This window comes from Cebus imitator, unplaced genomic scaffold (assembly GCF_001604975.1).
Source record: "Cebus imitator isolate Cc_AM_T3 unplaced genomic scaffold, Cebus_imitator-1.0 Scaffold33, whole genome shotgun sequence".
NCBI classification, from domain to species: domain Eukaryota; kingdom Metazoa; phylum Chordata; class Mammalia; order Primates; family Cebidae; genus Cebus; species Cebus imitator.
The window spans coordinates 3,589,271-3,650,222 of NW_016107348.1; the positions used below are offsets into that span (position 1 = coordinate 3,589,271).

General features: G+C 46.1%; 1 protein-coding gene across 10 annotated transcripts; it reads right to left on the bottom strand.

The window, feature by feature from the left end:
* Positions 1–17,530: 17,530 nt before the first annotated feature.
* Positions 17,531–59,043, bottom strand: RGS8 (regulator of G protein signaling 8). Of its 10 annotated transcripts, none has more exons than XR_005199439.1 (8): positions 58,958–59,043; positions 47,492–47,604; positions 46,331–46,404; positions 41,597–41,698; positions 40,701–40,765; positions 23,743–23,909; positions 20,478–22,557; positions 17,531–20,377 (listed from the first exon to the last, which is right to left on the bottom strand). XR_005199439.1 is itself a non-coding variant. In XM_017524489.2 (8 exons), exons 4-8 carry the CDS (start codon positions 44,353–44,355, stop codon positions 22,375–22,377), a joined length of 543 nt encoding a protein of 180 aa, XP_017379978.1. In that variant the 5' UTR covers positions 44,356–44,458; positions 46,331–46,404; positions 47,492–47,604; positions 58,958–59,043; the 3' UTR covers positions 17,532–22,374. The 10 variants fall into 10 exon arrangements, 8 of the variants coding, with proteins under 8 accessions (XP_017379978.1, XP_017379977.1, XP_037592985.1 ...); XR_001823823.2 differs by having other exon boundaries at positions 17,532–18,147; positions 20,048–22,557; XM_017524489.2 differs by adding an exon at positions 44,330–44,458 and having other exon boundaries at positions 17,532–22,557.
* Between the last annotated feature and the right edge of the window lie 1,909 nt (positions 59,044–60,952).

Consider the following 60,952-nt stretch of genomic DNA (forward strand, 5'->3'; position numbering starts at 1 on the left):
ACTGGCTAGGAACCAAGAGCAGAGTGCCAGACCACCTGGGCTTGAATCCTGGCTCTGCCACCTACTAGCTGTGTGATTCTGGACAAGTTACATGCCCTCCTCTCATGTTCCTACCTCATAGGGTTATTTCAAGGATTAGATGAGTTACTGTGTCAAGGGCCTAGAACAATTCCCAGTACATGTAAGCATTATGTTTTCTCAGCAGACATGAGATGAACCTGCTGAGTGCAGGCACTGGATAAGCACTGGAGGGCACAGACAACTCCAAGCATGCCCCTGCCCTCCAGGAGAGTAAGGAGGGGTGCGGAGTGTTGCAGAAGATACAACTATAGATGGCATATTACCAGCCATAGCATCTAGGTGGGTAGATACAGAATGGGAGGAACCAGCTGTTAAAATTTGCTCCATGAGAGGGTCTGGAAGACATCTTTTGAATTTTGACGCCAGTACCCCTCTCTAGAAATTTTCCCCTCCCCTCTTGCAACCATGTAGTTGCAGCAAAATGCTGTGCTCTGATAATGCAATCTTGCCTCCTTGACCAGAGTGGGCACGTTCAAATTAACCTGGGCCAATCCATCTCTTACCTGGGAATTTTGGACTCCAGGCTGAGGGATAGATTGGTTTCCCTCTCAGTGTCTTCGTGTTAAGATCGATGACGTAAATGTGGGAACTATTGGCCATTTTTTGCCATGTGAACTGGTAAACAGAGAACAGTCTGCAAGAAGTGAGAAGGGTAGAGCACAGAGAGAAACTGAAAGAGGAGGAAAGACAGGGTTTCTGCATTCCTTAGGGCTCTGCTCAGTTTCTGCTCACAGATTCCACGGGATGTTCCAGCATTCTCACCAAAACTCCCTTTTATTCATGCTGGTTTGAGTTGAATTTCTGTTGCAAACCAAAATTTCTCTAATAATAGAAGGGACTTCCCCCACTTCTCCCTCCTGTATAGGCAGCAGAAAAAGAGATCTGACCATATTCCCTGGTCTGGCAAGACATTTGATAAGTCTAAGCCTGGAAAAAAACCCCAAAGAGTCCCTTGGGTTGCATCAAAATGTAATCTGGCTCTGGGCCCAGGACAGAGCGGCTCTGGCTTCTGAGGGAGGGGTTAGGACTGTGGGAAGGGATGAAAGGAAAGACCGGCAAGGTTGACGTCTGGGGCTGGAAGGGGAGGTGATAGCATCTGCAGCTGAGGCTCATTCAAACTTGAAGTGCAGAAGCTATGATGGGAGGGTAGGAGAGGGGTGTGGAGAGAGGACCAATAGCCATGGCAACATGAGGGTCTTCCTTTGCCAGTGAGGCAAAGGTAAACTCGGGGGGAGGTAGCCGAGCAAGGTATAGGCAGAGGCCAAGCAAGTGGTGGTCTTTGCCATCCATTGATTGTGTCCTTTCCTGCCCATTGTATGCTGGGCAGCAACATTTTAGGCACGGGAATGAAAGACTCAGTTTTCAGGGACCTGGCTATAGAGGTGAGTCATGGAATTATGGGGTATTCCCATTGTGCGCCCTTAGGTACATGTGGCTGAGGAGTCCTTACTCAGCAGGTGAAAGCATCATTCCAAGCTACAATTGAAATACTTCCAAAGAGGCAAATGCCAGCGATTACAGCTGATTGAGAAACCTAAGAAGACGTCACGGAGGAAGTGAACCTTGAAGGATGGATAGGATTTAGACATTTAAAGGCCAAGTTTTACAGGATATTGTAGCTGGATATTTTTCCTCTTTGTAGCTCTACGTCTCATAGTTCTAACACAGCAGATGCTCAAAAATGTTTGCTTAATTGAATTGGATTCCAGGTAGAGGAAACAGTATAAGTAAAGGCAATGGATGAGAAAGGGAGTGAGGTGTGCATGTCGAGGCCTCAAAGAGAAATCCTATTTGTGGGTTACAGCAGGCACAAAAGGAATCAATCAACAGACGCTATGCTGAAAAAGAAAGCTGAGGCCAGGGCGGAAACCTGGGGATGGCTGATGAGTCCTCCACCTCCCTGAGGACAGCGAGGGACCAGGACATTTGTCCCGGCCTGCCTAGTGATGGGCTCAGGGCCTATCACAGGGAAGGTGCACAAAATCTATCCAAATGAACGGAAGAATGTAAAAAGTTACCCATTAGCAAAAACTTCAACACTGTGTTCATTCAAATCTAACTTCCCTTAGTCCATTTAATTTAGGACTCTGTGCACATCAATTCGTTTGCACAAATTTTTTTAGAATGAAAACCATTGGTGTAATAAATGCTTTGGCACATGAATCTGGGTCTGACTCCCACTTAACTGTTTAGGGGAACATTTCTTTTTTATTCTTGTGTTTTCATGAGAAGGGGTTGCCCTAAAGTTGTAATTGTGGCCTCTCTCCCCAACTTTCTCCCTAAATTTAGTCAGCCCTACCCATAGAAGTAGCAACTAATTGATTGGTGAGTTTAGAAAAAGGAACCAGGCATACCCACTTCTCTTCAGGAGTGTCCTGTCTCCAGGAGGCCGGCAAGTCCTACTTCATGGTAAGTTTAATGGAGCCTGAAAGGAAGTCTGCAATTTGAGAATTAAGTTCAATTCAGGAGAATCTATTAGCAGACCCATTTGGCAGCATATGGCTCTTAGCCAAGCCCTCAAAACCAGCTTTTTCTATAATAAAGCTGACGTTTTCATCATCAGATGTCTGACTCCCATGTCAGAGGGTTCCGAACTCAGGAAGTGGGTGAAAAGCAGAGGTGTTAGTTATTGGCTCCCTCAAACCCCAGCTAATAGTGGCTTGAGAATTTCCTTACCAGGAAAATGGATATGACAATAATATCTGTCATGTAGAGTTTAGTGAGGATCGAAAAAGATAGCAAGTTTGATGCTCGGTAATTGTTTGTTCTGTTCACTTCCCTGTTTGAAATCCTCTCTTTCAAGTCTTTCCCCATGAAGACAGGGGGATATGGTACCCTTCTGCATACATCCCCTCTATAAGTCTAGCATGTATTTGGATGTTGTGTCAATGTTAAAAAGGTGAAAATTATTATTTCAGGAAAGCCCAGCAAGTGAGTCCTTTCTGCCCATATTTTTCAAAATAGCTTTAATGAGGGACAACCAGCATACAGTAAACATGGTTGAAGTGGACAGCTTGACAGGTTTTAACACATGCAAACACCTAGTGAAATCATCGCAATCAAAAGTGTGGGCACATCCATTACCCCAAAAGTCTCTCATGGCTCTTTGTAATCCCCACTTCCCTCCTCCCCACCCTCCTATCCCCAGGCAGTCACTGAGCTGCTTTCTGTGACTATGGATTAGTTTGCATTTTTTAGAGTTGTATATAAATGGAATCGTATCATATGACTACACCACAATTTCTTATTCGTTGTGTTGTCTGTCTGCTCATATTTTTGAAGAGCAATAAGCAGTCATCCTTGAACTGAAATACTGATCTTGGAGTGCAGAGTCCAGGGCTGCTGTTCTGGTTAGACAGTAACATGCTGTTTGACCTTGGACGAGTCATGTAACTTTTCTGTGCCTCAATTCCCCTTATCTGCGCTATGGTAGGGAATAACTGTGTCTGCCCTACCTCCTAGATGTATTTAAGGTGGAAATACTGCATGAGGTATAATACTAGAAAATGGATAATCCACAAGCCATTAAAATATTCATGTGTAAGTAGCCAGAAGATATTTGACAATATTAATGTGAGTGTGTGTGTGTGTGTGTGTGTGTGTGTGTTTTCTACCTAAAATTTCCACTTTCCCTTCATTCAAGCAAATAGCTGACTCTGCACCTTATTTTGTCAGGCAAGTATTGTACAGAGTAGAAAAACAAAGTAGCCTGCAGATATTCCTGGCTTTGGATTTCTCAGACCCAAAACCTTTAGAAGTGTTCAGGTTTACAGAAAAGGAAAAGGAGAAGGAATTTGTGGGTTCATACAGATGGTATTTTAGGGAGGTGGAGGGGAGGGTAAAGTGAACACTTCTCAGCAGGCTCCAAACAGTCCTGCTTCCACCAGCATCGCCCTTGCCCACCTTCCTGCTGATCCCTCTAGTACCTGAGCCTTTCAGGGACTCTTGAGGCAAAGAACGTGCTCCTTGTCAGTTAACCCCCGCCTCTCCCTTCCACACTCACCCTCTGGGTTCAAGTTTGGCTTCCATCCTCTCTGCTGAGTCATTTGTCATCCTTCCTCTGCTGTCTGTTTCCATGTGGGTTACAGATGTTATCTAGTTTCACTGAGCTAAAGTTTATTTTGCTGTTTCTTATTCTAGCTGTTTGCCGGTTGTTTTTAAGAAAGAAGGGTGCAGAAAGGTCTCGACTCTGCCTTCTTGAAATAGGAATCTAGTGATTTCTTTGCCTAATGTGTTTTAAAATAAGACTTTATTTTTCAGAGCAGTTTTAAGTTCACAGCAAAATGGAGCAGAAGGTACAGAGATTCCCGTAGGTCCCTAGCCTCTCTCATTATCAGTATCCCCATCCAGAGGGGGACATTTGTCTCAACAGAGGAAGCTGCAGTGGCACATCCTTATCACCCAGAGTCCATAGTTCACACTGGAGTTCACTCTTGGTGCCGTGCATTCTATGAGTTGGGACAATGTATTAATGACATACATCGACATCCCAGTATCACACAGAGTAGTCTCTCTGCCCTAAAAATCCTCTGTGCTCTGCCCATTCCGCCCTCCAAAGCCTCTGGCAACCACTGATCTTTTTACCATCTACAGTTTTACTTTCCAGAATGTCATTGCCTAACATTTCATATTGAGATATAATTTACAGAAAGCAAAATGCTGGGATCTTAACAGCTTTAATTCAAGAAGTTCTGACACATGCATGTATTCATGTAACCCACCGCACTATTGGTAGATGGAACATTCCTATCGCCCCAGATAGTTCCCTTCTACCCTCTCCCAATTTCCCGCTGCCACCTGTCCCCAACCAGGCATCTACTTTTCTGATTTTTTTTTTTAATGTAGGTTAGTTTGCCTGTTCTAGACTTTGATACAGAACGCTGGCTTCTTGCACACCGCATATTTTTGAGATTCATCTGTGCTGGTACATTTATCAGTAGTGTATCTCTTTCCATCGCTGAGTAGAATTCCACAGTACGACTACACCACCATTTCTTATTCATTGTCTTGCTTGTTTGGGTTGTTTCAAGTTTTTGCCCATTGTGAATAAAGCTGTGATGAACATTTGCAGCTATGTCTTTTTGTAGACATATGTTTTTAGACCTGTGAGTGGAGTAGCTGGGCCATAAGGAAGGTTTATATTTAGCCTTATGAGAAACTATCAAGCTGCCTTCTAAAGTGCTTTGTACCATTTACATTCACACCAGCACTGTATAAGAATTGCAGCCATGCTACAGCCTTGCCAACACTTTTTTGTTATCTGGATTTTCATTTTACACATTCTAGTGGATACTTAGTGGAACTTCACTGTGGGTTTTGGCATTATTTTTCCAAATGGTCCCTAGTCCCTGAAAGACCCTCTTACAGCTCTGAGCGGGGGCCTCTTAGCACTCTTTTGGGTTGTCATTTATACTTCACATGTGCAGCTGTTTATGGGCAGGAGAGAACCATTATGGTAATACACTAATAGTAATGTGCGTTTCATGTTTACAGAGGGCAGCAAGTGCAGCTCACTGGGAGATTGCTCCCTAGCAAAGAGAAATATTAATATGTCATTTGTGAACTTAGAAAAAAGGCCTCCAGGGCCATAAGTGAAGAATTACATAACCATTGACATCTATGGAAATCTAGCTGTCTCTTCATGGCTTTAGTGCTGTAGATAAAAATAATTTGAAGGCAGAGAAGGGATATGAAAAAAAACATTGTATAACTAAAGTAGAAAAACGTACTTGGAGATCCACGGAACAGGGAAGGGCACAGGCTGTTTCCAATTCTGGCACCACTGTTTACAAAGCAGACTGTTGGCAAATTATCTGATTTGAATTCTCCTAACAATTGATGGTGTTCACCAGGTTTTGATTTGGTTTATTGGCGTTCATGTATATTATTTTGTGAGGTGTCTGTTCAAGTCTTTTTATTAATTTTAAAAATTGTATTTTGTTTGTTTTATATGGAGTTGTAGGAATTCTTTACATATTATTGACACAAGTCTATTGTCAGATATATGTACTGCAAACATCTTCCCCCAAACTGGCTCTCCTATTTAACAGTATTATATGATAAGTAGAAATTTTCATTTTTGATATAATATAATTTATCAGTCTTTTTTTTTTTTTTTTCTTTTTGAGATAGAGTCTCATTCTGTTGCCCAGGCTGGAGCGCAGTGGCACAATCTTGGCTCACTGCAACCTCCACCTCCCAGGTTCAAGCAATTCTCCTGCCTTAGCCTCCCAAGTAGCTGGGATTACAGGCATGTGTCACCACACCCAGCTAATTTTTGTATTTTTAGTAGAGACGGGGTTTCACCGTCTCGGCCAAACTGGTCTTGAACTCCTGACCTCAGGTGATCCTCCCACCTCAGCCTCCCAAAGTGCTGGGATTACAGGTGTGAGCCACCACACTCGGCCAATTTCTTAGTTTTTTCCTTTTATGCTTAGAGCTTCTTATGTCCTAAGAAATTTTTGCCTCTCCTCAAGCCATTGTAATATACTCCTGTTTTCTTTTAGAAGCCTTATGGAAAGTACTGCTGCTTGAACTGGCCTCTGAGAAACCCTCAAAGGGCCTCTGCGGGCAATGGTGAGGTGCAGCCGACAGCACCCTGGCCTCCCTCCTCCCCCTCTCCCTTCTCTGCCTTTCCCTTCTTCTACCTCCACCTTATTCAAAGCAGCTCCCTTTTCATTTTAGGTATTGGAGTTTTAACTAAAGTTTTCTTTAACAAAAAGATTTCCACCTTTTTAAAAGCCACTTCACTGAACTATAAATTCCTTAAAGATAGGAATCATGTATATATTATTCTCCTTTGTATCTTTAGCTATGTACAGTGTCTGAGCACATTATGAACACTCAATAGAAACTTTTAATTAAAATAAATCAACCCAACTTGGACTGGAAAGATGGGCTCTGTTCAATTTAGCCAAATCTTACATAAGATGTATTCCTGAGTGTCCAATCTGGGTCGGGCTCCAGTGAATGGAGAAAGACTCCTATTGGGAGTGAGATCAGAGGCCTTCTTCTGCAGCCAGCTCCATAGGAAGCAGTAATAAAGCATCGCCTTGCTCTTACGTAAGCTTTGACTATTTATAAAACACTTTCATATACCTTATCTCAAAAAAGAGCTCCCAAATATCTTCCCTACTCACAAAGACATAAAGACAAGCAAACATCCCAGAGTTTCAAATGTATGGGAGGGTAGGGGAGAAGAGAAGACAGGCCACATTTTCAGCTAGGACAAAACCCAGCCCTTCTTGCACGCTGAGCAGGGCACCCAAAGGGCCTTTTATAAACTCTTCCTTCTCTCCCAAATTCTGACTGATGCTCAGAATCTCACCAAGCGTTATCCTGACTTGGTGTAACTGAGGCTTTTGTCTCAGCTAAATGTAAATGTGGTTGTTGTGATGGGCACACATTAGTCATCCTCCATTTACCATGTCGTGTGGCAGGATTGGCTCTGTGGAAAGGTCAGTAATGAATGGCAGAGATATTTCTAACTGAGCTGGGGACCTCCAGAGCCACCCTTCCCGCCGCTGAAGTCTCGTAACTGTGCCCCGGTCAAAATCCTCAGACACCACCCCCGCCTCTGATTTAGACAGGCAGGGGTGACCTAAGATACCGGATGCCTTCACTTCCTGTCTGTGGCAGTGGACAACGCCCACCACCGTCAGTCACCTCCACCCCCACTCCTGGTTTCCGCACCCACATTTTCACTGTTTATCTCTGGGTAACCCCATCTGACCTAAGAAACTGTGGCAAGTCTGTTTCTTACCTAGAAAATGAGTATTTGGAGACATTGAATGGTTAGATACTGTGAAGACTTTTTTTAAAAATATATAAAAAGCTTGGCACCATGGCCAGCACATAATGGGTGTTCAGTATATCTCTGTCTTGAAAATAAGTGGCAGAGTTCACTCTAGGCTTCCTATCTGTCTCACAGACTGAATCATGCTCCTGGGCTGGGCTAAGTAACATTTTTGGTAAAAAGAAGTAACTTTCTCCAGTGAAGCCTAACAATTTTTCAAAGGCCTGTGGTTTGTAAAATCACCAGTTCCCCTAACTGATCGTCTCCCCCAGCTTCCCTCACCATTGGGGCTCTCCAGGATTGCTGTTCAGATCTCTTTTCCCTCCCGGGACTGCTCTGATTATCCCATTCCCTTGGTTCCATGTGGCACATGGTTGAGAAAAGAGGCACCTGTGTGTGTGACTTGTCACATATTTTCCAGGTGTTCTACTCCAACGGATACGGGGCTCAGGAGGCATGAATGGGAATTAGGAAACTACTCCCAACCCCGTGACAAATGTCACCTATCTGTCCCACCAATTTGTCAGCATTGAAACTCAAAGTGATGCATTCCTGCCAAATCTGGACAAAGCCATATCCATTCCAGTTGGAGTGAGTGTACCAGCCAATCTCCCAGAGGGAAACTAGGGCTCTGGAGAGGATATGGGGTTCGGATTCAGGAAACATTTTTGGAATGTCCACTCTGTGCTCAGCATTGTGTTGGTTGTGAGTGTGTGTGTTTACTTTACATTCCAGGCATTCCCAGTTGCGTTACACAGATGAGAAAAGCAGGCTCAGTGAGGCTAAGTAACTTGCCCACCTACAGCCAGCGAGTAAGACTGTTTGCAAGATTTTACAGCTCCAAGTCCAAGTCCAAGGTACTTTCCATTAAGCCCACAGATATCATTTCAGGTGCAACCTCAGGCCACCTTCTCCAGCCTCCTCCTAGAATATTACACATCACACAGTCTCTCACCTCTGAACACCAAAGACCAAGGACACCATGGCATGTGTCCATTCCACTGTGTGAGCCTCACAAAGGACTGCAAGCTACCTAGCCTTAACAGTTGTGTCTTGTTCTTTTCATCCACGGATGGAATGCAGGGCACACAGGAAAACAAGAGTATACTGGGGGCACTTCATAGACTCAAAGCCTTCTCATATATCCTGTCCCCACTACTCTGTAACATAGGACAGAGAAGATTTATTTGCTCTGGGGTGGGGCAGGAGGGTAGAGGAAGGGAGGGAAGAAAGGGAAGGAAGTTAGTGGGTGATTTAGGATTCGGCCATAAAGGATCAAAGCACTAAGAATCCTGAATGATGGGAACCAAGATAAAGTCCATGCTTGGGTAGGAGAATAGAGAAATTAACTTTATTTTTGAACACCTACTGGATGACAGCTAGTGTATTAGCAGGTCATGATGTACATTATCTCATTTAATGGGATCCCACAATTCCTGCAATCATATTTGCTAATAGACCTCAGTGCACAAAATTAAGTTAATCTTTAAAATCCTTGATTCATTTCAAGCTCTCCTTATTGGTGCATGCTTGGGTCTTAGGTATTTATTTGTTCTCTCTTTCCATCACTTATTTTAGTGATGATGAATAGCCTTGAACCTATACCCAACCCAGGAATTACACTGATGGTAACTTCCATCTACTCCTCTGATCCTTCCCTGTCCTTCCTCTCCTTTCCTTTACCCAAGCCAACCCCATCCCCAATCATTTCCTTGCTCTCTTTTAGATTTATTGCATGTATATGGGAAACCTTAAGACATATTGCTTATTTTAATTGTATTTAAATTATAATAAAAGAACTTGCCTTTTCCCAATATTATTTTGCTAAGATTCATCTATATGGTTACAATAGTATCCCTAGAGTTCATTCATTTTCACAGCTTTATGAAATCCACTGTGCACATGTACCACAGTTTATACTTCTCATTCTTCTCATGAGAGCCCAGTCTTTTGCTATTGCTAACAGTGCTGCTAAGGATATTCTTGTATGTGTTTTCTGATGTTCACTTATAAAAATGTTTCTGAGATTTACATATCTAGGAGGGGAGTTGCTGGGTCCATTTTACAGATGAGGTAACTGAGGCTGACAGAAGTTAATGAGACTGTTCAAAATCATACACCTAGTAAATAACCAGAATCAAGATTTGAATCCAGGACTGCTATAAAGAAAAAAATGGGGACAGGGGACATAGGGGGAAATCAGAGTGATGAGGAAGCTACCCAAGCTTGAGGCAAGAATTTCTATTTCCTGCAGGCTCTGGGCACTTGCAGACCTGTTTTCCTGTGCCTTGGCCTATGCTGGGAAGCCCCAGATGCTGGGGCTTCTGATGCTAGTTCTGAAGAAGAACGCTTTAATCTCCAGGACTCAGAGCATTGTCGTAGAAGGGGCAAATCCTCCTGGGCTCCAGGACAAGCTTGTTCCCAAGACACTTACTTTCTCCCATCAAATAAGGTATGCCCAGGCTCTGCCCCAGCCAGGCCCCACTTTCCTCCACAGTACACTGACACAAAGCCCCAGGATCCCTTGATGGAGGCCTCTGGCCTCTGGCCCAGCCTGTCCCCCACCCCAACCCATACATCCACAAACTAGGGTGAGGCCACCCACAGAGCCATTTAATTATCCCTGAGTGCAAGGCCATGCTGCAGGCGCATGAAACAGGAAGGAAAAACAAGACCTTTGGCTGCACTATGATGTCAGCAATGGGGCAGATGGGCATTCAAATAAAAATTAAAATTACCAGACAAATATGCCCTTGGCACACCAGCTGTTCGCTGCCCTCAGGCTTACAGGGTTCACCGATCTGTGTCTATTTAAGTCACGGCAGGGCCTATAAAACCCCTCTTCAGAGTCCCTTCAGGCTCAGGGATAGGAGTCTCACTCTTTCCCAAGGCCACAGATCTTCCCACAGCCCGGCCTTCTTCTGGTGGAATGTACTGAAGACTTCAAGGGAGATAAGTGGAGAATGTGGACCATAGCTGGAAAAAATGCCCCAATATTGAAACCCTACAGATAGAGGGTCAGGGTATCATCTTTGCACAGAAGGACAGCCCCGGGTCACCTTGATGCATCACAGAACATGTAGGTGTTAATCATGTATGCTGTAAGAGTCTTGGCCAAGAAGTATCAGATTTGAGTCCTGCCCTCTGAGAGTTTACAGTCTGGGTAAAAAGGCAGAGAATGAACAGTAAAGGCAGTGTGGCAACAATTTGCTCTGATCGGGTCTGCAGGACAGGCTGCATGTGTCCCTGTGGAGGGGAAGGGAGAGTGGGCTAGAGCCCCAGAATTCCCCCACAGTGGCCTGGCCTCACGGACCCCTGCCCAGCCTCCTGCTAGCTGCTCTAGCTCTGCAACAGATACTGCCTCTGGTGCAAGGGAGTAGGAGCAGGTCCAGGTGCTACTGAGACAAAAAGGTCAGCTGGCAAGGACAGCTGAGGGGTCCCTATGCATGGGACCTCAGCATGCTAAGAGGCCCCTGTGCATGGGACCTTAGGTGGGGCGGGTACCTGGGCCACTTTGGGAAACCAATGGCCCAGGCTGGCAAAAACACACTGTGTTCTCTCACCACTGTCCCTCCAGCCCTTTATTCTAGGGGTCAGGCTCCGACTCTCCTGCTCAGAAAAGGACTTGGCGTGGGCTGGCGAGCAGGTGGCCAGCAGCTGCTCCCTTGACGGAGCAAGTTTATCTCCATGGTTGCAGAGCAGGCCCCGGGGCTGCCCCTCTGCATGAGAATGTGTCCTCCTGGCTGAAACAAGTCTCTCCACTTAGTCGCCTGCAAAGGGCCATTGGCCAGTGGGATGACCTCCTCCCCTAGCTCCCTTCCTCTTCTGCAAGTCACTTTGTCACAGCAACTGCAGCCCCTGAGTCCAGAATGCAAGTCTATTTTCCCTCTGATCTTGGACCAGTCCTCACTGGGCCTGGCCCATTTCAACTGCGCCATGGTCAAAGCAAGGGCCAAGGCTGTTTATGAGTGGCCGCTCTACATTCATCCCCCAGAAGCCAACTCTCCTTCTCCACGTTGTAGGGAGACAGGGGAGGAGGTCTGCCCTGACCCAGCATGCCACTGTCTACTAGGCCGCTGTGATTATGATGCACACGGTCCCACAGCCCCTTCCCAGCTCCTCACCCCTTCCTTGCTATTTCCGAGGAGATGCTGCTGATCTAGTCCCTGAGGAGTTACAGGTTTCAATCAATCTTGCTTATTGGTTAAAAAAAAAAAAAAAAAAAAAAAAAACCTGGCCTAATATAGCCCCTACTGGAAAATCCGGACAATTTCATTTTTAGAACACATGGTGAAAACCATTGCCTTTAATATCCCAGCAAACCTACACGCAGCTGTTCTGTCATCAAGGTGGGTTTCATTTTAATCTATTCCAGAGCCGCTTACAAACTCTACGCCTTGAATGAGAACATCCACCTCAGTTCTGTTTCCAGTGTTTCCCAAAAGTCAAGTCAAAAGTACAGTTCTGGTCATCCCAGGACAAATTAGATAAGAGCATGTCGAAAGTACGTGATCAGTCGATTTGACTCAGGGATTTTATGCTGTGTTTTGTTTTGTTTTTAACTCTGCCAACTCAAATATCCAGTTAGCCTGCTTGCATTTGGGGGGTTGCATTGAAAAGCCTGTGTGAGCAGTGCATGAGCCCTGTTATGTTTAGCTCATAGGGCACCTGAGGAGGGCTGCTAATACCCTGGTTGGGGCAGAGCACCGTTCTGAATGAAAGGCACTTTGTTTTGTTTCTAGCTGACAGAGGGCCTCCTTTTCCGCAAGTGCACTTACATCAACCCAGCTCCATTGGCTCTCTGCTCCTAACTGCTCCACGACATCCTCTGACCCCCAGACAAGATTTAGAGACCTGGTGCTCAGATATCTACAAGCCAGGGTATCTCCAACACTCACAGCTGCTAATTTTGGGGCACCTGCTCAATATCAGGTCCTGCTCCAGATGCTTTGCACACCATCCCTCATCCTTGCAGCAACCTGCCTGGAAACGTGGGTTTTGTCTAATAAGAAAACTGAGGCTATGAGCAGCCAAGTACCATCCCCGGCGTCTCACACACGCAGAGTAAGCCACGGCATCAGGATTCCAACTCAGGCCTGTCCACATCCAAATCCCACCTCTATTGCCACATCACATGGCTCTGGGGAGAGCCCTCTGCCACTCGTGGCGCCTGCAGGCTGGTATTAGTGTGTGAGGAGATGGGAGCGACTTCTCTCTCTGGAGAACGGCATGTCTGCAGCCTGCACCCCACAGGTGTGTTCTCCTTTTGGCAGATTCAGGGGATGGAGCAACACTGGTCCTCAGAGTTGTGGGCGGGGCCAGGACTCCGCCCCCCAGGAAGAATGACAGGCTCGAGGATGTGGGCCGAGTGTGCACTGACCATCCTAATCAGAGCGGGAGAGAGTGCAAAGGGCAGGGCAGAAACAAGACAAACGCGCATGGCTGTGCCTGTACCCTCTGCCAGGAAACGATCAGCTTGGGCGGAGAATTGGCTAGTCCAGTTTCTAGTGGGCTTTGCAGCATGTCTTTTAGCCACCAACATTTCCCACCAGGCCTCCAGCTTCTCCAGCAGCCCGGATTTCTGAGCAAGCAGAAGACAGAGAACTGACCTTCCCGTTTCTCCTCCTACCTTCACCCCTAGCGGATCAGCACTGGTGTGGGCTCATCTGTGCCATCCTGTGACCTGTTTAGCTCCAGCACCCCTGACAACACCCCCAACCCCGGCACCTGTGCACCTGCCCCACTCCCACCCTTCCCCATATTTCCATCTAGTCCACAGCACAGTGGAGGTTCAGAGCACCAGCGCTGGATTTCTAAAACCCAGTTCTGCCACATGCACACTGTATGGCCTTGGGCAGATCATGGAAGTGCCTCTCTGTGCTCCAGTTTCCTCGCCGGTCCATGGGAATTAATAACAGTATCTATCTGTGATGGGCTGAATTGAGTTCCCCAAATTCCTGTGATGAAGCCTAACCCTAGTACCTCAAAATATGACTGTATATGGGGATAGGACTTGTAAGAGGTGATTAAGTTAAATGAGGCCATTAGGATGGGGCTTTACTATGACTGGTGTTCTTATAAGAAGAGGAAGAGACACCAAGGGTTAGGGTTCAGAGGAAAGATTATGAGGATACAGCGAGAAGGCAGCCATCTACAAGCCGAAAGAGACCTCAGATGAAAGCAGCCCTGCCAGCACCTTGATCTTAAACTTCTAGTTTCCAGAACTGTGAGACAATAAAACTCTTGTTTCAGTCACGCAGTCTGTGGTACTTTGTTCTGGTAGTCCAAGCAAACTCATACATTGCCTCATGTAACTGTTGCAGGGGCTGGGCTTGGTGGCTCATGCCTGTAATTCCAGCTACTCAGGTGGCTGGGGTGGAAGGAATGCTTGATCCCAGGAGCTCGAGACCAGCCTGGGCAACATAGTGAGGCACTGTCTCTACAAAACAATTTTTTTTTTATTAGCTAGGCATAATGGTGCACATCTGCAATCCCAGCTACTTAGAAGGCAGAGGTGAAACGATTGCTGATTCCAGGAGTTTGAGGCTGCAGTGAGCTATGACAGCACCCCTGTACTCCAGACCCATCTCTAAAATAATCATAATAAAGAACCGTTGCAGGGACCCAACTAGATAAAGCATCTACATTGTTGATGAAGTTCCTGGCCCCTGAGTGTTTCCTATTAGCACAGCTATTTCCTTTCTGTCCCACTCATTTGGTAAGTGCCAAGGCTTATAAAGCATTGTCTTTCTAAGAATCAAGTAAGTTCGATGAGGGTCCAGGCTTTAGATTTCTTGCCTCCACCCCCAATCTGCCCAAGTGCCTAACCTGTAAGAGGTGCTCAAAAAACATTTGCAGAGGTAATGTTCTTCCAATAAATATTTAGGAACTAGGGCAGTGAACAAAAGAGACCCAGGGGTCTGGAATTACAGTCTGTCTCTACCTTCAGGGATTTTAGAGTTTAGTAGGGAAGGGATGTGATGTTGATTCTGTAATATCATTTGCTTCGAGTGTTTTTCTTTTGCGTTTATCTGAGAAGCAAGTGAGCTATGAATGAAGGGCTGACTTGACTCCCTGGTGATCCCAATGTGAGAGAATGATGCTACTTAGCACATGCTGTGGGCCTACTAGGTGCCACATTCTTCCCTGCTTAATGTTCATAATGACCCCAAACAGTTGACTCTGTCATTATTTTAGTTTTACAGATGAGGAAACTGAGGCACAGGGAAGTAAATTCCCTAGGATCACACAACTTGTAAGAGTTAAAGCTGAGATTCAAACCCAATCTGGCATCGCAGCCCAAATGATCAGGAAGAGCATGCTCACGTGACCCTAGTCCAAGTGATCAGGAAGCGCGTGCTCACCTAACTCTAGTCAAAGGCTCTCAGGTTTGTGGCTTTTCTATTTCCATGGCTAGGCATCCAGCCAGTGACCTGGGGTGTGGACTGGGATGTCCCTCTGTGCTGTGGAATAAGGCATGAACAGGGAAGGCAGCGCCCATAGCGTGTCCCCACACTTTCCCTCCACCTTTATTCCCCTTTCTGGATAGGGGACCAGGACAGACTCTAAAATGGATTGAATATTTGTGTCCAGCCCCCAAAACTTACATACTGAAGCCCTAACCCCAATGGGATGGTATTTAAAGGTGGAGCCTGTGGGAGGTGATTAGGCCATGAGGGTGGAGCCCTGGTGAATGGGATTAGTGACCTTTATGAGGAACCAGAGAGCTAGGTAGCATTCCTTCCACCGTGTGAGGATACAACAAGAAGCCAACAGTCCACAACTTGGAAGAGAGCCCGGCCGTGCTGGCACGCTGATCCCGGACTTCCAGCCTCCAGAACTGTGAGCATCAATGTCAGTTGTTTATAAACCACCAATCTATGGAGCTTTGTTACAGCAGTCAGACAGACTCAGACAGGCCCCAGCTAAGAAGCATACTCCAGAGGGAGCTATCTCAGTGACCTCTGTTGCCTCTCTCTTCACGGCTTTGTTTGTAGAAGGGACTTGGCTTGTGTTTCTCCACATGTGCTGCACGTTAGTGAGATGCTGGGCATAGTGCTAAGGGTCTTCCATGTGTAAGAGCCTCTGTCAAGGCCTAGAAGAGTGATCTCAGATACCAAAGCAGGTTCCAGACCAAGCCAACACTCCAGGGAGGGAGTGGAGAACCAGTGAGTGGCACTGAGAACCTGCCCCCCAGCAGGGGCTGGAGGAACCTGTGAAGGTTTCTGGAGAGAGCTGTTTGTGTGCTGTGAGCCCCAGCCCCCTGAAGGAGGGCGGGTGAGGTGCCTACCTCTCACGTCACTCCAAGGGAGTGTGGGTTCCGTGAGTCTTTGGAGCCTGACATGTGCCCCCTGATGCTTAAGGACCCAGGAGACTGGTGTCTATTCCAGCCTGGAAAATAAAAAATGTGAGCAGCTGGCTGGCTGGGGACACTGGCTGCAGAGCAAGAAAAGCAGCTGCTTTCTTCTAATTCTAGGGAAAAATAAGATCCAAATGGTGCCCATGGGCCCACTGTGGGCCTCTGGAGAGAAAGACTAGCTTGAGTTCAAGCTAGGACCTGTCCAAGTGGGCAAGCAGACTGCAGCAGGGAGAAGCTGGGCACTGTCGAGAAGGACCAGTCCACCAGCCAGAGGGAATCATTCACCCTCACTGGGGGACTGGCAGGGGACAGATTCCCAAGACACAGGGTCTCCAATGAACCAGGAAGGACTCCCCTTCCCTCTCCACAGAGTCCTCCCAGGCTGGAGAGCCCACAGATGACATCTACAGCAGGCCTGACCTGCCACCCACACACCTCATCCCTTACCTCTTGTCTTTCCCCTTCCACGCTCTCGGAGGGCTCAGGAGCCCCAGGTGGGAACAGCAGCAGGAGTAGAAGGGCAAAGCCAGGAAGACAGAAACCAGCCACACCCCTCCCCAGCAGCGGGCCCCTGTCTGCAGCCGCCTGACATGCCACAGCTCCTTGCCCAGTCTACAAAATTGGAATTGAGGGGAGTCATTTGCTTTACAAAAGGACTTTTCTTTTAACCCAAAAAATTTACAGTTGATGAAACATCAGCTTTCCTTTAAAGAGAGACCTTTTCCAGAGCATTTTCAATTATTTGGATAATTAAGGTTTTACATGTCTCTCTGTCTTATCATCCCACTTGAAGAATGAGCTTTTGTGAGCAGATACAGTGCCTTATTCTCCTTCCATCCCCTCCACGAGACCTGATCACCAGAGGCACTTAAAGATCTGATGACTAATACACACTTTTCGGGGACATATTGATTGAATAAAGCGAGTTACAGCCCTAAGCAAGATCAACCCATTGCATTTCCAGATTTTTCCAGCTGAACAAATACACAAACCATCCTCAGCCTTTTGTCTATCTGCCTTTTCAAGCAGTAGATGGTAGTACTAAAACCACCAGCTGGAATTGGTATAGCACTTTACAGTTTCAAAGCCCTCTCATAACCCAAAGTCACTCTCCACCCCACGCTTATCCCCAAGCCATACCCATCTATTTTTACCCACACCCCTGCTTCTCCTGATGGCCAGCCCTGTGCCAGCCACTGCCAGGTGGAGCCACGTGGCCCCCCTCCAGCGAGTCCACGTGTCATGGAGAGTTTCCTCATAAAGAGTCAGCTGGGCAGTGGGCAGACAGCAGAGGGCAGCTTGTTCAGGTTCTGTTTATTATGGTCTCACAGCCTTGTTTATAGTAAAGGTGAATGACATAATTCCACTTTACACGGTAATGAAACAACTCAGTGAGGACTCCAGCAGCCAAGCGGTTTATAACGGCAGATGAGCTGCTACAAATGTGTTGTGCTCGCCGCGTGACTCAGCTACTGCTACCGGGGTTGGAGCGCACACCGAGCCCAGCCACCTTTCCCACACCTGGCAGAGGGAAGGGAGCGGAAGGACCCAAAGGGAGTAAACATCAAGGAACCATTTATTGAAAGGACCCAGAGCCCAACCTAGGAAGGCCAGTGGCCCCATCCTGAAGTCTCCCATCTAGGTCCACAGCATCTTTCGGAGTCCCGAGAGGCCACAGGGACAGGAAGGCATCTCTGCTCTTGCCGTCTTCCTCCACCATCTCACGCCGAGTGGCTTCTCACCCAGAGGGATGCCGATTTAAAGAGGCCTGACGCTTGGCAGAGTGAAGGGCGGCCTGGGGTGGAAGACCGCAATGCCTCTGCCTTGCGTGGAAGTGGCACAGACAGGGTCTGGACGCTCTTGTTGCTGGGAGGCCATCTTGCCTCTGCATTTGCTACTCCTCCCTTCTCCTCTGGGGCACGGAGCAGCAGACACCATATTAGCAGCTGGTCTCCCCCACCTGCTCCTTCCTCTTCAGTCTTCCCTGTTCCACTCTCCCCCAGCTCTCAGCACAGTGAGTTCACAGCTTTCCCTCACAGCAGAGCCAGCTGAGCTGCGCAGGTCAAGCGTCCGGGGCCTGCACCCAGAGGCCGGGCCCGCAGCCTGTGCAGAATGCTCTTTCACAGCTTTGGTTTATTCAGAGCAGCAGTTCTGGGGAGAGCACCGGAGATTAAAATCAACGAGGACCTTCCCAGCTGCCCACCCAACCTGGTACCAAAGAGGGAATGGTGAGGTCTTGGAGAGGCCTCACAGGTCTTGTTATCCCCAGGACGTGAAATTTTCCACTGAGAAATCTGGAAGTTGTGTTACTACTCTTGTCACTACTAAGACACACTTCACCCACCGCCTGAGTGGGGGTTCCAACTACCTTGTCTCGTGGCCTTGGGTACAGAGGCACAGCCTAACACAAAATGGCCAAACACAGGGGCACAGGAAAACAGACAGGGGAAACGGCCCAGGAGGCGGGCTTGGAGGAGCAAGGCTCAGAAAGCATGGCAGAGCATCCTTCAATCAAGGGCCTGTTCGGCTGCCACCTTTGGCATGGCAGCTGCCCAGCAATGCACACCTTGGGCCAAAACACCTTTATCTCAAAGGAGCAAGTCAAACCCAGAGGGCATGGAGGCAGCCATCCTGAGTGAGGCTCCAGGGCTGGCCGGGTTCCTCGTTATCTACTGCTAGCATCTGGAGATGCGCCAGCCTCCTTGGCCCACACAGCTGCGTTTCCCCCAGGCTGTGTTCCTCCTCACTCCTTAGACTAATGCTTCCGAAGTTCAGCTGCACATTGGAATCACCTGTGGAGCTTTAAAAACGACTGATGCCTGGGTGTCTACCAAAAGCTTCTGATTTGGCTGTTCTGAGGTGGGACCTAGACATTTTGGTTTTAAAAACTCTCCAGATGATTCTAAGGAGCAGCCAAGGTTGCGCGCCACTGTCTAAGACCATCTTTTTTCCAAGTCCACAAGCCAGTAGCCACCTAGAAACTCATTAAAAATAGAGATTTCTGGGCCGCATCTCAGGTCTATCAGGTCAGCCCCTCTAGGTGTGCACCTGGGAATTAGCACGTGTGACAGGCTTTCCAGATGACTCCCGTGCATGCTCAAGTTTAATGAGAAAGATTCCCTCAGAGGATTCGTCCTCACCCAGAGGTGCCCAAGGCCATGAACGGTTGATATTGACAGTATTCTATCTCGTTTGCCAAGGGCAATGACAAGTCTCGAAGCAGCCCCCAAACAAGTTAGCCCCCCAGTGGGACCAAAGGTCACGAGGGGATGGAGAGCAATTCTAGAAGTCACAGCCCTGCCTGGACTCCCGCCCTGGCCTGCCTGGAACTTGCGCAGGCCCAGGACCCAGCAAGCCTCAAGTCCAGAAGGCAAGTCCACAGCACAGGCCCGGCTTGAGGAGCAAAGGAAGACGAGAAATAAATGGAAGTGATGCCCACGGACACGAGCCTGTGGCAGAGGAACTGGGAGAGAGGGCAGGACTGAGAACATGGAAGCTCAGGGATGAGGTATGCTTGGATATTGCTCTAGATGTTGTAAACATTTCTCTTTCTTTTATCACAGACCAAAATCTGGGTTGGCATGACCAGAGTGCCTAAAAGTAGGCGTCAGAGTGAAGATCTCTGCGCCTCTTGTGGGAAGCAGGGCATACAGGGTATGAGGAAAGCTCCACCCCACGGGCAGATCATGTCTGCCGTGTACTAGTCTAATGCTCACAATTGTCACACACACACAGACACACAGAGATGCTCCACAGGAGAACCGTAAATTCAGCTATCACATTCCCCTACACATGGACACACACCCACATACCCTTGCTTAGCTGTGAAATTCAGGATACCCAAGCTGGGCCTTTCGCACCTCCCCATTGTGGGAGGAAGTCACCAGGGCACCGTGACACCACCATCTGCAGCCTTTGTTTCATCAATAGTTGGCAAGAACTCTAGGCCCCTCTATGAGACCATCGCACAACATGCTTGTTCAGGCTTTTCTCCTTGGGATAGTGGAAGTGGTGAAAAGGCCCCTTTTAGAATGCTTCACATTTCTATAACTCTGTGCAGTTCCAATTTATATGCACCTCATATTCGACAGTAGAGTTGGCAGCAGATGCACATTTCATATGTAAACAATGTTTAAAATACCCTGTTAGAGAATTTAATCATTAAATTAATTCTGGCAGCTTTATCTAAGAAAGAATGATTTTTTTTTTTTTTTTTTTAAACCAGGGTTGGAAGGATACTACCTGATCTAACTAGGAACATCCATTTGAGGCTTTGGAGTTCTCGAACATGAAATTCCACAGGTCTCTTCAGTGTGAGGGCTTGGACACATATGTTCTTCTGTCCCCTTGAGGTTCACAGTCACGCCCACCCTCAGTCACAGATAACCGTGCGCCGTGGCAGTGCAGTGGGCCCTAACACTAGTGGGACTCCAGGGCCTTCTTGGCCTGGTCTAGCTATAGCTAAAAAGGAAGAGATTCTCAAAGTTATTGGAGAGGGACACAAGCACTAGAACACCACCAGCATAATCTTAAAAGGCCCCTCACCCCTTCAAAGGAGAACGGATCAGCCCAGTTCTCAATCGCCTGCACTCCAGAGCTTATGGCTAATTATGTGCTATTCCATTTAGTCAAGCTGAAAGTTGTGTAGATCTGCAATGAATCCAAATTCACTGATCTTGAATTATGCCAACAGTAACTCCACTCTGATATCCTCTCCACCTGGAAACCAGCCTCTTCCATGCCCCCCTTTCATTTTCTGATCTCTCTGCTAAAGGTTCATCTCCTTGGCACTACTCTTGTGCCAAAGTCTGCTTTTTCCTGGCAGCTAGAGTAGGTTCCAGGCTGCACACTCAGCCTCCATGGAAGAGTTGCCTGACACATTTCCAAGAGGAGCTGCAGGGTACCATGAAAGCATCTCAGGAAGGTTCTCCACAGCCAGATGTTCAGTGATCTTCTTAGCCACACCTCCTATTTCATGCTTAATTCCGAAAGGTAAATGATCAAGAAACAAGCTGCTTCATGGTAACCGAGAGAGAGAGAGAAACACCTTTCTAAGAAAGCATGTTCCCAGGAAGCATGCTGGAAAGAGTTTCAGCCTAAATTCCTGTTCTCCCCCATCATAATTACATGACTGGCATGGGAGTGGAGAGGTGGAGATACAGGGAAAGTATTAGGCACCGTGGGAGCACTCCATGCTATAGAAATTCACCTCCCTTTGCCAAGCTGTCATCCTAAGAGATCAGTAATGTATGATGCTGCAGAGAGGTGAGGGCAGAGAAGACACTGAGCAACAGACGTGTTATACAGTACCCCCTCCGAATAGAAGTCTACTGGGGCTACATTCCCTGGTCTCCTGACTTCTGGAAAAGTTCTTGGTAGAATTGAGGAAGATTTGCAAGCTGTATCTTTCTTAATGGCAGTTCCACTTCAGAAGTCATGAAGAACATCTCCCAAGACTCTTTCTGGAAATGTAAGGGTAGGGGAGTCTTGTGAATTTCCTAGACCAAGATGGGAAGTGATCACAATTTTTCACACTGGTCCAATGGAAACGGAAGAAACAAACAACTCCATGGATTTCACTCCTTCTCCGAGAGGTCACCTGTCAATGACAGCACTAGAAACCTGGGATCCCACAGAAACCTCTCTCCTAAGCTGTGAGGTCCCAGTGAGCAGGGCTTGCCTCAACAATGTGACAGCAAATCACAGAGGTGAGACCATGTCGTTCAGCTGTTCCTCCCGGGGATTTACAACAAGTGGAGAGTCAGGAATCCTAACAGAGGAGGGTGCACAGGTGGTGGGAATCGCATTTGCATTATTTACAGATTAGCCTAGCACAGCGAATCTGCCCTCTCAGCGGAGGCGACCCAAGGCATTATGAAGGGCAAGTTGCTGACCCAGAAAAGGGCGACAGTGGCAAGGCGCTACCACTAACCAAAACACAAATGTGGGTAAATGGAACAGAGTCCAAGCTCCGGCAGCTGGGTCATACTTTGGAACGGCCCTTCATTCCCTCCTCACCCTCAGCCTCCCACCCCGAACACCACCACTTTTGAACACCTATGACATTTCACATTAGAGTATGATCGTGGCAGCAAGCGGAGGGGAAAGCCAGTGATTTCCAGGAATCCCCTTCTGAGGTCTAACTGAGCCTCCTCTGGCTTTGGGACAGCAGATCTAAGTACATTTTGGACCTCAGGAACCTGGGGTAAGAGTCTTTCTCCATGAGGCTGTGTACTTTTCCCTGGGCTTGGTCAAAGCAAGTCAGGGATGGCTCCTGCATGTTCTTCCTCGTGGCTTCTCGGGTCTGGAAGTCGATGTTTACCTAGAGATACAAACAGAGAGCAAGGTCACAGGCCCTCAAGGGCCAAGGTGCCTGGCAGCTGAACCTAACTCTGCAATAATTATCAATGGCAGCATCTACATGCTTAAAGCGATTTCTGCTTTTCAAATTGCCTCCACGGAGGTCATTCCTTTTGATCACAGCAAGAATCTTGTGGGGTCGGAAGACCAGATATTCTCAGTCCCAATTTATAGATAAGAACACTGAAAAAAAGAGAGAGACTAAAAAGCTTGTTTAAAGTAGTGTGGAAAGTTAGTAACAGAGCCAAGGCAAAATCCCAAAGTACTTGAATCCTTAATCCAGGGACCTCCACAACGGGAGGCAATGGGGCAGACCCAAGCCAGCTGTAAATGCAGGTCCCCTGAAGTAAGCTTTCTCTCTTGTCCTTTCTTGTTTACTAAGGAAACAAATGCCCTGTGGAGGGAGGCCGTGGTTAGAATGCATATCTCTGTTCCAGCCAGCATTATAAAGGGCCTATAGCGTCCTCGCCAACTGGAAGACTTCTTGCATCCCAAGTCAAAGCATAATTGAATGGATCTAAAAATGCAATGCACCTAAACTTGTAGTAGTGAACATTTTTCTTCATTTAAACCCTCCCCTCCCAAGTAAAATTCTGCATTATAACTCAGAACAGCAATATAATAGAAATTCATCCTATTATTATAAATAATTATAATTAAATACTATAAATACGGTAATTACTCACTAATGAGCAGTGGCAAATACTGAACAGGTGCTTTACCCCTCATGCTCTGAAAGGGAAATTGAGACCCAGAGAGGTTTAGTAATTTGACCAAGATCACATAGTAAGTGGCAGAGCTAAAATTGAAGCAAGTTTTAAAGCAGATCCACATTTTATTAAGCTATGCTGCCTTCCACCAGGAAAATGAACATAGACTTGGTAGCATCTATTCTTACAAAATCCCTGCGAGCACATGTTTAATGGATGGACAACTAAAACGTTCCTAATGGAGCTCCTTTGATGGAAACCCTGGGTTTCTGTTCCTTAGAAAGGATTTTTTTTTTTTTTTGTCAAGGGCCACCAGAGTGATGAGGCTCAGGTTAGTATAAGAAAGTCTTCATCAAGCCTGGCCCAGACCCTCTCTGAGGAGAGAAACACAAGCCAGGAGCCACGGACAGACAGGATGGTCACCGCTCCCAACACACCTCCCGTGGAGCCTGCACATCCACAAACTCCTCAAAGATCCTATGGGCCTTGGAGACCAGTTTTGCAGTTGACCTGGTCTTCTTGAACTCCTCACAGGCCAACCAGAACTCCAGGTTCTCTTCACTGAACTCCGTCTTCAGGAAGGCACGGAATGCAGCCACCCCATCTGTGGATGTGAGAGGAAGAAGAGAGACAGGAAGCAGCTTAAGTTTAAGAACTGTAGAAGAAAGAAAGGTAGTAACAGTGTGAGGGTGCCCCTAATTATCCAAGCGCACTGCTCCTCCACATCCTCTTGAAAACCCATTCTCGGCTGGGTGTGGCGGCTCACATCAGTAATCCTAGCGCTTTGGGAGGCTAAGGTGGGTGGATCACCTGAGGTCAGGAATTCAAGACCAGCCCGGTCAACATGGTAAAATACTATCTTTACTAAAAACACACAAAAAATTAGCCAGGCGTGGTGGCACATGCCTGTAATCCCAACTGCTTGGCAGGGAGGCAGGAGAATCACTTGAACAGGGAAGGCAAAGGTTGCAGTGAGCCGAGATCACGCCATTGCACTCCAGCCTGGGTGACTGAGTGAGACTCAATCAAAAAAAAAAAAAAAAGGCCCCGTTCTATTAGACACACAAGTGTCCTCAGACACAAGTCATGCTTCTTATTCAATGGTCATAGTGATATTACAAAGTCACATTTAGAAAGCCATAGTAATATGTTTGGAGCACAGGTGTCTGTCCCCTGGCTCTACTGGTGGGCTATGTTGCCATTTAATAATTAGGTCAAATAATTTGTTCTCTACCCTAATCCAAGTCAACCACCCTGAGGAAACACACAACCTGTTAGAAGATGAACTAGAGGGGAGTGTGAAGATCTCATCCTCTGCTACTACCAAACAAATCTGAAAGTAATCTACCTACAAAATGCAGTCAGCAGTGTTATTCTGTTACCTGGACGGGGTTGCAAGCCCCTTTGAAAAACAATCTTTGAGATGCTGTATTTTGATGTTTTATTCCATGCATCCTTTATTTTAAAAGATATTGCCTATCCAATTATGTTTTAATTAATATTGAATATAAGTATTCTGCCAAGTGATTTAACAAATTAATATACCTTTTCATTTTTATTAATCAATATCATACATATTGCCAGGCGGTGCTCCCAACCAACACAAGATGAGCAGGGTTACCACATTGAGTTGGAAAGGGAAATCATATTTATTGATAGTTTATGCATCCAGTTAATGTTTTTATTTAAAAATTTTTTATAAGTTATTTCAACCTCAACACACTCCCCTCTAATCAAATAATAGCTGTAGCTTTCTATAAACTGTCTTCAGGAGAAAGGCACATACAACCTAGGATAAAAAAGTCTTCTACTGGTTATAAAAAAAACTCTGGCAATAATGTTTTATTTCTTTTTTAAAATTCCCCAGAAGAACAAATGTAAACAACTCCTAGTTCCAGGTGGCATCTGGCATCCACCACTATGCACCAGGACCGTGCACTGGCCAGGTCATTTGACAGATTGCTGGTACCATGTTGTTGATATATTCGAATGCTTACTTTTGCTTTCTTGAAATGTTTTTATTTTTCCAAATTAAAAAGTTACCATATATCTTTGTCTTTCAAAATATATATTTTAATGTCTATATTAGAACAATATCATAAAAGCCAAGACCTTTATTTGCCAGAGCCAGGAACATAAGAGAGAGAAAGGTTTTTGTGTGACTCCCAACACTAAGCTTTAAGTCACAGGAGATTTCAGTTTGGAAGCCTGAGCTCAAAGTTGTTTTAAAAACTAGGAATGCTAGCCGGGCACAGTGGCTCACGCCTGTAATCCCAGCACTTTGGGAGGCCAAGACGGGAGGATTACAAGGTCAGGGGTTCAAGACTAGCCTGGCCAACATGGTGAAATCCTGTCTCTACTAAAAATACAAAAATTAGCTGGGCATGGTGGTGAGCACCTATAGTCCCAGCTACTCAGGAGGCTGAGGCAGGAGAATTGCTTGAACCCGGGAGGCAGAGGTTGCAGTGAGCAGAGATCATGCCACTGCACTCCAGCCTGGGCGACAGAGCTAGACTCCATCTCAAACAAACAATAAAAAAGGGAATGGCCCGGTGCAGTGGCTCACAGCTGTAGTCTTAACATATGGGAGGCTGAGGTAAACAGCTTGCTTTAGCCCAGGATTTTGAGATCAGCCTGGACAACATGGCAAAACTCTATCTCTACAAAAAAATACAAAAACCTTAGCCAGGTATGGTGGCATGTGCCCAGCTACTCAGGAAGTTGAGGTGGGAAGATCACTTGAACGCTAGAGGTTGAGACTTCAGTGAGCTGTGATCACACCACTGCATTCTATCCCGGGTGACAGAGTGACGCCCTGTCTTAAAAAAAAAAAAAAAAAAGTAAGATAGCCATGTAATTTGCCATCCAAGGCAAGTCATTTTGAGAGTGAAGGGTGCATCACTGTTAATTACATGCAGACAATAGTTATAAACCATGACCACCACAGGCAAAACCCAGGACACATGATCCCCTTAACTCTGAACCATGGAGTATAGAGGAAGTGAAATATAATGTAAGGTTACTTCCTGTCAGGCAGGAGGAAAATAAAAGTACCCCTGTACCAAAAAAAGAAGATGAGCGTAAAAGAGGTCTGCTCAGGGCACCTCCTGCTCCCATTCCTACACTGGATTCAACACTCTGGAAGAAGGAAATAGGAACCCGAGATAAACTGAAAATCAAAATGAAACAATGACACGGCAATGTTTAGGCAGACATGGACTGAGAATCATTCATTCAATTCAGCAATATCTTTTAAAACAACTACTAATGTAAAAAAGCATAGATGGTGAAAAACCCATCATAAGTTGAAAGTACCAAGAGTCGAAAAGGCACTTAATACACCTAAGCTACTGAACATCACAGCTCAGCTGAGCCTACCCTAAATGTGCTCAGAACACTTTTGGTACGGTATTTAGTAAATTACATGAGCTATTCAGCACATGATTACAAAACAGACATTGTGTTAGATTATTTGGCCCAGCATTGCAAGAGAGTATCATATCACATATTGCTAGCCTGGGAAAAGATCCAAATGCAAAATTTGAAGTATGGTTTGCACTGAATATATATCACTTTCACACCATCATAAAGTCGAAAAATCATAAGTCGAACCATAGTAAGTCGGGGACTATTGGTACCGTTCAAGGTCTTGGGATATATAAGAGCTCAAAATCATAAAATCCTTGCCCATGAAATCTCTCATGGAAACTTTGTCACCCCTCCCTCACTCTGTCCCCTCCATGGAGAAGATCCAGAAGTCTCCACAGGCTCCAGAGGGAACTTGAATTAGAGAGCCATCCTGCCTGCCAGGAGATCCTCACTGCTTGCAGGACAGGGCCCTGCGGCAGAGGCTACAGGTAGAGGTTCGAGGGAAAAACAGCCAGAGCTGTGGAAGCCTCAGTGCTCTTGAGGAGGTTTTCTCCTTGACAGAGACCCAGTGCCCTTGAGAACTCAGTGAAGGGCTGATTTAGCAAGGAGGGGACTCTGAGCAGTGACCAGTCCATGGTTTCACTATCAATGGACAAGGGAGGAACGAAGGGACCACAGGCCAGAGGTTGCCTCTGCTGCTTCCATCTTAACACACTTTCCGCTGTATTCAGGGAATGAGGAGGGGAACGAGGGGGCCCTAAAAGACTGTGCGTCTGTCTAAAAGAATGACTGGAAAGTGACTTGGAAAAGCAACTCGGAAGAGCCTGTTGTTGGTTTAAACCAGAAGAGACTACACTCTTCAAATGGGAGAGTTTAAGGTTGCTTGTGTCAGATTTTAATTTTTAACCAAACAGAAACAGGTGCTTATGAACAAGGTGAACACAGTTACAGACAAGGAAAGAAAATTACCTTTCTGCCTTCCTTCATGGTACTGGTAAAGATAGCCTTGCTAAGGGAACTGTCTGGGCCTGGATGAGGTATAGACATCACCTCCTTTAATCCAGGTTTCAGCTTTGTTGGGGCTTTGTGTGGATGAGTAGAGAGAACGTCTGCAAAGTGCTCTCAGGAGCCTTGCTTTACTTCTCATCTTACCGTTGAGGAAACCGAGGCTGGGAAAAGCGACGTGCCCAATCTCACACAGCTAACAATATGTAGTATCAAAAACTTCATATAAGGTACACTAACTTTCAATCCAACATAGCAATAATGTCATCTCCATTCACTCATTCACTTATGTGACTCAGCCTCGGCTATGTGCTAAAGGCAGATACAAAACAGAACTTGTCATCAAGGGGATGTTTGAGCCAAGAAAATGTTATCATGGTGATTATGTGTGTGATAAGTTACATGATACAGAAAGCAGAGGGGTCATGAAGGACCCAGGAGGGGTGCCTTAGCCATGCCAGAGGAAAGAAGGGAAGACCCGTGGGAGGAAGAGCCTTCTGAACTGACATGGGAAGTAGAAGAGAAGCAAGCTAAGCAAAAGAAAACGGGAGGATGAAGAAGAGAATTTCAGCAAGAGGAAACCACAGGAATGAAGGCCTAGAATTAAGAACACTTACTTGAGTAATTGGAAGGAGTTTATTAAGACTAGCATTTAACAATAATACAGCTGAAAATGACTGGGCCTGCTTCTAGGATAGCATATACCAAGAGGCCCGTGAAAGAGCCAGAGAGATGGAAGAATTTTGCAGCACTACAAAAGGCCAGGAAGAGAACATTTCAAGAAAGAAGTAGTCACTGTGTCTAGTGCTTCCCAGAGGTCAAGCTAGATACAGTCTGAGAAGCGATCCCTAGATTCAGCAAGCATTGGAAAGAGGAGTTTTCATGGTGTGATAGGGTCCTAGCCGTCCCGTGGTATGTACGGTGGTGAATCAGACTGAAGGAAGTGCAAACAGTTCATTCAGATGACTCTTGCAACAAATTTGGTAGAGCAATAAGACAGTATAGCTGGAAGGAAACATGAGGTCAGGAAAGAGATTTTTTTTTTTTTTAAGATAGACTTGGGTATGTGTAAACATTGATCTGATCAGAAAAGACCAGTTGAGCAGCAGGCGTTGAAGTTAAAGGAAAGAATCTAATTGACAAAATGTCGCACCCAGGAAGGTAGAAGAAATATGATGAGGAGCGAAAGGAAGGGCTATGTGTGAATGCAGGGAAGTTTCTCATTTCAGGCAGGAAATTGAAAGTCTGTCTGATGTTAGCTGAAGAAGATGGTAGAACCTAGGAAAGGTAGGGTGCTGTTTTTACCTATTTATTTAGGATTCGGGCCAAGGAATTTTACTTATTTACTATACACCCTGCATTTTGCTCAGGACTTTACAAAACATTAGCCCAATTTATTTTCACAACACTGTTCCATAGATAATATCACTCCACTCTCCACAGGAAGAAACTGAAGCTTAGAGGAGGGGAATACATTGCCCAATTACACAGCCAGCAAGAGCAGAGCCAAGATTCCCAGCTAGGTCCATCTGACTCCAAAGCAAGGTCTCTCAAGACGTGTGTGCAGACAGAAGGGAAAGTGCACTGAAAATGGGAGATTAAAAGAAGCAAAAGAATAGCATTCGGTGAAGGCAAATTTTAGAGGAGAAGGACCAAGAAAAAATGAAAGGACTTGTTTTCCTTAAGGACAAAGGCAAAGAAAAAAAGAGAAAGGCAGAGGAAGACAGAGAAGAACAGCCAGAAAAGGGGCATATTTGAGATGTGTCAAGTGGGACAGCTTAATCTTTGTTATTAATTTGGGATAAGCTCACTGTGAATGTGGGCTGCACCCATGTACTAGGTTCTGGGGCTATGGCACAAACGAATGAGATAAAGCCACCACCTCATAGAATTTACAGGCTAGTCCAGTGTAACAGACATTAAGTGATAATTAAAAATAATTAACTGAATTATTATAAATGCAGAGTGCGCTACAGCGGGGAAGCCTAAGACAGTGGGAAGGGGTTGGAAGAGCGACCTTGAAAAAGTTAATAAGAACGTGACAGAACACAGTCAAACAATTGTTTAGACTTAGATTCCTGGAGAAATTAAAATGCACCAAAAAGGGAGCCAGAACTTTTCATTTGATGGTGCATCCATCGTTCAAAGAGAGGACACATTAATTAGTTTCAGGCTGGCCGATGATCCTTGAACCTGGAGAATAGCAAGGATTTAGCAAGTGGCAATTGGGGCATAGAGGAAGGGGATAAAGATAAGCAGGAAGTTAAAAAAGTTGAAGCCAGAGAAAGAATTTTAACGTAACATCAGCAAGCACTGATAGATAGCATACTTACTTTGGGCCTGGCACCACACCGAGTGCTGTATGGATTTTACAGCACTGGCTTCTCAGAGCACAACTATAGCTGAGGTCCTGAAATTTTCACCCCTTTATAGGAGAAAAAATCAAATCTTAGAGAAGCCAGATAACTTCCCCAAAGTCACACAGTCGGTAAGTGGCAAGGATGCTGCACTGCAAAGCCAGCATCCTCATGCGTGTAGGAGGTCTAGCCTCTAGCTCTGCATGACGGTAGCCCGAGGGATGCCTGTGCCAGTGACCACTGAAGTGGAGGGAGAGGACTCCCACTGTAGGGCAAGACAAGGAGGCCACAAGTGACACCAGAGATGGTGGCATTTCCAGGTGGGGTGGGGAGAAAATGAGAAAAGCCACTGTGGAAGGTGGAGGGGTACCTGAGCATATGTCAACACAGAAACAGGGTGGGCATGGGCAGGGAGCTCCACCAAGGTACACCGTAAGCAGCTAAGGCTGCCTCAGTGGGGATGGGGACTTGGAGTTGGACATGTGTGGTGAACTCATAGCCAGCTCTCATTACCCGGCAGCCTGCTGAGACAGAAGCACCATGGGTCTCAGCTGGGAGCACCAGTTCTGACCAGAATCAGCCCTGTTATTAACTGTGTGACCTTGGACAACACACTCAGCTTCACTGGGCCCCAGCATCCTCATCTGTAAAGTGACAGGGTTGGATTTGATGAGCTTTCCCAGGTAGTTAGCACTCTGCTCCATGCCCTCATGGCAATTTAGACTAGCCTGTATCAGACACAGCTCTTAGCTGATTGATTCTCGCAGTTCCACAATTCCATCCTTCTCCTCATCAATGTCAATGTCATCACCGTCCTACAGCAAGGACCTACCCCAGGCCAAGTTCTGTGCTGCCCAGTTTACATACATTCACTCAGTCCTGCATCAACCCTCCTCCGCAGACAGAGGCTCTGGAGTCACACAGCCTGAGTTTTAATCCTGCATGAACTTGGAAAATTGTCAACATCTCCAAGCCCAAGTGTTCTCATCTGTATAATGGGAATAATTAATAATGTCAGGACTTGCTGAATTGGCTGTTATAAGGATTAAATGAAGCAAGCCACATAGAAGTGCCTAGTAGTACATGATAAGCAGTCAATAAGTGTTAGCTCTTAGCAAAGTGTGTTTTATAAACAAGGCATGTGAGACGTGGAGAGTTTGTCTGTAGTCACTTGGCCGGTAAAAGGTGAGAAGTGGATTTGCACACACATCTGCAAGACTTCCGACCCACTCTCCTCTCTCCTGTGGTGACGCTGGCAGACCTCCAAAGGAGAGATAGACAGTAAGCCCAAATCAGGCAAACGCACCACACACGTGCCACAGCCTAGCAAGTGTGCCATTTGGCTCACAGACCTGGAGCTTCTCCAGCAAAAGGACACCTGCTGTCACCTTCTCTGTGGCGAGAACTGAGGCCATTAGGTGCCACCAATAACTTGGAACCTGCCTAAAGTCTCTTCTCTCCCACAGCACTGACAGCCCACCCTATCTTGGCTTTTTCATTTCAAAAGAGCTGAAGTGTGAGCAGAAAGGCATCCTTCACAACCATGGTCAGGGGATGCTGTGACAACGAACAGCTGAGTGGCCTTGTAAAGATGCCATGTTCTCTCAGGCAGCCTCAGCCCAAAATGTGGTGGCCTGCATTTCCAGCGCGGGCTCAGAGAGAGTGGGAGGGAAACCAAAAGAGAACAAGCTACTTGAAAGTTGCCTGGAATTGTAAGGGAAGGAATCTAAGGAAGGAGAAGGGGCCCTTCCTGGGAGGGTCTGGACCTGAGATGCAACAGAGCACAGATTGTGGCAAAGACGCCCCAATAGATACACATCACAAAAGCTTGTGCAGACTGCACCTGCCCCAGCCCTCCTCCTCCGCTCACCCACTTTCTATGCCCACCCCTCTCAGCCCCAATCTCCCCCAACCCTTTTTATATTCCCACAGCCTGCACTGAGCAAAGCAGGCCATGGAAGGTCAGTGAACAAAGAGACACTTGAGTCTGAACAATGGAAGTGAGAAGCTGGTAGATGGCATGGCTGCAGGAGCCCCTCCTCTTGCCCGGAGCAGATGGCAGCAGCGGGCTTCTGTGGACAGACCACCCACCTGGCCCACCTTTCCTGCTTCTGTGACCAAGCAAACAAATCCAAACACCACTGCGTAAAATCCTAGCCTATTGCCTGGAACAGAGCCAGCTCCGCAGCTTCTCCCTCCCACTTCCTCCCAGCGAGCTTCTCGCCGGCTCCTTTCCCTGACTCCACAGCATCTTTCCCGGCCCCACCCTGCCGGCCTTCTGTTCTCTTTCCTTTTTGTCCTCTTTCTCTATCTTTCCTCTTTCCCTCCACCAGGACCCTTCTGCTTGTCCATGAACTGTAGTTGGCTTCAAACACAGGACACTGGTTTATCTCTGAAAGTCTCATGCGTGTCTCCTAGCGTCTCTCAGGGTGACATGCTTTGCATTAGGTGTGTTTCCTCTGTCAAGGCCCCATGCACACCAGATCCCTTCTCCCTCCTCTAGACTCAGGTAACTGGAGTCCCCCTCCCCTAGATTCCCCCCCATAGATCTCAGGCAGCTGGAAAGAGTGACTGACTACTCCCTGACCCCTGAAGCTGTTCTGTCTGGGATTGGGTCCTGGCGCTAATTCACACCAGTTAAGTATGAGCTTGGGAAAGAGACGTAACCTCTTTTGCCTCAGTTCTCTCACCTGTAAGATGCAGGTCCTGACAGCATCTTCACCACAGGGTTACGGGATGTGGTGAGTTCATCCATGTAAACAACATGCAGGCCTGACACATGGACAGTGATTGCTCGATCCTGGTTAGTGACTATTATTCCTGTACTTAAGGAATAACAGTGGCTTAAGGAGTCATCGTGTAGAACATAACACACCCAATACAACATGCTCCTGGTAACTGAAAGGCAAGGAGATGGGGAATAGTTTGAGGAGTTGGAAGAGAAATGACAGAAGGACCTGCCGCTTTGCCATTTCATTTTTATTTCACTTTGGTTTTCAATGTTTGACCCTTTAAGTAGCCAACGGTCCTAAGAAAAATACATTTTTTTAGATTGATAATGCATCTAGTGGCAGGAAGGGAAAAGCTTGTGTCCAGAATTCTGGGAACAGTGAGCAGAATATTGGCATTTACCTGAGCATCCACAGAACCTCCAAGAACACGCCGCGGCTGTACACGCTGCCTGCGGCTGGCTTTCTCCCTCTAGTTCTTTGATGGAGGATGCTTACATAAGAAAGGAAACTGGGTCGCTATGAATGAGCAGTGCAGCTGGTACAGCAGGGAGTGGAGTTTAGGTGACAGTTGAAGGTCCGGGAGCCCTGATACAGCTGGCATCAGGGTGGGCTTGAGCCTAGCGCAGTTCCCAAGCTTGGAAAAATACTAGGTCACAACAACAACATGCCGTCCCAAAGACCAGAGTCCTCTTGTATCCCTGAACAACGGGAGAAAATAAGCCGGTGAATGGGTTCCAAGACCAGATAGAGAAGAATGGAAATTACATTTCTAAAATCCAGGACACATATACTAATGGTGATCTCAAAACCTCTTTGATCCAGAAACAAGTCACTGCGTTGAAATTCGTGATGAGAATAGCATCAGGATCAAAGCTTTTCTTTTGTGAAATCTGTAAAACGAATGTTTCTAAACAAATAACTGGAGTGTCCACAGTGGTTTGCACCTGTAATTCCAAATAGTCAGGAGGCTGAGGCAGGAGGATCTCTTGAGTCCAGGAGTTCAGGGCCGCAGTGAGCTATGATCATGCTACTGCACTCTAGCCTGGGCAACAGAGCAAGACCCTGTCTCAAAAAATTTTTAAAAATAACTGGGGCTAAGTAAGATTTATTTAGGGAGATTACTTAGAGAACAAACTATTTCCAGTTGTGACATTTTATTGGCAAGCATTTGATATGGTAATTATACTTCAGTAGTGTGATTAATGTAATTTTCTTCAATGATCTCTACTTCATTAGTATATACATAGCAAGATGATTTATTATAGTTGTATTAGGACTTGAAGATTGTTAAAGTCTTTGCACCAGAAAGGACACGAGAGAGTCTATGATCAAACCCTACACTGGACACAAAGAAATGGTGATCTCTGAGGTTGCATGGTTTCTTATGCCTAGGATGTGGTAGCGGAAGAAAGGAGAGCCTGGGTTTGCAACTAAAAATACAAAAATTAGCCAGGTGTGGTGGTACATGCCTGTAATCCCAGCCACTTGGGAGGCTGAGGCAGGAGAATCGCTTGAACCCAGGAGGTAGAGGTTGCAGTGAGCCGAGATCGCACCACTGCACTCCAGCCTGGTGACAGAGCGAGACTCCGTTTCAAAATAAATAAATAAATACTGCATCCTCAACGGTACTCCCTCACATGCATGGGGAAGGTTGAAGAGGGGCTGCCAAAATCTCATGAGACAAAGGGGACAAGTATAATGGGATTCAAAGAAGCCCTGTTGGCAATTCTATCCCACCCGCAATCCACAAACTCAAGCTGTCTGTGAGATCAAGAAGCTGACACTATCTCTGGTATATAAGAGGCATGAAATGCATGTTTCCTCAATGAACTTAATATTATGTTAGAGGAAAAATAATTAGAATAGCTTGTTTTTAATTGAGTGCCTCTATGAAGTCATCATGCTTAGCATTTCAGAACAGTGATCACACTGAACTCTCACAACTGTGCAAGGTAAGTCTCATCATTCCCCTTCTACAGATGAGGAAAGTGAGGTTCACAGGGGTTAAGTAATCAGAATAAGGTCACATAACAGAATGGGTTAGAAGCCTGTCCAGTTGCTTTCATTCCGACCTCTTTCAACAGGTTTTTAATAGTTGCCTAAAATATTTCAGGCATTCCTTCTATAAAGACCAAATGCACCCACATTTCCGGGTCCAAGTACAAACTATAACAACGTGAAGATGATGGCAAGGAAGTGAAGAAGTTTCTTTTTCACCCATCTCTGCTTTGCACATCTTTTCCTGACTCTTTTTCTCAATATATTCAGAAAGCACACCTGCCTATTTGTTAATTTACTATGGAACACTCCTCCCTACATAAGTGGAATCTGGGATACACGATGTACCACTAGGGTTGTGCTGCCTGAGCATTTTGGAAAGCTTCCATATGAGATACAGTCTTTAGTGTGTTTCTTGGAAAGCACGGGCCACCTGCCCCAGCAGCATGCTCCAGATTCCTGGTTTTACTCACGGGTCTTTGAGAACAGGGCTTCTCAAGCTGAGATGTGTATAAACCTTCCTGGAGGGCTTGTGGGAAAAAGATCCCCAAGGCCCTGCCCCAGGGATCCTGATTCACTAGGTCTGAGAGGACCCCCAAATTTTTATTTCTCACAAGCTCCCAGCAGATGTTGGTGCTGTTTCCCTTGGACCCCACTTGGAGTTACGCTGTTCTAGAACATTTTGGCCTGGAGAGGGCTGTGAGGAGGGCTGTGCAGTGACTGTTCAACTGTATGTTCTAGAGCTAAGGCCGTTTAGATGAGTAACTTAAGAAATTTCATGAACTGATAATTTTAATATTTGTTTATTTGATTGTTTGTTTGGGGTCTTCTGCTTGATTGCTGTGTGACCAGCTCAAGTCATTATATTTTTATATCTCAACCATTATCTCCAAAGGGGCTAATTTTTAAAAACCAAGAGTTTCTCTTTTGGCTTCCTATTCTCAGAGATAGATAGCAGCTCTGCAAAGGCAGAAGAGCTTTCAACTGTACCATCTATTAACCCAGCATTTCCTGGGCCTGGCAGAGACGGGTCAGGGAGACCCTCCATCCTCTGTGCAAACAGCAAAACAAGGCTAAGTACCAAGTAAATGCCTGGGGTGAGGTGGTCAGTCACCCACGTATGCGATCACACTTAAGACGTGAGAGGAAAGAAAAAAAGAAAAAGAAGTGAGAGGAAAGAGGAGGGAACTCTGCTTTCACCTTCATCTTAAAGCTGGAATAAATCTAACTTTTTATGTCCAAAAAGTATCAAAGGAGAGAGGGAGGCAAGAAGGGAGGGAGAAAAAGGGAAGGAAGGGAGGGAAGAAGGAAAGAAAGAGAGAGAGCGAAGGGGAAGAAGGGAGCACCAACTCAGAGTTCAGGACTTACTGTCCCACTAAAAGCTGAACAAATAAAAAACATTCACATGAACCTCACGAGGAATAAAGAAGAGTACACACCATTTCCTGCCCATTTCTCAGTGACCTGTCAGAAAAGATCTTCCATAAACAAGGGATCTTTGCTTTCTTGGGTCTGAGCTGCAGATCAAAAAGTCTCCTGAATGTACACACTCTGTCTCACACACACACTCTCTTGGGAACAGACTACATGCACAGCTCACAGACATGGAGCCTCATTGTTACTGGTGAACAGGAAAAAGATGCCAAATTAACGCACATTAGAAATCCTTCCCTATTGAGTGAAGCCATAGGCAATTTCAATTTCATTGTTTGTTAGTTGTTTTTTGTTTGTTTATTTTTAAAGAGCTCATAGCTAGTGGTTACTTCCCAGACCTCGGTAAGGCCTTCTTCCACTTTCTACTGCACTTGTAAACAAACGTAATTGGAAATAAAACAGCTCCAAATATTTGCCCTCCTGATTTTGTAAATTCTAAGATTTAAAAAATAGCAAAGTTGCTTTATTTTTGCTTGAGATTTCAGCCTATGAGGAGCTCAGCCAAGGAGCGGAGAAGCTTTTTAACACAGGTACCATAGCCCCTCTTCTGGTGGCTGGAGCCATTTCAGCTCTGAAGCAGTATTTTACATAACCCTGCAGGCAGTGCTGAGTCAAGCCACCTGCAGAAGGTGATTGGTTATTGCCCAGCCTCTCTGTTTGCTGCAGACAGCATCCTGGATCCAGCTTCTGACACCTCCTCCTACTCCAGATCCTTCATTGTATAGTTGAGGAAACAGATTTTCTAGAAGACTGAGAGACTCCATCCCGATCATCCAGCTATCCAGTAACAGAGCTGGGTCAAAATCAAGAACACAGAGCTGACTACCAGACAATGCTCTTCCCTAATTGTCCAAAAGCACATTCCCCAATTAAGTGGAAACCATGCTGTAAACCAAAAGCAGCCTCTGCCCACAGATCAGTTAGGTCTTCTAATATTGACAAGATGGAATTGAAGAAGAGCACTTATGTCAGGATTCTATTTGGAATCTTGAGGCCGCCCAGCATGTAGTCAGCACACTGCATTGTTTCCTGTGTTATTGGTATGCATGCCCGTTCGCTCGGAGGCTGCATTCTCCACCAGGGATGGACTGTGCCTTGTTCATCTTTGTGCTTCCCCTCATCCAGCTGCTTACCATAGATTTTGCACAAAATGAGCACTCAGTACATCTTTTTAAACATAAATGAGTACCCAAAACACTCAACAGAACAGGGATGGCAAAGATGCTCTGTAGATTGAGAATGGGGGGTGGGGGAATAATCATCTGTATTTTCCAAAATAGAAAACTTAGGGGAGACAGCTGCCTACACATACACAATTACCAGGGAGTGGGTTCTAGATTCATGTACATTTTTTTTTTTTTTTTTTTTTTTTTTTTTGGAGATCAGTCATTCAGGGATTCTTCACTCTTCACTTCTTAGGACATGTTGTCTTAATTGCAAGCTCTGCAAACCTCTGATCAACGCTGTCCCTCCTAAGAGACCAGCACACGTGCAATCCCTTTGGAAAAGCTTAATCCGCCCTAATTGAGTCACAATACCAACCCAAATTAATTAGACTTTCAGAAAGTTGTCAACATCCTTCAAGATAACCTGGGCTGACTACTCCATAGCTTTCACAGGGGAGTACATGTTCAAATTCTAAAAGCTTGAAATTCTACCCGTGAGTCCTGAATAAAGACCCCTTTCTTTTCAAAGACATTCACTCCATTGGCTTTTTACTTCTCTACTATACAGAAGTATAAACAGAACATCAGACTCCAAGAAGGGTCGTAAAACTCCAAAGTTCCAAAAGCCTATTTCTGCAGTAGTTTTACAAAGAAGCAATCTGGTATCAGCTTGTTGTTTTGTTTCTTAAGAAACAGGGTCTCACTGTCACCCAGGCTGGAGTACAGTGGTGTGATCATTGATCACGGCAGCCTCGACCTCCTGGGCTTTAGCAATCCTCCCGCCTCAGCCTCCCAAGTAGCTAGGACTGAAGGCATTCACCATCGCACTTCACTAATTTTTTTATTTTAGTAGAGACAGGGTCTCACTATGTTTCCCAAGCTGGTCCTGAACTCCTAACCTCAAGCGGTCTTCCCACCTCAGCCTCCTAGGTAGCTGGGACTACAGGCACATGCCACCACACCCAGATAATTTGTTATGACTATTATTTTTTAGAGGTAGGGTCTTGCTATGTTGCCCAGGCTGGCCTTGAACCCCTGGCCTCAAGTGATCCTCCTGCCTCAGCCTCTCAAAGTGCTGGCATTATAGGTCTGAGTCACTGCACCTGTCAGCTTGTAACGCCTTATCAGAGTCCCCATCTCAGAAAACCGACATTGCACTCCTGAAAACCAAAAGCATTCCTGACAGAAGCAGAACCCAGCGTCTTCAGATCTAAAAGTCATCAAATCAGACAAATAAAATTCAACCTCTTCAATGTCTAGGTCTTGCTACTGCAGCAATCTAACCCTAAGCCTCCAATCACTAGTTTCACTACCATAAACTAATGACTTATTATTAACAATTGACAGCAAAATTTGAAATCTTATTCTCAAGGCACATTTATTTTGCATTTGATAAATAAAAGTATCATTAAAAAAAAAACCCACCATATCCTTATAAAATACCTTTAAGTAGAGAACCTGAAATAAACTAAAGGTGTCCTCTTTTTTTTTTTTTAATTGTACTTTAGGTTCTGGGGTACACGTGCTGATCATGCAGGATTGCTGCATAGGTGCACACATGGCAAGGCGGTTTGCTGCCGTCATCCCCCCGTCACCTACATCCGGCATTTCTCCCCATGTTATCCCTCCCTGCTCCCCCTGCCCCCTCTGTCCCTCTCTTGGCACCCTCCAACAGACCCCAGTGTGTGATGCTCCCCTCCCTGTGTCCACGTGTTCTCATTGTTCAACACCCGCCTATGAGTGAGAACATGCGGTTTGATAACATGTCCTCTTATTAAATTTCTCATATTCAGTTGACAGGTAGCAAGCATTTCCATCCCCGTTTTAGAATGAGGAAATAGCCTCAGGGACTTGAACTAAGTGAGTCAGTTGTGAGGCTAAAATAGAAACCAAACTTCAAGATGACCTTGAATAAAATACAGCCAGAAAATAAGGTGTAAATTGATAGTGACACTTGTTTAGCTTAATGTCACTCCAGAAAAAAAAGTCAGAATGGCCTCACAAAAAAAAATAGCATTACTGAAAATCCTAAATATTATTACACATTTGCCATTAACTTGGCAAATTCATCACATAAGCTTGCTGTTTGGGACATAGCCATATGTTACATATGCTAAATCAATGCTGTCTTTCCTTCCTAAGTGCAATCCACAGAGTACTAAAATGACTATTTGTCTCACAAAATTACTTGCTACAATATGTACTTATTCTCAGATTTTGCGTTTAATTTTAAAATCTAGTCAAACGTATTTATTAATTAGTTTATCTGGATCAGCAGCATAGTTGGAGGGAACTGCCCAGCAAATTGAAAGCAAAATCACTTCTAAAGACATCTGAAGACTGAGATTTCTGTTAAGACCACCCCACTACTTAGTAACAACACTGAGTCAAAATCAAGAACACAGGTCTGACTCCCTCCCAATGCCTTTGATTTAATTGTACCAAACCATTTTCTCCAATTAAGGGGAAACACTACTCCAAACTAAAAGCAGCCCTTCTGTTCCCAGATCAGCTAGGGCTTCTAATATCACTGTGACATATTTCAGAGGGGCATGAAATGTCTGTTTGAAGTCTTTCTCTTTACAAAATCCTCTCTCTTCCTCACCCATGCTCTGCCATGCCCAGGTAGTAAATGTCACTGGTTTCAAAGCCCAGTGAATTTGAACTTGCACATGATGAGAAAAAGCAAGAGATGAAAAGTTTGGCTGACATCAAATTGCCCTCTCCACACCGCAATATGCACAGCTATGTCTGCCTTTGTGGGAAACAAAAGGCGTTACAGATGAGGAAGGGAAGGATGGAACAGGAAGGATAGCAGAAGTTATGTTCTAGTAAAACTTAGACTCGGTAAGAAACTGAGGAGTGAAATGCAGCTGGGATAGTAAACCCTCAAAACAAAAAGCAACAGTAAAACTCAAAAACTGTCAACTCACGTGAACAATAAAATGCACAAAATATTCATTTGACTGATGCATAGCCCGACTCTCCCATAATTTGGGGGGAGGCCATTCAGTTCTATAAACAAGATCTTGCATTCCCAAGTAAGCCCATCATTCCAAACCCCTAAGCTAAACTCTCTCTTGTTAAAACTGCTGAGAATACAAAGGCTTCTTGGGATCATACTTTGAACCCAGAAAACAGAAAAGAAGGCCCTCATCTCACTGCATTTAAGTCATTCATCTTCTTTTCTGAATGTCCCTCTAGGCAGGAGGCTCTGTGAGAGAGGGCCCACAGAGGTCTGGAACACCTAGTACATACCTGGATCATCACAGGCCTTTGGTACAACTCTCACTAAATGGATGATTTGTCATGACGTGACCTGAATTCTACTTACACTTATGAGAGAGAAGCACATCAAAGGAATCTGCCCACCTCGTAGCTTCTTCTGTGGATAATCTCCTAGAAAAAAAGAAATATCTCTCTTGAATGTTTCTGAAATAACCTCCTTGCCCTTAACAACCACTAAGATTTGCTCAGGAAAACAAACGGGGACAATGTGGGAGTGGGGGGTAGTAGATGAAGGCTGTACCTGGATTCCTGCCATTCTGTCACTGTAAATTTGTGCATTCTTAAGAAATTGATGAGAAAAAAAAAAAAAAAAAAACCTCAGGGCTGGACTCCAGTGAGTTCTGTCTGTTGGCTTTTAGTCTAAAGAACAAAGCTAAGTAAGTACATGATTTAAAGGTGTCGAGGTAACAATGGAAAGAAATTGGTCTTAGAGTCAGAAAAGTTAGACTCAGCTCCCAGCTCCATCTCTTTCTGTCACCTAAATTTCTGCACTTCTGAAGTGGGGATAATGATGCCCACTACATAGTTTTGTGAAGGTTACACAAGGTAACATCAATGACATTTAATACAGCACCAGCAGTGCTGAATTCAGGTTACTTGAATCTAAACACATTTTTAGAGTAAGCTTGAACATTTATTTCCACATTGAGAGCTCAGATTGACAACTAAGAAGAACCAGAAGTATCCTTTACCACCCACAGTTTTGTGAGTGATGGATGATATGGCTTTCTTAGGAAGAAGAGGATTCCCATTCTTGGATCACTAAGCTATACATCCTGAAAAGGAAAATAAACATTCCTTTCACTCACATCCAGGGATATAAAAGGAGCTGCCAAGAGACAGGAATTTTTTTGTGGCTCATCTGGTCAGCAGCTCACTAAAGAAGGGAGCTATATAACTTGTCATATTACCCAGGGAATGGCACGTGGCCGTACTACTCACTTGAGAGCGCGGTTGGGTTTGTCTGGAAGAATAGCTGTGAAATCACTACACGAGTCTGACTTGTGAGACAGGCATCCCAGTCGGGTCCTCATCCCTTTGTTCCTGCAACAAGCACAGGGGCAGAAGGACGGGGAAACTCTCATGATCACAGCTGTCAGCTCTGTACAGGGCCCCTGGAGCTGCTGCTGCGGGAGCCAGCACTGCCCCCACCCTTCCCCAGGTGGTCTCTGAAGCCTTCATGCACAGGAAGAGAACACCTAGAGAATCAGTAACTACCTGAACAGTCACAGGTACCCTACCCGACCCCCTAGAGGCTTAATGCTTTTTAAAGCTGACACGGCAAGTTGATGGTAAGTCAATGAAGGTCATTAGCTTGGAAGAATTTCTAAATTAGGATTCTCTGTAGGGAAAAAAATATATAGTGATAACAAAATAACAATCTACATTTTGCTTTTCCACAAGGTTGACAAAGTAACAGCAGCAGCAGCAGCTCCTGATTGCAGAGACCCAGAAGGAGTACCCACAGCGGGAGCAGAGGGTGTTTGCAGGGTGCGCAGGGCATATCAGAGTCTTAGAGCACAAAGTAGGGGCCTCACGGCAGGTCAATTCCAACTCAGGTTCTCCCCACTCATCCCACAAATCTAGCTATAGTCAACCCATAAGATTGATGCCTGCAGGTAAGGAGAAGAGTAATTGGTACAATCAGCAATTAAGAATCAATGTCAGTTCTCATGCTTGCCTGACTAAGCTCGTGTATTCCTGTTTACATTTTGGCTTATCTCAAAAAGCATAATTAAATTTTTAACATGTATGTTTACATTTCTCATGTGTTTTATTTTCCAAAGGACCCATATAATGACATCAGGCACTTAAATAGTTATCTCTGGTAACAGATCCAATGAGAAGTTACTCTAATATCTCTTTCTGACTCCCAACATTAGCCTCTGTTTACCACTTTACATTTGTTATATGTTTAACTTTTTTGTTTAGAGACAAGGTCTTGCTATATTCCATAGGCTGGTCTCAAACTCCTGACCTCAGGTGATCTTCATGCCTCAACCTCCTGAGTAGCTGGGATTACAGGCCCAAGGCACCATGCCCAGGTAGCCTCTGTTAACCTTTAATTGGAGGTTGACAAACTATAGCCCTAAAATGTACCTGTGTATGCAAATAAAACTTTATTGAAACACAACACCACCGTTTGTTTACAAATTGTCTAAAGCTGCTTTCAACTACTAGGGCAGAGTTGGGTAGTTGCAACATGGCCCCAAAACCAGAAAATATTTACTCTCTAGCCCTTGACAGAGTAAGTTCGCTGACCCCTGACCTTTAACTATGACAACTTTTTGTATTGAGGGCAAAGGTAAGTGGGATGGGTTTAGCATAATCAAATCAGGATTTGAGAGTGACTTAGAAAAGGGAACTGCTGCTTGCACATTGGCAACAATTGGCCACAGAAAGAGCCATAGACGAGGCCATTCTGCATGTTGAAAGGTGTCCTTCTGGCCTAGCTTTCCTTCCTCTTTTTCCTAGGGGTGGGAAGAGACCTTAGGGATCATCCAATTGGATCTCTTTTACTTCGAATGGATTTTCATTCCTGGTAATTGTCTTTGTTCACAGAAATCTTATCCAAGAAATGTCTGCTGGGATGGTATTATATTTGGCAGGGATGGACAGCATTTGTATTCCATAGCACATCTCTGAAGAGCCTCTTAGGGCTGGAACATTCAAGTTCCCAGAAATATCCTCTCTCCTGCAAAAAACTGGGCCTGCACGTCCACTGCTCCCACCTTGAATCTCAGCCAGGCCACATTGTGAAGCCATACATTTCACCACATTTCCAAACATTGACTACTGCCATGCGCTATGCTCTCTCCTGAGACAGTGGGCGTCTTATGTCCACTCTCGCTTGCAAATTGCAGGGTGCCTGACGGCAGGCCATGTGAGCAGCTGATTAAGGACTCAAGTCATCGCATTCCATGAATTCAAGTAAAGGTCCTGCTCAGGCTGCCCCACAGACCAGAGCCCAACTTTCAGTGAGTTGGTTCATTCCTCACGCCTCAGGATCACCAGTCATAAAACACTCAGGTCACTGCCCTCCAAGACCAATCAAGAGGACTTCCAAAAAATGGCAAATCCACACAAGCCATTTAACAAGGTTTAGCAGGGGCCAGTGTAATGGTTGCTAATTGTTACCAAGACAACTGTGATTCTCCCAAATAGTTTGCAAAAATCTTCTACAAAATATTCTTTGGGACAAAATGATTTTATTTTTCTTCTTCCTAGCTAAGACCTCAGTGATAATCTTCTTAAGTCTGAAATAATGAGGGCAGAAGCAAGAGTCAAAGGTTAAGGATACTTTTAAAAGAGTAACAAGGCTTTCCCTCCTCTGTCTCCTTTCTGCAGCCCTATCCCAGGAACTCTCAGAGATCCCTAAATGGCTCCATACAAGCTCATGCATAGGCCCTCATTCCATCGCGTAAGTCCCTGCCAAGCTGTCCCACCGGTCGACGGGAGGGCTTCAGCTAAGGCAGGTCCTGCGTCTAAGACCACAGGCAAGAGGCACACACACAAGAACCGTGCAGTTCACACAGGAGGCCTATGGGGAGAGATGCAAGTGGACCACACATGGGCTCCGAAGGCTTGGGCCAGGCTCAAATAGCAAAGGGGTTGAGAAGGTGGAGAAAAGAGGAAAGGGTCAGGGGCAAGAAAACAGGCCATTGATTTCATTACCTGCGTGGCATCAGTAAGGCCGCCATACAGGCATCCGCTTACGGTTAACCCTTGGGCTGGTTTGCAGGGACGTCAGGGCAGGAAATAAGACTGCGGGGCTCAGGAATTTACCCTTGCACGTCCTCTCACCTAAAATCAAAGAATCTGCTGTAAGAGGGGCCACCCTCTCTCATCTGACTGCACTACACATCCTCTCAGATGGCTTCCGGCCAACAGAACACCTCCCCACACATCCCCACCAGGACCCACAATGTCCACTTGCCCTTAGCAGGAACGACAAACCAACAGTGGACAAGAATAGACTGTTGGTGGCTTCGTGTTGGTGATTGTTGGTTAGGAGTTCCGGATTCCCCAACCACTGGCCATCAAAAATAAAGTGGGACGTGTGCCTCAGGGGAGGCGTGGGTCTAACAAACCAAAATTTACTGTTCTCTTTCTCTTACTAAAGTGGGGCCCAAGTGACCGGCCAGCAGGCTTGGTGGGGGGTGGGGGAGTACTTGCTCCAAAATAATCTGATTGGATGCTGCTCTGATTCTTGCCTCCCTCCAAGGGCACCTGTCCCAGGTGGGAGTGCATGGAGACTCAGGAAAGTGGTAGTGGGAGGGAGGTTGGAGGAACTCCAAGAGAGGCTTGTCAGGCACCACACAGGCTTGCTCCTCTACAGGGATCACAGGTGCAGGCTGAAGAAATGAATATGCAAGTCGCCCTTTCTTGCCCATACGGAGCCTACATGACCTTCCTCAGCCTGGGGACTGGCCTATTCTTGACACGGAGCAGGAAGGACACGAGTGTGGAGGAAAAGGGGTCATGGAGGTTGAAAGCTGACTGACTTATAGTCTTCCTCTCCTGAGGATTCCATTCTCAGTGCTTCAAATCCTTTGTTCCCACAGAAGAACTCTGATAGGAAGAAACACGTGAGGAGAACTGCCTATCCATAAAGGGCTCCCCTGGGGAACTCTGACACCAAACATAGAATCCACTTTAAAGGAAACCTAATTTAGATAGATACGACTCCTATGTGAGCTACACCATTTAAATTATTTTTATATTACCACGGACATTTCACAAGTGCTTTTTAAAAATAGCTTCTTTAGTAATACTATAATTAATAAAATTAAAAGATCGCTTTGTTAAAACTAGAAAAAAACAATTGGTGAGACTGTGTGGAAATACTCATCATCACAGGGACATTTCTTTAACCTTTCTCCTAACCGGGCTTACATCTGCTTGCCCAGAAGTTGGGAAATCAAAGCCTTTGCAGCTGTGATGGTCCCTAGATGTCGTGTTTGGGACACCTAGGCCTCTTGCTGTGGGATATGGCCCCAGGGGAAGGGGAAACCCGTTCAGGGACCTTTGTTATCCTAGAGCCAAATGGAACAAGAGACGAGCCCACCTACGTCGCAGGCAAGGTCATGTGAGTCAGGGAATCCCCCAGCCTTCTGTCCCTGCCTTGTCTCTCTTCCCATCCCACGGCCAGCACACACTGGCTTGCCCAGGCTGTTCAGATGCCTGTCTCTCTCCTTCAGATCCAGCACTGCCCAAATTGCTGCTCAGACCCTCCACTACCCATTTCGTGCACTCAGCCACAGGCGCCACTAAATAAGAATCAGCAGGACACTCTGACCCAGCTGCCTTGTCCATCCCAGCAGGGCTTTTATCCCATTTGGCCCTGGACTTAGGAGAGTCAGAAGTTACCCAAGGCCCAGGAAGTTCAAAGGTGTGATTGACCCCACAGTGCACGCGCCCTCGTAGGTGGGCATCAAGTCACAGGTGCGTCGGGGCAGACGGGATGAGACATAATGGGAAGAGAGGATACTCAAGAATAAAACCAAGGTTAAAAGCAAAGAGCAAAGGTTTATAAAGATGGGGAGAGAAACTAGAGACTCAGCGTGAAGAAAGCAATCAATATGCATGAAGAGGCAAGTTAATTAAATATGGATAATGCAATCGGTGCACACAGACACCCTGGAGAGGAAAGAGAAAAGCAAAGGCAATACTCACTGTCTTTGGCCAGTCCTCATGGCCTGCGGGTCTTTGCCCACTGGATGGTCAGAGAGGCTGCGGGTTAAGGCGCTCTGGGGAAAAAGTAGATCTTTCATTTAGCGGTCAAATCCTCGGCAAGTGAAGGGCATGTGTGCATGAACACATAGGCGCACGTACACACATATACACACACAGCCATGCACAACACACCTCCCACCACTTGAGCCAGGCAGCAAGCAGCCCAGCTGAAAGCTCTTCTCTCTGCTTGTCACATCCAGTAAATACTGAAGCAGCCTACACCCAGCGGGCGGCAGCTCAGCTCCGGGGCACAGTCTGCACGCCCATCCTCATTGGCAGGATGCAGGAGGTGCCCCTGAGCTGAGCCCAGCCTCACTAACCTGAAGCTCCTCTGGCTGCAGCTCAAGGAGAAGTCCCCACAGCCCACATCTGCCTCCCACTGCGCCCAGAGGCTGTGCAAGGGGCAGCAAAGAATAGGTATTAACTCTTTCCAGTCACCAGTGAGCTGAAAATCAAGTGTCCAGGGGGGCCCTCTTCTAATGAGTTCCGCTGCTGGCTGAAGGTTGGCTGCTGCACCGGGAGCAGGGAGCATAAAGATCTTGCCCCAGACAGCTGCTGACAGCAGGAGCCACTCCAAATCAAGTCTCCTAATGAGCCAGGAGGAGGGGGGGCTGTCTTGCTGGGTGTGATGTGATGTGATAAATGCAGAGAGCAAGAAAGCTATGGGGCAGGTCACACATCTAAATTCCACCCCCTTTCTCCCAATTTCTATTGTGCTGCACTGCCAAGCCAAACCACACAGCCCTGAAATTAGCCCTCTGCCACATCTCAGCTGTGCCCCCTACTCCACAGAGGCATTTCTCCCCCAGCTCGTCTCCACTCCCACCCTAACCAGCGCCAACCACGCCACTCCCCACTTCTTAATGAGAAATTTCCACCTCCTCTGCCTTCCCAAACATGCATATTTCCAACTCTATGCTCCTGCCTCTCACCTGGTTTTTCCTACAGTAGAAACTCACCTCTCTCCCTCATCCATCACCTAGCAACTTCCCCCTACTTGCATTTGTTATGGAGTGAGATTTTTCCCTTTGTTCCGCCAAATCTGCACAATATCCCTATTTTTCTGTCTTTTCCATTTTTTTTTCTTCCAAACCGCCTTACCCACATGGGTCTTCACACTGCCTGCTTCAGTCCAGAAGGAGGACTCTCTTCCTGTTTGCCCTAGTGTAGTGGTTCTCCAAGCGTGGTCCCTGGACCAGCAGCGTCAGCATCACCTGAGAAGCATCCGAAATGCAAATGTTCAGGCCCCACCCCCAGACCTACAGAATCAGGAACTCTGGGGACGGTAAACAGGCTTCCAGGTGACTCTGATGCATGCTAAAGTTTGCAAACCGCCACCCTGGGAGCAAGCTTGCCTTCTTGTTATCCTCTACGTCCCTAAGGGTGAGTCTACACTCCCACTCAGGAACTAGCTCCAAAGACACATAACCTTTGCTGCAAGTCACTTCTGAAACCCTGAAGGCAGCAGAAACCTCAATAGAAAGTGATGGCTTTATAATAATGGAAATGGATTCCATTTTTTAAACCTTTTTATAAATATATAAAGCATTTTCATATGTTGTCACTCAACAATCCTATGCCATCATCAGAGAGGGTATTATTACCCTCAGACGAAAAAAACTGCGGCTAGAGAAGGTGATGTACCTTTATCAAAGCGACACAACATGCCAGAGGAGGCGCAAGGACCAGAATGTGAGTCTCGTGACTCTAACAGGGAGCCCTTTCTACTGCATCATACCAGGACCCCGTCTTCCTGGCAGATCTATTGGTGCATAACCTGAATTCTCTCAGTGAAACGATTCTGCTGCAACTACTCACTGCCTGATGATAAGACGAAATAAAAATTCTGATGCTGCCTCCACAATGACTCACTGCTTCTTTCTGATAACGTCCACAGTGCCCCTCTATTAAAGAAAGGGAACTTTGTGTTACAAAATGAGAAGCAAAAGAAAAGTTTCTCATTTCTCATTACCCCTTTCTTGAACCCTGTTGCTAACCGGGGTTTAGAACTTAAGCAGAAAGAGAACCCTTCATTTCTGGACATTTTCTTCGTACATTGCACCATAAAAAAAACTGGTACACAGATATACTGGTGAATAAAAGCCTATTGATAAGGACTCCCCTGATTCAAGATATGTTTACAGAATAAGGTGAAGCCACATAGCTCATGTTTAATGAGCAGTTAGTATGTGCCAGACATGATGCCCAACATTGCATTTGAGTTATCTATTTAATTTTCAGAACAAATTTACAAAGCCAACACCTGTATCACCCCCACCGCCCCGCCTTTACAGATGGAGAAATAGAGACAGGTCATTGAAAAGCGGCAGACCTGGTATCTGGCACCAGACCTGACGCTTCCAGCCTCTGCTATGCTCCTCACTTTAACACAAAGGTAATGCTGTCATTGGACACCTCCCACCAGCCCTGAAACAGTGCAACAAAGGCCTCCAAGTTTCGTGCTGCCCGGGTCAGTATCCAGGGGGTAAAGGCCCCGAGGAAAGACAGCAGGACTGCAAATGGGCCTGAGTCGTAAGTGGACACTAATCAATGTTAACCAGGCATCAGAATCTTCAATTAGCCTTTGGAGAAATAATATGGTCACAGGAAGTCAATAAGTCCAAGGTTTAAGAAGAGCTATACTAAACAAGAAAAATGTAAAAGCAAGAACAGGAATATGAAGAGCAGAAGGACAAGTGTGCGTGGACATGAATAACACGAGGAAACAGAAAATTAAAACTAGTCCAAGCTTTTTTTTTCCTAACCAAAACACGCCTAAACGCCAAGGAGCAATCACGAAGCACCGCAGTTTGAGAAGCACAGACCTAGCACACGCCCCTCTCACGAGAAAACACCAGCATAATCTCCCGAACAGGTCAGAGCATAATTTCAGGGAGGAAAATTAAGTTCAACCTAAAGTAAAGCGTTCTAGCATTGTCTTCTTTCCTGAAATCAATAAACGGAGAAGGCAAGCAGGTTTACGTGCTCGTGAGAAAGTATTTCATCTCCTTGGATGCTGCATTCCCCGGGCTTAGAGCTCTGGGTTCTTTTCCGGCTACTGCTCCTGACTTGCTAGCTGGAGACTTGGCACAAGACACCTCAACTGGCCACAACTCACATTTCTTACAGGAAGACAGTGATTGCAAGCCCGGCTCCTGCCTCCTGGCTATCCTGCCGGTCTCTGCACTTCCCAGTCTATACTCACTCCCCTTGGGAGGCCCTGCCTTCTCCAGGCATCCACCACTCCTCCAGAATCAGCGCTTCAATCTTGCCTCTTCAGCTCCAGGCTGCTTTTCCAGAGGTTTGCTGGACAGCTCTCACATCTCAGACCCTGCACGCTGTGCTGTCTCTAAACCATCACCTCCCCCCATCCTCCATTCCTGCTGGGTTCCCTGTATTTGCTGGTGACATCGCTCTGCCCAAGTCCCACAAGGGACCCTAACCCTAACCCCAACAAGTACAGACATTTCTGGTTTCTTTTTCTCCGTTTGCCTTCCTAAATTGGTTTTTAAATCTTGTCATATTTATGAAATATTTATCAACTTCATTCCCTCCCATACATTGATGCTGCCATGTGAGAGGTCATTCAGCCCCCAGTGCCTGCACAACCCCCTACCCCCTCTTAAATAACTGATCTCCCTGCCCTCGTTTCTCTCTCTGCCTGCCCACAAACCTTACACGCTACACTACCACCAGAGTACCACTGAACAGACACCATAAAGTGGATCATCTGTGCAATCATCTTTGATGGGCTCCATTGCAGCTTCTTGTTCTGACTGACAGTGAGTTTGTCCCATTTGTCTATCCCCAGTTTTCTATCCCACACACATGCCTGATTCCTCTGCTGTCCCTTCTGCCCGGAATGTCCCTACCCTTGATCTGCCTGTTAACTCCCAGTTTCTTCCCTAAACCCATTACCTCAAGCTAAAAATTCTCTGTTCCAAACCCTTTGCAGAATTCTCCCAATCAGAAGGAACCCCCTCCATCCCAATAGCACCACCTTGCTGTCTGACAGCTCACATCACAGGCACATTTTATTCTTGAGATTTATGTTTTCTGATCCTCTCAACTGACTCTGTGCTCCAAAAAGACAGACCCTTATACTTACTCCCCTTACTATTAATTCTCATTGCCTCGCAGAGAGCAGGTGTTGAGTAAATATCGGCTAAACCTGATTCTGAGTTCATGAAAAAAATCTGAAAAATCACCGAGGATTCCTTATGGCAGAAACATGTTAGACTTCTGCAGCCTCCTGGTCAAGACTGCAGTCAATAGAATGCTAATGACACTTTGGATCCGCTGCACAGGTACATAAGGCATTTGCAAACGAACCCAATAGCCTGGTCAGGGCAGAGTGGAATTAATCAAGAGCAAAAGAAGCACCTGGCATTACCACACAGACCATGAGAATGTAATTAAATTGAAGACAAAGGGAGTTTAAATCTGCAATGTAATATTTTTTAAAGCCATGAGAGTGGAGGCGGAGGTTTATTGCCAAATGCCTCTGTGTGTTTATCTAATCAACATATCACCTAGGATAATACCACATTTAAAGCTTTTAATAAAACAGTCATTTGGATATTAGATTTGAATTCTGGTCAGCATGCTAAAGCTCTTCCGTAACTCTTTTAAAAGCAATTTCCACTTCGTAGCTTCCTAGTAACAGTAGAAACATGAATCAACATATGCTGCATTGATTTAGGGTTTCCATGGAGACTGGAAGGACACAGGGAAGGGCAGGACAGAAGGAGGCCACTTGGCCCAAAATTCTACTTTAAAAAATGCATCTCAATCTCATTCCTCTGAGCATTAGCAGCCTCATTTCCTGTTCATCACTTCAAGCATCCACATATTTAATTTGTAATAACCCTGCTCAACTCCTCATAAGGAACATCAGAGGGGACGTGGAGAGAAGTCAGCAGCTAAAGCTGTGTGCCCATGAGGTTTGCAAAGCAAACCAAGAAGCACAGGGTTTGGAATCAGAAGAAAGGGTCTTTGGTACTAACTCTGCAATTAACTAGCTCCATGACACTGACTACCACTACTAGCTCTGTGATCACTAACCTCACCAAGACCTTCCGGCTTCAATTTCCTCATCTGTAAAACACAGATTAGCACACCTGCCCAGTCTATTTTTCAGGGTGATTATATGAAAAGAAGTTAGAAAGTCTGTGGGGGAAATGCCCTGTAAATTCCAGTACATCACACCCTATTATTATATTTGAAGATGATCTTGCCTTCCCTTTAAATGGAAGGTTGCCAGTGAGCAAGTAGATGCAAAAAACAGATCCCTGATTTAGTGAAGAGTAGACTGACTGGAAAAGAAAGAGCAGTGGATTTGACAGCCCTGAGTTTCAACCCCAACTCTCCGTAACTTTCCAGATTAAGGGCAGACCCAGAACTGTGGGCAAGCTACTCACCCTCTCTGAGTATCATTTTCATCATAGGGGAAATGAAAATAATAACAGTAGCAATATCATGGTCTTGTTACAAGGATTGAATTAAATGATGTAATGGAGTCTTTACCACAATTCTTGACAGGTGGCAAATAGCTGGTGTGAGCCACATTTATCATTATTCTTAGTCTTTTCAACTATATTTTATCATCTGTAAAATGGGAATTAAACTTCCTACTATGTCTTCATTTTACATAGGGGATTACTTAGATGTCTGTTCAACTATTTAATAAGCTGTTTGGGAAAAGGTGCTTTATAAATAGAACATCATTATTTAAAGGTTCATTTTTTTACCACCTGCTCACCGAGGTGAGACAAAATGTATAGAATAGCACATCTGTGGCGATTCTCGAGCTTCAGTGGCTGGGGTTATGTAAGTCTCTGTTCCCTTTCTCACCTCCTTTTGTTCCTCCTGGGCATTCATTTGTCTCCTCACCGCTCACTGCAGGGTTTTCCTCTTGCCAACCTCTTTTCTTTATTCACTATCTTTATGCTCCCCCTTCTAAGTGTGTCTAGAAAAAATTTTCAAAGTTAAATTTTGAAGCCTTTGGTTTCTAAACCTGCAATTCTTCCTTAGGACTCCTAAAATGAAATGGTATAGCAATACCAAGGGAAATGGAACAAAATCAGGAGATGTTGGAGGATTACACAGTGCTGCCTCATAGACAATGGCCGTCAGGGTTTAAAATAAAGCTTGAAAACACATCAACCAAATGTAATAATACATGGACTTGGTGTTGAATTCTGATTCAAATGAAAAAATTTAAAAATAATACGGTGCAATTGAGAAAATCTAAACACTGATTAGATATCTTATAGTATTAAGATGTTATTCATTTTTAGTGCAATTTTGATATTGAAGGGTTTTTTAAAGAGAAAAGCATACCTCTTATCTTTTAGAGATATACTATGAAATATAATTGAAATGATATGCTATCAGCGAACTGCTTCAGAATCATCTTGGGTGGGAAGCTGGGTGGTAGGTGCATAGGGACTCATTGTTCAGTTCTCTTGATCTGTGTATATTTGAAATTGTGCCTACAATGTGTTGCTTCAGTTTAAAAAGGCAACAAAGTGCAAGACAACTGAAATACAGAAGGAGGAGACTATTTGAATGGGACTTGATTTTCTGTACATTTTCTATTGTAAGTTTTTCTCCCCTTGAATAAATCTGCTTTAAGAAAAACCTATTATTTGATGCCTAGGAAGCAGGTGCTAAAATTCACAGCAGTTTAGAGTGGGTATAACTCCTAGACATCACCTACAGAAGCCAAACTTTAAAGACTTTGTCCCAGGTCACACTTCTCAGAGGCTTAGGCAGGACTCCAGCTCACAGTTCCTGGGTGGAAGCCAGCCGCATCCTTTGTTCCAACTGCTGAGCTGCCCATCTACACATGCAGAATCCAGGGCCAAAAGTTAACACTGGACAGGGAGACGAAGGATGGCCTGTTTGCTCACCTCCCCAGCCCTTGTCATAAGATTCCTGTTATGATCGCAGCCTTAAACACTGAACTCAGGTTTTACAAATTATCTTTCCAGTGGCCAGCTAGTTTTTGTGAAGGCAGCCGAAGGGGAGGAAGGTAGAGTGGAGAGACAGCTCGTGTAACACACACAGCCCTTCAGACCCTCACAACCCGACCTCCTGTCCCATCAAGATCATCGAGGCCTCAGATATGAAATCCCTGGACCTCTTTTCACTTCCTAACCCCTACTAATTTATCCATGTTAAGCACACCCTGACTTCCTTTCCGCTGCTTTCAGATGTGTCTACTCGAGACGAATCTTTCCTCCCGTGGCCTCCCAGCTGTCCTTTCCCATGGACCCTGCTTTATGAACTCTCTCTCTCTCTATTTTCTCCTTCTACCGTGTTATTCTGCACTCAACAATAACAACGTTCTTCTCTTTTATTTAAAAAAAACATTCCTCCTGGGTGTTTCTCCTTTCATTGGCAAAACTGCCAGCGAGTCTCCTCTGCTCTCTTACTTCCTAATCCCTCCTAACCCCTTTGCCATTTGGCTTCCACACCCACCATTCCTCCGAAATGCAGCCTCCAGACTGTCAGGTCCAGTGGAAATGTTCCAGTACTTGTCTTTATGAACCTCTTTGCTGCCTTTGCCATGGTGGCCATTCATTTCTCGCATGTGTCTCCCTTGACTTCCCGACACCACGCTTCCCTGGCTGCCCTTCCCCTTGCTGTCCTTTGCTGGCTCCTCCTCCTCTGTCCACCCCATAAATGCTGGTATTTTCCTTCCCCTATAATCTTAACTTCCTGCTCTTCTCACCTTGCATGCTACTTGGGCAATCTCATCCTTGCCAATAGTCCTAACTACGTTGGCTACATTGACCATTTCTAAATATTTTTCTCCAATTCTAGCTCCTGTCCCAATCACGTAGACTCCGATAGCCCTTGGGTTGCTGAACGTACCCCTCAGATATCCTACAGGCCCATCAACAGCAAATCTATCTAAATAATAGGCGCATCATATCCCCATCTTTTCTTGGCCCATTTTATCTGCCACCCTCACCATGCCCACCCCCCGCCCCACCCACATCCCCTACACACACATACAAACCTTGGCTTCCTCTGGAACTGCTGATCTCACTTTCTGGCACCACCATCTACTGAGTAACTCAGGCCAGAAATAGGAAAGTAATTACAGGCAACTCCCTTTCTCTCATCTCCTGTCGACAACCAATTACCAAATCATACTGATTAAATCTTTCATAGTTTTCAGATCTGTCTCCTCCCCTCCGTCCTTGCTACCACTGCTCTGGCTCGTGTCCTCATGGTCCTGGTTCATGTCCTCACAGTCTCTGGTCTCCGTGAGATAGCCTATTTTCTTAAATGCAGCTCCATTCTGCAGCCAAATCACCTGTTTAACCATTCTGCAGCCAAATCACCTGTTTAAGTCACAAACATGACAGCATTTCCTTCTCCTCAAAATCTTTAAGCTCTCCGACTGTAGGGATAAAGTTCCAGCTTAATAACCATCCTGATACACAAACTCCCCCAGGTCTAGCTACACTGAGAGTCACCTCCACTCCCCTGGCTTGTGCTTCAGGCCCCAATAACTCTACACTTTTCACAACCATGAGCACACATCACAGGGTTCCATGTCTTTGGGCCTCCTTTATTCCATTTCCTCTGCCCAGGATGTCCTTGATGAGTGAGTCCTGCTCATCCTCAAGCTGCACTCCAGGAAGACTTCTCCAAAAGTCACCTGAACACCCAAGTTCAGGAAGTGTCCTCTGTGTTCTTATGGCTTCCAGGCACCTACTCTATGTCAGCACCCGGCATAGCTGGGTACCTGCAACTCTATTCTCCTAACCAGACCCTCAGTTCGTCCAGGGCAGGGAGCATGTGTTTATTCATTCATTCATTCATTCATTCATTCATTCAGTCAGTCAGTCAGTCAGTCATCCGACTAACATGTGTCTCCTATGTGCCAAGCAATGCCTCGGGCATGGGTACATTACATTCCCTATGTACATTGGCCAGGTAAAAAATGTATTTTTCATCTCTACATCTCCAAAATGTAGCAAAGGAAGAGGTTCAGTTAATGTGTGTTGAGCTGACATGAGCCCCCCAGCAGGTAGGTGAGGAAACTATGTTTGGTGTACAATGCTGGCCAACAGAGACAGCGTAAAGTCACAGAGTGCCTCAGGCTTCAGGGTCAGCAAAAGGGGTTCAAGCTCCAACTCTGCCCCTTTGTGGCAGGCTCTCCTTGGCTTAGGACCTTGCCTTCTCATCTTTGACATCAGAATTACTAAGGCAAGGCCCACTTTCTGTGTTACTGCAAGAATGCAGTGACTACATAAGTAAACATGGGACGTAAATCACTTAGGCTTATGAAAACATTCAGTCACAGGGAGAACACCAGAGTCAGAGAAGGCAGAAGCCCCACACCCATGGGGAGGGGTGTGGAGGCTGCATGGACAGGACAGCAGGGCCAGAGGCAGAGAAGCAGAGGGATATAGCTTTCAAAGCCACGGAGCTGGAAGGTAAGCATGAAACCCTGCCACAGCTGAAATGTGGCTCTCCCTCCTATCTCTCAGTGCCAGAGTGCTGGTTATCAATCTCTTCCCCTTCTCAGATGGTAACGAAAGCTTTACCGTTTGCCATCAGGGTCTACAGCTGTGGGCAGAGAGCAGCTTCAGCACTCTCCCTCCTCTTCTGAATATAAAATAAGCTCTTTCTAATCCTCCATTTTTAATGACTTCAGGCAATGGCTTTCATGTCCTCCCTCCCCGCTCCATCCTACCCAGATACCTAGAATCACGCCGCAAGGAGAATCCACAGCCATCAGACCCAGCAGTGGGGTTCAGCCACAGCAACAGCAGCAGGGAATAGTGGAGTGGAGCCTGGGACTCTGGGGACAGTTCTCCCATTGGAATCTGCTCCGAAATTCACAGAGAACTGGGAACTGAGAGCACTCAGTGAGAGGCCTTGCTTTCGGGCATGTGCCGGTGAACGGTAATGTCTGTGCTGGGGGCGGGAGGAGGGACGAGGGCTGTGTGGGTGCACTCTGATGCATGGAGATGCTGAGCAAATTCTCCCTGACACTTTTTCTTGAGAGACAAGGCCCTGAGAGTAATCTACCTTAAGCCACTCAGCTTTCCTGAGACCCTCTTCCTTCTAGAACCTTTTGTTGCTGAATTCAAAAGGCTTTGGGAAATTTGAGAACACTGACAAATTCCATGCAGAAAATACTGGCAAAGGTTCTGATGAGGATGCTGATGTTTCTTGGACAGTGAAAAATACCCCATGGCATAGAGGAGAAGCAAGGAAGTATGTCTAACAACTCTAGAAACGTAGGTGTTTGGACAAAGAAGAAACCAGCATGCACAAAACAGAGAGCCTGGGATAGGCTATTCAGGAAAATTGTTCTAAGCCATAAAGTCATTATATGTAACAAAACTTATATTTGTGTAGCACCGTCACAAGTTGGGGTTGGTCTATACAAATAAGAGTTTTGTCACTTATAATCACAAGTCACAAGTTGGAGTTGGGATTGAGGAAGGAAGGTGGAGAACAGAAAGAACATTTGAGGCTTAGCACCTGCTAACTAGAAAGAATAGGCATATTTCTGCATCCTTGCTCCTGGTGAGGGTGGCGGGTTTAATGGCTCTGAGGAGTCTGTTCAAGAGTAAATGGGGATGAGGATACAAGGACAGGTGCCTTCACTTCTCTGGCTAAACTTCATCAAGTTTTTTTAACCCTCCTTGAACCTCAATTTGTTTTGGGAAGTTGGGAGAATTCAACAGCATCACGTAGGGCAAGAACCTAGCAAAATTGCTCAGCACATCTTGACCACTGGGAGTTATCATTCCTTTTAGTTGATCCTCACACGCTCCTTTGAAAGTGAGCCAGGCACTTGTTACCACTCCCATCTTACAGATGAAGATGCTCAGTACCCTGAGTGGAGGGCCCAGGGTAATTCAATTAAAGGCCCTAGGAAGACTTGAACCCAGGACCTCCAGTACTTGAACCCAAGACCTCCAGCCCATGCTGCTGCTAACCCATGGCTGAGATCCACACGTGGAGGGATTTTCTTAACAAAAGGATGAGGGTGTGGCTCAGCTGTCCATCCACACTCTTGCTCTGTCCCCTGAGAGCCCCTAGCAGCAGTGGCATGGCTGTCGTGACTAAGGAACCGTGTTCTCCAGGTCAGAGTTCACTGATCCACGGGAGAAAGACCTTGGCCTAACTGGCACATTTCATTCACCTAGACAGATACGAGCAAGTTTCCAGATCCCTTTGTGTGTTAGGCACTATATGAAAAGATTTTTTAAACAAAGACGAAGCTAAGAGGATGTGATAGCTAAGGGAGGCTTACCTTGGCCTGGCCATGGTGAGATGTGGGCCACGCTGTATACTCTACTCTCCACTCACCCAGCTTTCCAATCTAACACACACTTCTTTCAGGAAACCTGCTCTAAGAATGGGTGGAGAGCAAAGAGTTAATAAAGACTAGTTTACTGGAGTGATTGCTCACCGGACTCTCATTCTCAAAACAACAACCCCGTCAGCAGCGTAATACCATGTTGCATGTTCAGAGCTTTTAACTGTAACCAAGCACTACTATGATCTCAAGAATACAGTTTTCTCACTCCCACCTGCCAGCACATCCTCCATTTCCCAGGAAAACTCTAAAGCTATTAAAATCTATAGGAATAAATAATCCAGAATTAACCCAGAATTAATAATAATAATCCAGAATTAATTATGCTTTAGGATGGGGTACGCTTTCTTTCATTATTTCATTAGACTGTAAGTACCCCAAGGTCAGGACCTACAAAGACTTGCAAGCCAGGCTCTCAGTATGTAGCTGAACAATAGGTTGATATCGAGTCACTCTGTCACAGAACAAGAAGAGCAACTCTCCCCACAGTGCTCAAAAAAAAAAAAGTCACTAACTAGACAGCGCTGAGAAGGACCCATTTAGCTGATGCCACAGACTCTTCAACCCCTGTAAGAGGCAACTGTGCCCTCAACTCATTGCTTAGAAATTGGTGACCTCCAATTTTAACCTCCCTCCAACTCATTGTGATTGTGAGTCCTTCTGCATCGGAATGTGTCGCCAACATTAGTCACCAGCAACACTAGAGACCTGCACACGGACTGGAAACAAAACAGATGCTGTGTGCAGCCAGACTGCTGTGCAAGCAACCCATTTAAAACAGCAGCAGAAAAAGACATGAATGAAACTAAAAATAAAGAGACAGTGCTATCGTCCTGATGTCAACCTATGATATTTTCAGAGCCCCCCTAAGAGAGCTGAGAGAAGAAACAGGATCACCTTTGAACAGAAAGCAGGTTTTAGGGGACCTGAGGAGTTGGGGTTGAGGAAGGAGGATGGAGAACAAAAAGGACATTTGAGGCTTGCCACCTGCTAACTGGGAAGAAAAGGCATATTTCTACACCCTTGCTCCTGGCGGGGGTGGCGGGCTTCACGGTTCCGAGGATTCAGAGAGTAAATAGGGACAGTGACAGAAGGCCAGAGCCTTTTCTGCCCTGCAGTGTCCTGCACCTCTCAGCAAGGCTTACAGCCCAGGCTGACCTGCCCAGGGACCCACTCAAGCTCTGCTGGAAGGAGCTGCCCTCTCTTACCTGCCTGGCGGTGGGCAGTGCAGCTGGGAAGGTGTGGCTGGTGCGGGCCCCAGCTGGGCATGGCTCGGTGAGGCCCTGAGTGACAGAGTCAGCCACCTCCTCCTGGCATCTGGGAGAGGGTGGCAGAGGGTGGCCCACTTCACCCAGCGCCCCTAGAAGAGCGGCTGCAACATGCTGCTCCCGCCGGCTCCGCTCCTCTCCAGGCTCTGCATCTCATGAAAAGGGAAAGAGCAAGTGAGCGGCAGGGGAGGGGGTGGGGAAGCAGAGGGAGGGGAGAGGGGCACTCTGACAGATGATGCGCACTGCCACGCAGAGTCGGGGGAGGACCGCAGGCTCCAGCAGGATGGCACTGCCTGTGTGGCTCTCCCGCTCCCAGCTCGCTCACGGGCAGCTGCCGGCCGAGGGGCTGGTGGCTCTCCAGAATTCAGGGAGAGGCAGAGCTCAGAGGGGATGGCAGAGGGGGAGGTGAGGAAGGAAGGAGATCACCTGGGGCATGAGGAGGTGAAGCAGGGTAGCTGGCTTGTGGGAGAAAGGATAACCTGCTTATGCTCAAAATCATTCCAGGGTGAAAGTGGTTGCTTTATGAGAGATGGTGAAGGGGGAAAGATAAAGCCCCATATTCCTGGCCTGGCTTCAAGGTGGTCTCTCTCTCTCTCTCTCTCTCTCTCTCTCTCTCTCTCTCCTTTCATAGCCAACAAAGCCACTTTTGCTTAGGATTTAAGCAATAGCTATGGCAATTTATATCAAGCACATCTCCAACTTTCTCACAGAGGCAAAAAAAAAAAAAAGACATGAAAGAGTGTAATGCATGAAATGTTCTGTGTCTTTTGTCACATTCTACTGCAAACAAGCCTGACTGTCCCCTCGACCACCTGCCTATCCTGTGGTCGGGGGGTCGTGGTGCCAAGAGCAGGAGCAAGAGGGAGCATCGGGGGGAGATGGAGAGAATGTGATGCCTCTGTATGTGAAGGTCCATTTGGAGAGCCAGGAGAAAACCTCCTGGACAGCTTGGGCCAGTGCCTAGAGCAGCTTTGGAGTGCAGAGATGACCCTTCACGTGGATCCCACAGTCTCCTGGACCTCCCATGTACTGAGGCAGGTTCACTGCATAGGCCCGGAGCTTACAGTCACCAGCTCTATTTACAACCACAGCCAGAGAAATAGATCAACAAACCCTGGAAGCCAGAGGAGACCAAAGGAAGCTGCAGCTGGGGAACTCTCCACAAGCACAGCTAATGACGGGAAGAGCGCTCTCAAGCAAGGGCCTTCTCTGGAGGGAGGGAACAGGAGGCAGAGGGAGCGCAGAACAAGACTGCTGCAGGTCTCCAGGGAGCTGTCCTTCCCTGCTGCACTCTGGGTGTTCTCAGTCAAGCCTGACTCCAGAGATCCTGACAAGCACTGACCCATGAGATGACCCCTCAGGGGACAGGTCACCAGTTCACTGCTGCACCATTTCATCAAAATCAGGCTGATTTAGCAGACAATCTTGGGAACCTACTGTGTGCTGTGGGGGAATGTAGTGACGACTAAGACCTCCTTGTCATGTCTTAGGTGATCCAGAGGAGGAGAGAGAGATTTAAATAGAAATAGCTGACTCCAATGCATGGAGAAGTGAGTTAAGTACTCACAGAGCTTGGCAGAAATGCTGGGGGAGCACAGAGGAAGAGCGATTAAGTCCCACTGGAAGTTAGAGAAATCGCCTCAGACAAGGCATCTTCTGGACACAGCTTGCACCCTGAAAGGTACATCTGGGTTTTGACAAGCACAGTCAACTGGGCTAGAGAACGCAAGGCTGAGGAACAGCCTGGGCAATGGCACAAAGTCTAGCAGTACCTGGTTGTTTGGGAAACAGAGAATGTTCTTTTTAGGGAAGCAGGAGATAAAAGTAGTGTGATAGGACCCCCGTAGTGTGATATGACCGCCGCAGTGTGATAGGACCGCCGTAGTGTGATAGGACCCCCATAGTGTGATAGGACCCCCGTAGTGTGATAGGACC

What these genes read in the sequence shown, in the direction of transcription:
- RGS8 (XM_017524488.2), bottom strand. An exon ending in AAACCCAACCGCGCTCTCAA is followed by an intron (nt 40,766 to 41,596) that starts GTGAGTAGTACG and finishes CTTTTTTTCTAG; the next exon opens with GAGATTATCCACAGAAGAAG. An exon ending in ATGTGCAGGCTCCACGGGAG is followed by an intron (nt 22,558 to 23,742) that starts GTGTGTTGGGAG and finishes TTGTATCTCTAG; the next exon opens with GTAAACATCGACTTCCAGAC.